General features: G+C 34.9%; 1 long non-coding RNA gene across 1 annotated transcript; it reads left to right on the top strand.

Moving 5' to 3' along the window:
* Positions 1-358: 358 nt before the first annotated feature.
* On the top strand, positions 359-37,661 carry LOC116780545. The gene is made up of 5 exons (XR_004354516.1): positions 359-458; positions 1,268-1,324; positions 1,632-1,769; positions 31,190-31,304; positions 37,135-37,661. It is a non-coding gene; the product is annotated as an uncharacterized LOC116780545 (long non-coding RNA).
* The last annotated feature ends 23,287 nt before the right edge of the window (positions 37,662-60,948 follow it).

The raw sequence follows: 60,948 nt of genomic DNA, 5'->3' as shown, positions 1-60,948 counted from the left end.
AGTGACACTTTACAGCCCCAGGACATGTAGCTATGACATACTGATGTTTCACAGATACCACAGAGGGCTCTTACTGTACATGGTGCTCCTCAAAAAGATACCAACAGTGTAAGACTGTTTCAAGCCTAAGTAACTTCTCCCTCTGAGCTTTAGGGCAGAAGCAGTTCACTGAACACTGATTGCTTAGGGTTCCACAGGAAATTGTAAGTTTGAAGAACAACTCTTTTCTGCCACAGGGAATCCAATCATATCAATACAGGGAAAAAAGAAAAAAAAAGGGAAAAACAAAGAAAGGAAAAAAAAAAGAAAAAATAAGTAATTCTGCTTATTTTAAGGTATTTCAATTTTTTTTTCTTCTATAGTAAACAATTCCCAGCAAATCAAGAGGCACCTGATACAAATTATCCAAAATCCTTGAAAGAACCATTCCAGTATAGGAAATGCATAGTGTTTTAAAGGTACGTACATGTATCTGTATGTGTGTTTGTGTAAGTGTAAGTCAGTGGTGCATGTTGAAATTACTTGTTTCCTTATTGCTCTCCTGTTGTAATATTAGCAGAGCCTTTGTGAAAGTCATGTTTTTCCTCGAGTTCAATAGCTTCCTGTTGTTGATTGAAACAGTGAAATTGTACAGCCATCCATGACATTACAATTTTGTACTAAGTTGTATTGACTATTATAACTGAAAACACGGAGCATGAAAACCCTCAGCTGTTAGTGAGCAGTGGAAGTAGGAAACTTGCTCCAGAGAATAAACTTAGGCACATCAAAATCTTTTTTAATAGCGGTCGAATAAGAAAATATTTGATGCAAATCCAAACAACAGTGGCTATCTCAGCTCGATTTCCTTTTGCATGTTAGATCAACAGCAGATAGCAGCAAGCAGCAGACAAGGTGAATTATTCATATATTCCTTTCTAAGCTGAAACACACTTCTGCAGATAAACCAAGTTGATTAACAATCACCACAGCATTTTTGGATGCTTCAAAGTCTGCTGAACTACTTATTACAGTTTCCTTTTCTGTGAGAGTGGAATATAGATAAATTCTATTGCCTTTCAGGACATCTTAGTTAGTGATTTTTTTTATAAAGAAATATATATAGAGGGTAATTTGAAGTATTTTTTTGCTGACAACAGTTACTTGAAGAGACAGATGCATAAAATAAGCAGGTATTTTGAAATTAGAGTATGTGCACATAGAAGGAGTTATATTTTCATTATTCCTTTTCCTTCCCTGTGTATTCACAATTGACTTACCATTTCAGAAGTAAGGAAGTGAAATTATGGACTCAAAAGCCAGGAGATGCATGTAGAAAATGCAGGTGAGACCCTGGTGAGCAGCAAGTGAATGCACCTCACTTGCTGTAGGCCAGTGACTGGTTGAGCATCTGTGCACTTTGGGCAAGCACTGTTCTGCTATAAAAAAAATCTATGCTGAGGAAGCATAGTGTTAAGGAAGAACTGAAAATGAGAATATTTTTGCAGAAGACAGTGGTAGTTATTTCGTAAGAATAAATGGTGAAAAAAATAGAGCATTGGACTCATGACCTGGAGTCCTTACATCATTACCAGAAAGAAAAATTTTTCTTTTTTTCTTTTCTTTTTTGAAAATGGTTTTGTCTTTTTTAGCAGTGGGAGAGAATATACACCAAATGATGGACATTAAAAACATAACTTCTACTAAAAAGCCAACATGTCTTTGCCTTGGTGATGCTACCAGAGCTAGCTCTAACTGAATATACTTCTTTTATTTCCAGGATATGAAATGTAAATTGCTTTTAATGCTTTTGGTTTATCAGGCTCACATTTGAATCATGCTTGGCAATATTGTCTGATTTTTCATTATTTTTTCCATAAATACTGTATGATGCACTCCATGTATATCATATACCATATATACTAATTTGTTTTTATGTGCTCCACTTGCTAGAGGACAATAAGAATTTTATATTTCCATTTAAAAAAAATGTGCCTCGGGTCTGCAGCTTGTGTGACAGCTTTATCTACTTATTAGTAGTATACCTACCTGAGAAATTACTCTCAAAATGGAACATTTCATTGTGTATTTTCACCTTCAGGAAACTAATTTAGAGCTGCAGAGAGGTTACTAAAGCCTGAGGGAAAAATACTTTGCTGCAAAAGATATGTATTTGAATTTTAACTGAGACCTTAGAAAGATCATATTGCCACCTGTTCACCCGCTGCCCTTTCACTCCCTCTCCCCTACCCCCACTGACATAAAACTTTTACATTCAGATCGTTGCAGCATTGTGCTGCTAACTACTATGGTTTTTCAATTTAAGGAAGTGAATTCCCCAGCTTTAAACCTCCAGATTATCAGTCTTTTCTTTCTCAAGCTATGCAGTATCAGACCTGGGCTTGACTTAGCTACTGGCTCTCACTAAACCCAGGAACTGTAGTGCCGTTTCTAATTCAGAAAACCCAATAAGTCAAAACTCCAAGAGTGATTAAGTACCCACTACAGACCAAACCCACAAAGATTTGCTCAAGGTACCATTTTTTAAGAAAGGAATAAAAATGTGGTTTCAGGGGGACACTTCTATGTTTCTCTCTCTTTTTTTTTTTTTTAAACTATTTGTTTTCCATTTCTAGTTGGGAGTGATTCAATCAGTTTATATTATTAATCCAAAAATATCAAAAATTACTGCAGCCATTAAACCTTAAACAATACAGGGCACAGAATGGGGCTTTCAATAGCAGATTGTGACCAAAGTAATATTCTGAAACACTGACATCTTGTGGCATGCTGTAGAAATAACAAAATTCTCCAGAGAGGTGATGTCCTTTTTCAAATGAAGGTCAAGCAGAGCAGATGATGCAAAAGACTCAAAATACACGAATATTTTTAATCTCATTTAAAAAATAAAAGTGATAGATCTACTTTCTAGCTATATCATTATCAAAAACAACATTGAAGTAGCTTCACAAAATACTAGGGTAAATGCTACATTAAACATCACTAAGATAAAATAATTAAGAGCATTTTGCAATTACTTAGGAATCTTTTTTCCATTAACACTGTTAATAAATTGGACAGCCTTTTAGGTAAGCACAATGGAATGTGTAATGCCAATAAAGCACTTTAGTAACAGGTCACATAATTAAGGAGCAAATAATCACCCTGGAAACAAAGATGATGATTTTGAAGTGGTTTCATTATTGGGGTACATCACAAGGTGATTGTCATTAAACTAAAACGATAGTGTATTCTTGAACTAGAGGAAAATAAGAGCCATACTGCCTACAGCAAGAGAGCTGGTGTTCCATTCCCACCTCTTCTGAATCAGCCCTAGAGAAAAGTCCACCATGTCTGGCTACTCCAGAGAGTCAAGCAAATGACCTCTTCTAATAATAGTAGCAAAGTCTCCTTTTTTTGTAATTGGTACTGCTGAAATACCTCTTAAAAATATCTGTTCTCAATTCTCAAAATATAGTAGAACTGACATTGACCAAAAAAAAATCCCAAACAAATTACTTCCAGTCACAATGAGCTTTTTTTGATTTTACAACTGACTACTTGCACTCGCATTAGCTATACTTAATTATATCTCTAGTGGTGGCCTTCAGAAAGTGCTGTTAAAAGATCACAAAGCCTTCATTCTAGACAATTCAGACATCTTATCACCATTTAATTTTAATGTTGTTCATATGAATTTCCTCTTTGTTCTCTGTTTCACTGACCTTGTCTTTGCCAACAGCTGCCTAGGGTAGCATTTCCTGCTTGGCTAAGTTCATTCTAATTGTGATGCAACCTTGTCAACTGCAAGAAATTAGTCTAATTTAATACCCTAACCTCAATGTTAGCAGAAGAACATAAAAGCAGGCTGTAGGGTAGAACCAGAAGAACAGGCAGGTTTTATTAGCTTTATCAGTTCTAGTCTAAATTCTAAACTTGGTACTGTAATATTAGTTTTGACAATAGCAAACAACCTTTTTTTCTCAATTCTGGAATTTTCTCTGGTATTTGATAGAGAAATGAAAGATCACCAGTATTAATGACATGACCAACGGGAGTGAGCAGCTAAGGCAAAAAGTTTGAAGTAAAACTGACTAGGATCCTTTAAATCCTCATGAGAGGAAGGGAATGCTTGAGGTGGAACCAGTGCTACCAACAGTGAAGAAACCTAATTTTCTCCAGCACTTCACATTATAAACTAGAAGACCCCTAAATTGTCACTGTTACCAGAAAATAGAGAAACTACGGTTATTGATGTCACTTTGTTTTATCTATCTATGGTGGTCAGGGAGTTTGGGAATTCTACTATCATAGAAGAACTTCCTCTCTATGATTCTTGACCTTGGAAGCTGTCTCCTGACTGTCAGGGTTTCCAAAGACTGCACTACTGAACTACCACAGTAGAAAAGATGTGTACAGGAACAATGTTTGCAAACTCTCTTAATAAAATAGAACATGAAATATAGTTTTGCTTAGCATAGACACAACTGAGAAAATTATAGCAGCTGAAAGTCAAGCAGAAGTATATTTTAATATGGTAGAATTCTGGAAAGAAATAAAAATACTTTTAAAAAGTAATTATAAATACAATGAATGAGAACAGAAATGGGAGATAATCACAAACTGGATCACATGAAGAATGAAAGAGATTAGGGAAAATAAATGGCTTTTTTTAAGTACTTACACAGTACAAGTGTTGAAAGAGGGAATATATTTGTTGCTTTGTTGGAAATTCTTGATACCTGCAAATTTTATCTTTGTGTCCTGCAAATCTTCCAGATGTCTTGACTGGCAAAGTGCGTGTTATTTAGGGTACTTTTTCATTTAGTTTTCTATTATGCCGAATATGTTTCTACTTCTGTCATTCACAGTAGATTGTCAACTGTTCAAGCTGGGAAAAAGAGCAGTGGTGTAATGAAAAACTGAAAATAAATTCACTTGTCTCAGATTTTTGCATCTACTTCTTTTCTGTGCATCTATACATAGAGAAAGAATATGTACATACTGTTGAGAAAGAGGCATACTGATTTGTGCCAGTGAATGGTATGCTGATATCACTGCTGGAATAAACATACCAAGGGAAGAAAAATGCATTTGCATTTCACACTAGCAAGCTTGGCATTACAATTTTCCTCTTTTCACAAAGTGGTTTTCAATTTTAACCCTATATTTTTCTGTGCTAAAAGCTGAAAATATGAGTTAAATGTTGCTGTTTGGAAGACAAAATAATAACTAAAGAAGGCAATAAAAATTGACGCCAAACAAAATCCAGGTGCCAGATGACTTTTTTACTCTCAGAAAACAATGAGAAAAATCCCCATAAATCTAAGTGAAGGTTCTATAGTTGCTCCTTCTGAACAATCCTAATCACTAAAGCAAGTTAAGCAACAACCTACAAGGAAGCTCTCTTGCTTACTTCCAGGTGAACTCAGAATGTGATACACAGCAGTTTTTTATGTGAATTTTCATATGAGGTGCACTGGAAGGGCCCATCTTCTCATCACAGGAGCCCAGTGTGATTGGCTTAGTTAGACATATACATACACAATGTAGCCTATTTAAAGTTGTTCCCAACTGCACTGATATCAATAGAAACTTACATGCATAAATGCTACAGCCCTCATAAGATTCAAAGATTCAGAAGCAAGGTCTGATTGTACAAATTGCTGACACTCAGGTCTTCAGGGCATATATGCACTTATCTCCTGCTGAAGGGAATTAAACAGAAGGCATCAAAGGGTGATGCTGAAACTCCTGCAGGCTTCATTAACATAAATGCTGAGGTTCATTTCAAGTCAGTGTTAGCTTTTGTCTTCAGCAAGTCCTTTTCTCAGAACTTTAACTTCTAAATGAGTTTTATAACTCTTTCTTTCTCCATAGTTAAACATGAAATCTCTTCATAAATAATTTTCATCCTTGTTTGTCTTCAGGCAGGAGACAATCACTTCGTACACAATTTTTATGACATGAAATTTAGATTCTACTTTTTTGTTAAAGCAATTTACTATTAATTATGTCCTAAAAAAAGTAAAGCACACTTCCAATATAACACATTAAAAAATTACTACGAACTGGAGAAAGTATAATTAAATACCACTATTAAAATTGAAAACAGGCAGACATGTATACACAACAGCATGGTTTTTAGTAAGATCTGAGCTACTTGTGTCTACATTTACTTTCCTAAGACAGTAACAGGAATGTGTATGTGTATGTTATATCCTCTCCTCAGCTTCATTTTGGCAGTACTTGGAAGTTAATTACTAATCTTGTTCTTTCCCTTCTTTCTTCTTCTCACCACAAATTCCAATCATAAGACACTTATGGTGCTGGTACTTACAGGCTGGTAGAAAGCTCACACCCTTCCAGCCGTGTACAGCTGTCTTCCACCTTGGCTTGTCTTTTCTAATAGGGCACCCCTGGAAAGAAAGAATAACCTCCTTAACGAATTTGGACTTTAAGTAGGAGTTGTGTGAAGAAGATTTCTCTTCTTTTAGAGTCTTTGTGAGACCTTTCATTCAAATTATTTATATGGATACGTATTTATAAGTCTCTCATTATGGATTTGATGAAAATATTCCTTACTGGGGGAGTTGTTGAATACCAGGAAGATGCTTAATTTTGAAGGTTTTTTTTAAAATGCAGAGGATTGGGTAAGTGCATAATTAAGGAGCTATCATTCCCAACACAGTAGGGAAAAAATGGCTCTGAATTCCATTAAGTAATCAAGGATTTGTTAAGTATGTGTCATATAGTACTTGGCCTATGAAGAATATTGTTACAGAATTGGCTGGGAAACACAAACATTTTATAGTTTGAATCCTTTAGTATTATTCCCAACAGCTGTAATGAATGCTAGCTAGTGGCTGCTCCAGGTCCCAAAGATATCTGTAACACTTGATTCTGCAAAACAAATTTACAAGAAAATAATTAATATCCTTGGGTTTGAACAGGTAATTTCAAAGTAAAATTGGAAATGAGATAGGATATTTAACACTGGATAAACTCGTTTGAATAATGCAACAGTTCAGAGATTTCCTTTAAGAAAGAACTCATAAACCAGAGCAGATTCTTGTAAAATACATTCAAAGAATGGAGAAAATAGGCAATTAAGATTTTTCTTAAATCTTAAAATACTAAAGGACAATATTTTTCTACAGTACAAATCCAATTCTTTGTACAAGTGGTTATATTTCCTAGCATAATAATAATGAATTTTTCAAACAAAATTTTATTGCTGATGCTTTAAAAACTTGTACCATCTGACCTATTCTGAGGACATACTGAAAAATTTGGTGTCAGTGACTTTTATCTTGCACAAGATATCTGATCCTTATTAAATATTATTTAGTAATACTTAAATAGCATAAATTAGCTAGTTAAAATTAGCACAAGCCTACTATCTCCAGGACTACATAAAGAAAAGAAAAATTACGTGGGGATAATTCTAACAAGTTTGGATGCCACTGTACTTTTTTTCTCTGAAAGAGAATAGAAAAAAGGCGCTTTTTTTGTTTGTTTGTTTTCTGAAGAAAAATACAGTCAGTCTTAAGTGCTAATAGATTATCCACCTTGGACCCAAGTCCAGAAATCAGTTGACCCAGACCCTGGGAACAAAACACACCAGCAAGGAATCGAAGGGTGTCTGCTGAGCAGGGGCTCTTTGCCTGTGCTAGCTGTCAAGGTTACTCTCCCTATTGTCCCCTCTACCCTCCACACATGGATGCCTGAACTGTTTGCTAATCACCTTCTGAACTGCCACAGTTGCAAGCAAAAAATTTTGCAGTTTACCAAAACTATGGATGGTTATCTTAAAATTTTATATTGTAATTAATGTTCCTGTACCTGTTCATGGAGAATAGGGTAGAAAGCCCTTCCTGACCATTAGAGTATGACTACCTGAAGTTCTGAAACCTGAGATTTTACTCGTTATCTTAACAGATTAGCAAGCACTATAAGAGCAATACCAAAGCTCTTATTTTAAAGGAAGGGCATGCCTAAAATTTCCTGATTTTAGGAAAAATGTTTTTTGAATTATATAGAGTGTTCACAGAGGACATATCAAATTGAAGTAGTTCAGTAATGTAGGGCTAAGGTTCAACAGCAATAAAAAGAAGTGCCCAAGAATGTCTAGCCTCTGTAATGATAAGAGAAGATACAGAATTCCTCATAGAAGCTGTTTATCTCCAGTTCTCAGATAATTCAGACTGTTCTTAGAGGTTGTAAAGGGAAAAACTCTCCCACCAACTTTCCCAAACTGCTCTAGTATTAATTACTTTCATTAATAGGGTACTTTGACCTTGTTCCAAGTTTTAGTTGCCTAATTTCAGTTTATATGTCTCGGATTAAACACCCACTTTCTCCTATTCTGTAACATAATTCCCTTGTGTAAGCAACTACAAGAAGTTAACTCTCCATCTCTTTGTTAATTAGAAAAACCAACTGAGCTGCATAAACCTTGACTATAAGACTTATTTGCGAGTGCTTGCATTATTTTTGGATTTGAAACTTTCATGAAATGGGGTTAATAACATTGTACTCCTTGCTCTGGCAGCAGTTTTACCAGTGCTGTGCTCAGTGGGAAGATCATTTCTCAACTTCTACTTGTATTAGGACACATGATGTTTTATTACAGCCATTTAATCAGGCAATTAAATTCTTCCAAGTGTTGCATTATTCAGAGTGTCTGCTTCACCAATATGTGTATCATCCACAGCCTCCAGAAACACAGAAACTTGTTGTGTAATCTATTGAACTGGGATAGAAAAGGCACTCCTTAAGAGTTGGGACTAGCCCATTTTACAGCTCCATTAAGAACTTTAATAAAACTGTCAGCAAACTATTTAGTAATTCATTCAGTCTCCTGTCTTAGTATTATTAATTGTGATTTAATAGGACATCTTGTTCAATATCTCAGACATATCCCCTAATTTCACTCCCTGTTGGCTTTATGAAGCAAACTTACAACTTTGGGTTTATTTGACAACACTTACCTTAATTGTTTCTTTCATCTGCCTTTTCAAAAGCCACAGCTGAGTTATGACACAGAACAAACTTGTAAAATAGGTATATGTATTTGCAAGTATTGGTGTTCTTAAAGGTCTATTTTTCTTAATTTTGGCTTGACAATTTTGTTGGATATATGTATGGAAGAAAGATGATATACTGAGAGTGAAAAGAGAGGAAGGAAATTTGTTGAAGGTAAAAATAAGTGAAAGACAATTAGATCAAATATCCTTTCGAGATCACCAAACGACTTGTCAATAGGAAAGAGGTGGTTTCACAGAGCAAACAGAAAACCTGTACAGATGGGTCACAGTGTGAAAAGTGACAGAATAACTGCTAGAACATAATGGTTTTTCTGCTGAAGTACTTCAGGAGTTGATTGTAGGCTCTACAGGAAAGAAGTCTTCTTTACCGAGTAGTATTTAAATAGATCACTGTTCATAAAAACCAAAGCTCCTTTATCATTCTTATTCTGGTAGTCCCCAGGTGCATCCCAGGAGATGTGTGTCACCTCTATAAAACTGAAGACTTTCCAACATAATCCCCTAGAACAAAAAAAACAACAACTAAATTTCACAGCTTCCATCTGTGACCATCCAAAGTCAACCAATCACGACTTTGTCAGGTAATGGTAAAATGGTTTTCCCATCAACTCCATTGTTCTGGTGCCCCTTTCCAGAGGAGCATCCTTGTACTTCATGTGAATTTCTAGGTTATCAGTTTATAGCCTCTCTTACTTCCTTTATAGGTTAATACTGGTCAGATTCTGTTTCTAATATCCACTCTGGAGACACCTCTTGTCTCTTCTGTCAATAGCTGAAGGCTCAACAAGCCACCTTTGTAAGAGCTTAGGTTTATCCACTTTTCCCCTTCCCAGGGGAAGCTGGGGAAGCTGGGGAAAGCCAGCTGGGTCAGGAAATGTGAGTCTCTTGAATGTCTAAAGAGCAAGTAGGTTTTGGCTGAACTCATGCATTTGCTCTTATTCTTCTGTACCACAGCTTTGAACCTTGAGCAATATACATGACCAAGTTGTTCTTTCTACTGCTTGTCCCTATTTTCCAAAGCTGCCTTGATGTCTGAGTATTGGCTCTGTTTCTGTAGTTCACCTTTTCTTCTGCAATCTGTGTCTGTTCATCTTATCTTCTGTCTCCAGTCCTGAGAAGACCAGGTTTTTTCTATTAAAATGCATCAAAATAGTCTTCTGAAAATCCTACCCCCTCCTCCTCCCCAAATATGAAGATTAGGTCTCTAATTTCAAAAACTACAGCCTCCTCTCCTCTGGCAGCTTTATTGCTCAGATCCATTAGCTACTAAGAAAAAAAGTCCTGAACTTTTATTGTCAGTCACACCACACTTTTCCAATCTAAATACATACCTACCATTTCTGTTTTCCTTGTATAACAAATTCAAGCTTATTTCCTTCCCTTTCAGATCACTGTAGGAGTTCTATTCTCTGCATTAAAACTCTTGATTTATAAAGTAGCACAAGACTAGGAGTTTGGTTTCCCACTCCACAAATACTTATTCTATTATCGGTCATAGTATCAACTGAGTATTGAAATAATACCTTTCACAATCAATTTCCTGAGGCTCTCCTACCATTTTCTTTTAAACATTATTTCAAGAATCATTTTGCAAAAGATTTCCAAACACACTATATGTGTGTTTTATCTGAACTTTACTGAATATGACTATAGGTATAACATCTGTGGATATGTGCATATATACATATGTATGTATTAAGTGTATGTGTATGACATATACATATGGAAGATTACATAGTTATCTTGTTTGTCTCTTCCCATACTTTTCATAGTGTTGCTTTCCATGGAGCCAGGAGAAAAAGGAAGTTAATAATATCACTATCCATGTTTAAAATCAGTCTTCAATTTCCCTCATCTGCTCCTTGTCTTTTCAGCCCTCAGTACTTCAGAACACAGATCATATTGTACTGCATACCTTGACACTGCCCAACACTTTGACAGTGACCTCTGAGTGTTTCAACAATACAAATAGTAATTGCAACGCCAATAGCAACTTAGGGAAAATAATTTCAAAATTTCTGATCCAAGCAACATGAAATGCTGCTCGCAGAGAAAAGGTTATGGGCTTTGAAGGTTTCAAAACAAATGCATTAGTTTAGGCCTGCTGTGAAGATGATTGTGATTTGATTTGCATTAAAGGAATTCACTGGAAAGAACTTAAGTCTAATTTCAACCAAAATGAGATTTCAGAATCAAACTATAATTTTACTTTCACAAATATAACCATGGAATTATTTGCATTGAATACTCTTACTTAGAGACATATCTGATACATTTCATACTTATTTAATGACAAAATACACCCAGACACTAATACTTAGTATAATAATGAATTATCTTGATTGTCTTTTTTAAGCTCCAAAACATAGCAGATACAGTGTTGACAAAAAGGGTGATAAAAAGGGTGAAAGAGAGTTAAAGCCTTGATATCAAATGTCTTAGAAATACTCTTTGTCCAAAATCTTTTTAACATATGAATAGGAGTTAAGCTATTCATATACAAGATCCTATCAAACAAAAATTATGTTTGGACACACGAGAGGGAATCAGCTGCCTGACTCTCAGCTGTCCTTTTAAGCAAATCCACCATGAGAGAATATCCAACAGCTAAGCATGCCAAGAAAATAGTCAGAAAAAAAAGCTAAAATTATAAGGATCCAGATGGTACTATAGGAAAAAATACATGGATATTTTGTATCGAGGTCACATTTTTGCCAAGGAATTCCACTGGCATTAACTTCTTGCCAAAGTAGAAGAGCAGGGTAATGATATTGTATTAAAACCAAAATATATAATATGGTTCTTTCTCACATTGTAGATCCCTTGAAAACAGATTGATATCTATGAAATTCACATGCCAAATTAGGGAATGAGCATATTTCCTACTCTCATTGGGATCGTAACACAAAAGTTTGAGTATTAAAGGAACAACTATTTGCAAGCAAAACAAGTAGAGCCTTTTTTATAGATCTTATAGAAACCAGTGAGAGCAAAATATTGGCCATAATGCCAATAATTAATTGCAAAAAATATTTTTGTGCGAACAATGCTTCTATATAAACTGTGCTCAACATTCAAATTGGAAGAAAGATTATCTGCAATAAATGGATGAGCCCCTAGTGAATTTGCTAAGAATTCAAAATTCAATTTTCAAGTTTATGGTAATTCAAATAAACACTACAAATCTTTTCTACTGCTAAAAGGAGAAATAATTACAAAAAAAAAGTTTATTTTCTTACTGAAAATTCTTTTTTCTAGACACTCTATTGCATGTAATTGATGGTTCCTGCTCTCAAAAAAAAAATATTTTTCTCACAACAGTACCACATCTTATTTCCATCCTAGTCATTTCTGAATATGTGAAATGGGAAAAGTTCATTTCTGACTTCTAAAACCTCCTTCATAATTCCAGAGTGGCAGGCACCATCTGACACTAAATACATACTGCCCCAAACCATTGCTTTTAACACAGTTTGAAAATTAAATTGAAAACATTGGTTTCAGATTTTTCAATTGAAAAAGAGATGGACAGTGATGTTATTGCCAATGTATTTATTGAAAAGAAATCAGCTATTAACAGCGGCATACCCCACTGGCTGAAAGAAAATAGTAAAGATTTATTATTTTATATTATTGTATTCAGTTGAAAAAAACCAAAATTTTGAAGTTTCAAAAAATACTTTTGTCATGCATATTTCATTACTTTCAAGAGGAAGCTGTCATGGTAGGGTTTTGTTATTATGCCTGATTGCTTTCCTAGGAAGAAAGGTGTTGATTGTCCTACTTTTCAGATGAAATAAAAAACATTTTGAGATGAATAGTTTACAAATTAATCAAAAGCCAGGTTCTCTAGGAGTGAGATCCCATATTTTCATCATGCCAATATTATTTTAAAAGAAAATTTATTCATTACTGTGCATCTTAATAATTTGCTTTCTGGAGATATGCATGAGTAGAATTTCAAGAAGTTTATACTTGTGTTCTTCAAAACTTGTGTAGAACTAGGGAAAAAACCTTAAAATTATGAAGTGTTTGAACCTTATGTAATATATTGCAAACTACCGTGGTATTACTCTGCTCTCCATTGCTGGCAAAATCCTGGCAAGAATACTCTTGAACAGACTAATACCCACTATAGCAGAAGGGATCCTACCTGAAAGTCAGTGTGGTTTCAGAGCCAACAGAAGCACCACAGACATGGTATTTGTTCTCAGACAACTGCAAGAGAAATGTAGGGAACAGAACAAAGGTCTTTATGTAACCTTTGTAGACCTCACCAAGGCTTTTGATACTGTGAGCAGAAAAGGTCTGTGGCAGATTTTGGAACGTTTAGGTTGTTCCCCCAAGTTCCTTAAAATGATCATCTCACTTCATGAGGATCAGCACGGCCAAGTCAGGTATGGCAACACACTTTCTGAGCCCTTTTTAATTAAGAATGGTGTAAAACAAGGCTGCGTTCTCGCTCCTACCTTATTCACAATCTTTTTTAGCATGATGCTCCAAAGGGCCACAGCAGACCTCGATGATCAGGACGGTATCTACATTCGATATCGTACTGATGGAAGCCTGTTCAATCTAAGGCGTCTGAAGGCCCACACCAAGACCCTAAACCATCTTGTCCGGGAGCTGCTCTATGCTGATGACGCCGCCCTTGTTGCCCACACAGAAGCAGCTCTGCAACGTTTAACATCCTGCTTTGCAGATGCTACTGAGCTCTTTGGGCTGGAAGTCAGCCTAAAGAAGACAGAAGTTCTCCATCAACCTGCACCTCAGGAAGTCTTCCATCATCCCCATATCACCATTGGCCAATCAGAGCTCAAATCAGTCCAGCAGTTTAATTACCTAGGGAGCCTCATCTCCTCGGATGGTAAGATTGACGGGGAGATAGACAACAGGTTGGCAAAGGCATACAGTGCTTTCGGAAAACTCCACAAAAGAGTATGGCGTAATAAACACTTGAAGAAAAGCACTAAGATCAGTGTTTACAAAGCCATAGTGTTGTCTACTCTCTTGTATGGTTCCGAATCATGGGTCATCTACCGCCACCACCTGCGTCTCCTAGAACACTTCCATCAGCGCTGCCTCCGTACAATCTTAAACATCCACTGGTCAGATTATGTGACCAATACATCTGTTCTTGAGCAAGCAGCAATCACAAGTGTAGAGGCCATGCTGATGAGAACACAGCTGCGATGGGCAGGGCACGTCTCAAGGATGAAGGACCACCGCCTCCCTAAGATCTTGCTCTATGGTGAACTTGCCACTGGCTGCCGCAAGAGAGGAGCCCCGAAGAAAAGATTCAAGGACTCCCTGAAACAACATCTCAGCCTTGGCCATATTGATCACCATAATTGGTCCACTCTGGCCTCAAATCGGGAGGCCTGGAGACACAGCATCTATAACACTGCGGAAGCCTTTGAGAACACACGCAGGATCTCTCTCGAGGAGAAAAGGCAACGCAGGAAGAACCGTGTCTTGCGGAATACACCATCTAAGGAGTCGTTCTGTTGTGCCTTTTGCAACCGGATATGTCTGTCACGTATTGGCCTCATAAGTCACCAACGTGCCTGTAACAAATGTGGATAAAGCCTTCCCAAATCTTCGTTCGCGAAGCCCAGCCATGAATATATTGCAAATAAAACTAATAAATGCCTCTCCTCTACTATGAATCCTTTAGTTTTTAAAAATATTGCAGAAATACATGGAATCATGTCAGGTTTTACTTTATTTTCCGTAGGATTTTTTCATGATGCATCTACTGATTTTGTCCCAGTTAAATAATATGAGGTATAAGATGCTGTAATAATCTATTACAAAGTGTATTAATACTCTTATTTGTTACCAAAGTTATTTGAAAACATTTGTTTAACCTTCAAAAATAGCAAAAAATCATTTTTACCAACCGTGCTTCAAACTTACATGCAATAAATCAAAACAACAGAAAATGCTTTTTCCTAATCCTAAATATTAAATGGAAATCCTGATTTTCAATTGACATGCAAGATGAGCACCACTTCACTAGCAAATACAGCTTTTAGCTGTATGGGCACCTGGTTAAAGAAAAGGTAGTCTTTTAAATTGTTTTTATTAAGAAATTGAAGAATTTCTTAATCAGTCATCTGATGAAGTTGAATTTTCAGCATACTACTATGTATAAACATTAATGTTCTCTATTTCTTTAGCAGTGATAGGGTTTTTTTTCTGTTAGTATATTTATATTATGGACTGTTAAATGTAGAAAAGTATAGAAATGTACATATTGTGCAGTATTTCAATTAGTGTACGCAATAGAGAAATTTTGCAAAAATATTCATAGGTTCTGACTATAAAATCCTGCAAAATTCATTCAAGCTTTGTCACAGATTTAAAAAAAGAACCAAAATATCACCAAACTTGGACAGATTTTGTACAAGGATGCAGAAATTCGTCAGAAATCAACAGTGATGCAGAGAGACTAAATACAGCATTACTCAAATCTTTAGTGCAAAGATGGTTTACAAGTTTAACTTAATCAGTTTCAAAACTGAGCAGAGCCGTTTCACAGGATACAAGTAGCATAAGTGTATGTATTTATCATGCATGTAGGAATCTGTCTTGTCATTCGCACGTAGGCAGAGAAATAGAAGCAAGGCAGAGGGATATCTCCATGTATAAGTACCTAGATGTAGATACATGGAAGAAAAACAGTCTAAGAAGGGTTATCTTGCTGGTAGATCTCAAATCATACAAGACATTTCCCTGTCTAAGTAGAGGAACTAATCTGTTGTGTTTGTTTGCTGTCTCACTACCTTAGTAACAAACAAAATGTACCTTCAAAGTACTCGTGGTGTACACCTACATTTGAGGTGTAGTCTGGAAGGTCAGTTAATACCTATGCTTGAGAAATGGCTGAAAATCTTATTCTCATGTAAAAGTGTAATGGGGAAGATGTGTAGATACATTTTTTCTACATAAATAAGTCAGCGTTTTATAGATATATCATGTACAAGATCACATCCTAAAATAAATAAATAACTAAAATAAGAGGCAAGCGCTGTGAGACATTTGGAATAAAAAGTGTTCTTGGAAATGGCTTAACTACACTGTGAAAAAAAAAAATTAGTCCTGCTCTTACAAAATTATGCTTTTGGATCTTACGCTGGATCCATGAGTGACCAGGAGTGAAAAACTTCAAGACATTTTCCCAAAAGTAATGTTTTATCAGACATTTCTCAGAATTGTTTTTGAGAACTTTATCCTATAAAATACCTAACTTCGCAGTATTTTTTCCATATTGAGTACCCTCAACCAACAAACACACCCTCACAGCACTAATCTGTCGTGGCTCTTTCAGTAGCATCAGTTTTTCAATTTTATGGCAGTAACAAGAAACATTTGATTTAAGATATTGCTAGTTAAAAGAAGATCAAAAAAATACTTCTATCTGATGGAAGAAGAGGTGAACTGACAAGAGTATAATCACTTTGAAATATATTTCAAAGCTGCTAGCAAAATGTTTGTAGTGTTCTGCATCTGTATTGTTTTTTGATTCCCCAAAGGACTGCTTTAGGAGATATTCTTTGACTATCAGACTATTCAGTAATAATTTGGCTTCACAGATTTGGCTTATCAGCGTTCTTTGTAGATTTTTCTGGTCTGATGGGAAAACAAAGAACAGCTACTAACATCCACCAGTTATTATAGCTGCCTCTTTAGATTTCTCATAAGTAGGTACGGGAATATGACAGTAAAGATGAACATGAATCTCTCATGATTCAATAAGCAGAGGAATGAGAACAGTGGGTTTTATCAGTAATGGGAGTAAACTGCAGTGAAACATTTTGCAAAGATTACAGAGACTATGTCAAGATTTTAAAACGTATTTAAAGAGGGTTGAGAGCTCTTCCCCTTTTTCCTCTGTATCAAACACTCCAGAGATTTGACTGATCTATACATTAAATGAATAGTACAGCATTTAAAATTACTAATGTTTTTAATACAAGGTGGTTTTAACAAAACTTTTTACTCTAAAAAAGTTTTTTATTCTAACCAAATAAAATACAGTTGCCCAGCTAAGACAAAAAATTAGGTCTCTGATTAATATTTCAATAGTAGATAACAGGTAAGGATTAATTAGCACTTGAGGCAAACATTATTGCCATGACTGAAACAAAAATGAGCTGCAAAAATACTGAGTGAATTTCCCTACAGTCATATCCTCTTTCAGTGTAATTGCCTTTTCATGGAAGATAAAATATGTATAAAAATACTGAAAAGTTATCTCGTCATTTGTGAAAACAAACAAAACAAAATCAGATAAATAAGGTACCACTAAGTTGGACAAAGGCTTAATTATGGCCTTAAGATTCTAATGATCACAGAAGTCAAAACACAGTAAAGCTTCAAATCAACAGTCAGTTACAGGATGTATTTGATAAAAACAGAAAGACTACATGGGAAAAGTCTAAAAATACATAAACTAAACCGAAAAATATTTTAAAAGAAAAGAAAGCATCAAATTAATTGAATATATCAATAGTTGCTTTACAGTGGGTTTTTCTACACTTAGAATATAAAAACCAATCACTAAAACAGAACATTGAGGCATACCTACTTCTTTATTATTTACTAGGAATACACTAGTATTCCTACAACTACTACAGTTAGTGCTAGAATTTATCCTTAAAATAATATTAAAAATCATCTTTCTTTCCAGTTTTATAATGCCTTTTTCATTATCTGAGAAAACAGGCTTCCCAGAAAAAAATACAGGAAATTTTTCATTTGCATTAATAAATACAAATCAACCAAATCTCTTTTTATTTATAGGTATTGTGGTTTCACTGATATTACTGATAGGATTCCATTGTCCTAGTGTCAAGAAGCTTAATTCAAAAGGCATATAAAAGGCTATATGAAACCATAGCATCTATCAAAATGTGAACAATGTCTCCTGACTATAAGAACAATATTCTCAATTTTAGAGAGTATAAATATGATCAATTCTTGCTGGATTCTTTGTTAATTATTATTTAAAATGAAATTACTGGTATTTTTCTGGGTTAGGTGACAAAAATCAAACTTATTTTTTCAGAGTAAAACATCTACAAAGAACTATAAATGCATTCAAAAATAATATAACTTGGATGATGCAGATGTGTAGATGCGGCACTTGGGGACAAGGTTTAGTGGTGAACATGGCAGTAGTAGGTTAACAGTTCTACTCGAGCTCAGTGGTCTTTTCCAGCTCTAACAATTCTATGATTCTATGATATTTTTCAGCTATGGATTTTTTGAAATTGTTTTCAGCCTCTTAAAACCTCTTAAAAATGACATCTGGGCCAGACACAGGTCTGGTACCAAATTTCAACTAACGACCCTGTTACAGATTCATAGATATGCTGATATTCATTTAAATACTTATGAATTTGCAACATACTGTTCATTATTTATAAGAATGTTTTAAGGAATGACATTGTAGATTTTCCTTGTTCTTTGTCAAGTGATCAATAATGTGACAATGTGTGACGTTTCAAGTGTCCAAGCCACTACTTGTAGAACAGAAGACAAGAATTACAAAGCTAATAGTTTCCAGTAACCCAATATCACTGGTAGCATCTGCTTGATCTATAATGAACTGTCTAGTGAAAGACATTTTATGTTCACATAGTTCCAGGAAGTATTCCAGGATGTAATATTAGGAGAGAATGTTAATGAGTAATTACCATGTCATTAAACTTTCATTTTGCATAGCCACTGAATTATTTTATGTCCTGTTCCTTCCCCTAGCCTTCCACAACTGCACGGATCCTGCTACGAGAGGAAGGTAAACAACATTGTCCAAGTAGGAAACTGAGACTGGGCACCTCCTCATCTATGTTACTGGCTTTATTATTCAGTTTCTGTGTCGTATTGATTATGAATTTAATTTACTGCATTCTGTTTCTCTATGACTAAAATTAAGATAATAATTTGATACCTATTTTACTGAGATAACCTAAAGATTAATAAATGCTTGCAAAATTCTTTTAGAATATAAAGTCCTATATAAATGTTAATGATTCTTATTAAATTAACTTGGTCCGGGGCTGGATGTGCTAAGCACACACTGGGAAAAAAAACTTACAGTAGTCATAGGAAGAGTAAAGGAAACACTACTAATAAAGGAAGATCATCAGTACAAACAGTCATAGCTGTCACTTTATTCTCAGTGGTCAGTTTCTGTGAAGATTTATTCTGTTGATTAATGGGATTAAACTTTTTTTTTTAATACTGATTGCAAGCACTTTACTAAAAGAAAATTAGCTTCTCATGAGAAAGGCAGCACTGATAGTGCATTCTTGCTGTGTTCTCTAAAGTTGCACTGTCACAGTTGTCTCTGTGCTCTCACCCCGACTTCTACCTTCTGTGCACTTTTGCTTTTGAAATCCATCCGGAGTCCTTGGTTCATCCTCACTGGCCCTCTACCATGCTGTTTGATTTTCTGTGCATTGGAGTGGGGTGCTCTTGTGCTTTGGGGAGGACATCCTTGAAAACCATGCAACTCTCCCAGATCCTTTGCCCTTTAGGGCAGTCTCTGATGGGACCTTGCCAAGAAGAGCACTGAACAAGCTGAAGTATGTTCTCTTAAAAGTCCAGGGTTGTACATTTGTCTTTGTCTAGCTCATTTCCCATAGCAACTGATGACTGAACAGAGAGTTCAACACATGCAAAACAAATCAATTAGTCTAGAGCAGGGAAGCACGTTAGTGCTGTTGTGTAAATTAGTAACACATAACTGAAGAAAGAAAGGAAAAAAAACCCACAACTGTAGAAGAGTAAAAGAAAATAAGATTGTACAGGTTTAGATGAATTGATGAATTTTCTCCATATGTTCACATTTACTGAGTTCTAACTGCACTGATGAAGAAGAATGATTAAATTATACAACTTTATAGTTTAAGACATAACTTTACAAAAGCCAGCATTGTAATGAATTACTTTAGTTTCTCTAGACATCCACCTATGATTATTTTGTCTCTCTGCATTCATGTAGAAATAGAAGAATAATGTATACATCAATGAATTAAGCTATTATTTTAATCTCTCAAGTTATCAGAAATAAAAACCTACCAAAACATGCTATGACATTTTTACCCTGGGATCTTGTTCTACAAGTTGTGCTTTGTACTACCTGTTTAATCGGAGTCATTGAAGAAATTTTTTTAAGACTAATACATAGATAATACACATAGAGAATAACTAGCTAAACTTTGATCTTTTGTACATCACCTAACTGCTGATTTTTTAAACTTTCTTCTCTAATTCAAACCACTATAAGAGCCTGTAAATCAGCTTCAGAGTATCTGTATCTCTGTTGCTTTCTTTGTAACACAAAGGGGTATTTTCAAGTCCTACCATCTACTTTGTGCCAATAAGCTTCTATAGACACATTTTTACAAGCAAAACCCATCTCTTTTGTCTAAATCAAATTCTGTATATCACAACTATCTCTGAAACTTTTTCTGTCTGTTTTTAGCAATAGTATAGTTTCATAGAAGTTTCATATTTTACTGATAAAAATATAAGCAGCACTATATAGACATCTCTGCCCTTTATTTGCTTATTGGAAGCTTCTTAATGTGATCCCTATATGTAATATTATGAATTGGTATGATCATATTTTAAGAATGATAGTGAGGTATCATGTATGCTATCAGGACACTGAAATTTTTTGGATGTTCTTTTACCTGTGGTTACGTTTGGCCTGATAGTATCTTCCATTGGCACATATACATATATTCACCAGAAGCATGTGAATCATTTGTAGCTACAAATGAAAGATTTACAGTGTAAACACTGACACATTTTTATGACCTTGAAATTAAATTTTGTTAAATTCTTTACAAGGATTCTGTTTTTTTCCACAAATTTCAATAAAATACCTTACTTCTTGGAAATATAAAATGATGTTAAATGAAATTATGGAGATATTTTATCATAAAAGTGATTCGGACAAGCCTTTCTCCCTAAGTCAGAGATAGAACATCTGACAAATATCATGAACAAACACTACCATTGACTTCAGCAGTTTCCCAAATGAAGAAAAGTTATTTGCATTTTCAGATTTTCACTTCATTAACAATTTAAACACAAATTAAACCCTAACAAAGATTATGGTACCTTAACAACCTTCTCTGACTTTGAAAAAAAGTCATAAATTACCTTCATGTTACTGAAAGTCATGAGTAAAATCTTCCATTAATCATAAAATGTCAAGCCCTTGCTGAAGCTTTCAAGAAAGTTTTACTTGGTGGGCTTTAAAATAAAAATAGATATGCCTTTCCTCAGAAATACGTGTACTTTTTTATCTGGCTGATAGCGAGAACTGTGAGACATGGATCTCACAAAGATACTTATTTTGCGGAGAGATGTTAAAAAATCGGCTACTTACCTGTTAAGAAACATGAGCTGAACAGTTTTGGATTTACAACCAAAACATCATTGCATTCTACTAATAATCATAGTGTGATTTTAATTCTGGCCTAGGGATAGATGCACCCTAGATAATTTGCAATTATGTGACTTCCAACCTTGTTCAAAACCCGTAAAAGTTAATGAGAATTTTGGCATTCACGCCATGGTCACTAGATTGAGTTTTGAATGTTCTGGGAAAGTTCCAGCTAACATGGCAGTGGAATTTCAAATTGCCCCTGATCATCCTACCGTTTTCTTAACCCAGTGAAATACTCTGCCTGACTGAAAAAGTCATTGAAGTCTCTCATTCCTCATTCAGACCTTATGACCTTGACAGAGAGTAAAATGTATTATATGCTATCATATTTGCTGATTTTTTTTAATGTGAAACATTAGCAATAATTCTGGTATGGGAATTTCCCTCTTTTACTTAAAACATAAGACTTTAATTTTAAGCTTTGATGATAGAGTACAGAATTTCTTTTACCTTATAAAGTTTTTGAGACCCTGTTTTTTTAACTAGCAATTCATCTCTGAAATCAGAGCTGTAAATTCATTATTTATGAATTTACATAATGCTGATGTAATTTATGCATATGCTTCAATAGCTGACACAAAAATAAGCATAAAGAATTCAAAAGCTGTTTTGGGAATGTCAAAAATTTGATATTCCGTCAACTATCCTCCAGTGTTAGTCCTAATACCTCCCTGGTTTGGATTACTTCCTTCAAGTTGTAATGGCTTTAGTTCATTTCTAGTTATTAGAAGATACATTTTGTATTTCATAGGAAAGCTGAAGAGACACAAAGCATTAGTACAGGGATTAAAGAAATGACAGAATAAGTACAGGTAACCTTTGTCTAAAGCACAGAAACGGAAGCTACATTTAAGGAAAGAAATAGTTAAAAATGAATGCAAACAGTTCACATCTTTTGCTTTCTGTAATGTGTAGAGAAGCACCAACCTGAAGGCTTTTGCCCTCCATGCACTACCCCAGGCAAGACTGGGATCTGCATTCAGCTGTTTCACAGAGGTGTTTACAATCTCTGTGGCTCTAATGTTTGCTTAAAGCTGGGTCAGGTAAGACAAACCAGTTTGGTGGCGCATTTTTGTTTGAAAACATGTCTCAGTCAGAAAGATTTGAGAGAAAGATACTTTTGAAAAGTCTCTGTCAGTGTCTTGAAGTGAAGATAGACACAATTCTGGAAGGTTGGTGGTCATTTTAGTTATCATTTCTTTTTTGTCATCTTTGTGGTTTTGTGGCTGAGTGTTAGTGTAGGTGTGAATCTCCCAAGACAAAGCTTAAAAAAAAATTTTACAGGGATTAATTAATTCTGTACTATAAATTTTATAGTAGCTTTGAAAGAAGTGAAATGCAGGACACAAAGTGTTGCACAGCATAGCCCCTGCAGGCCCTGGCTGTGACTGAGCAGTGCTGGCAGCACACCAGAACTTGTACTTTCCTGAGCAGGGTTTGCCCAGTATGATATCTTTCTCTTATTCTCACTATTCTCACTCCAACCCCACCCTCCCACAGCAAGTAAGCTGGAGTTGAACATGAAACTGGGGTGGGATACAGATGGGACAGCTGATGTGAATTGGCTTAAGGGGTATTCCATGCCAGATGGTGTTGTGCTCAGTGAGAAGAGATGGGGGAAAGGAGGAGAAAAGCTAGGATGTTTGTGGTGATGGTGTTTGTCTTTCCAAGTCACCACTAAGTGATGGGGTCATGCTTTCTAGGAAGTGGCTGGATGGTAAATACCTGCCAATTGTAAGTAGTAAATGAATGTTTTTCTTTGTTTGTGTGCACACCTTTTCCTTTCCCTACTAAACCAGCCTTCTTTCACTCCACAAGTGGTTTTACCTTCCTTTTGTTTTCTCCCTGTCCTGCAGGAGTGGGAATCGAGGGAACAGCTCTGTGGGTGCTTTGCTGTTGACCACAGTCAATCCACCACAGCAAAAACCTGGTCAGGTCAAGGTTGAAGACTCACTATAGATCTTCCTAGCGTTGCTCTGCTGAACTAAAGCCAATCTAGAATGTTGCTGAAGGCAGAGGGGAAAAAAAACCAGTCCTACTCAGGAAGTCTCTATTGAAAGAAAGCTTTCTCAATTAAGTAATAGGAAGAGTTGAGATTTCAGAAGGATTTGTAATAGAAAGGTAGAACTTGTTTTGCTGAGGAAGACTGCAAAATGCCTTCTTGAAAGGGTTAGGTGTTTGGTTTTTTTTTCCTTTCTGCAGTCAGAGACAGTTGTAGAGGCAGAGCTGTGTTATCCCTCTCTGCTATACTGGAGAGAGATAACCCTCACAAATATGTACAGGGCCCCAGCAGCCGAGAGAAGGTGAGAAGAACAGAGAAGAGAAGACAAAAAGCCCTGGAGAGGGTAGAGCCATGCCTTTTCTCTCTTAGGCCCAATACTGCCTGGCAGAGCCGAGAAGTTTTTTAATGTTTTTGCCTCTGAGATAAAACCTTTTTGAACCCTTTCCACTGCCTTGGCATTCTTGGGGAAGATACCTGCGTATGTTTACCTTACAGTAGCCAACAATGAATCCATGAGTGTGAATACAAGACAGAAAAATGAAATATATCCTTGTACATACTTTAAACACTTGTTGCAGGTGTTTTACAGGTTATTTTCAGAGTTGGTTTTCTTGGTCTTTTTTTTTTTTTTTTGGTCAAAGTACACAGCAGATTTACAAAACTTTCCTGCAGACAATTGATTGCCTAGATGCACCCTGGGAGCATGTAAACAGAAAGAGGGGGGTTACTAAGACTGTGACCTGCACAGAGAAGAAATTGGACTTACTGCTGCTAGCAGATAGAAAGCTAAATCCCAGATACTAAGCAGAATCAGAGCCTTTTTAACTCAGAAAAGAGTCACCAAAGATGGCTATGAGTATTTACTTTAAAAAGCAGTGCTAAATAGAAGTTCAGAGACTTCAAAACTAAGTTTAGAAAGTAAGGACACCATAGAGAAGATATGACACAGCAGTTCCTGGTTCTGATTGTCACAAAAAGTCACCAAGTAATCAAGAGTTCTTGTGTTGTGTCTGTTGGAATGAAGAATGGCATCATGTGAACTGCCAAATAATCACAAAAGGATGGAGTGAAATTCAGGTTGACTGAATGGAGTTGGTATCAAATTTAAGTGCAGTCCAAAAGCCCAGTCATCTGTCATAATGCTTTGACCTGGGAAAAAAAAAAGAAATTAATTGTAAATTGCTTATAAAATATATATTTAAAAGGAAAAAAAAATCCAAATTTAGATCAAGAACTTTGGACCTTACAATTCGGTGTTTTCAGCATAGGTTTGGATGACAATTCAAATCTGTATTTTTCAGATTTAGCCCATCTCAAAACTTTTTATACTTTTTCCCTTTTATTTACAGAGTAAAAGATAGACACATTGTTCATATGAAAAGCCTAAAAAACTTTGTTTATGAAGCCTTTCCCTCAAACCAGGATCCATATTGCTCAAACCAGTAAGAATGCAAAGTTTCTTTAGTTATCTTATCCAACTTCTGACGTACACTGATTTCCCTCTGACTTGTATTTTATAGATGTTTTCTTCTGAAGCTGCTAAGGACATAGGGTGAGATTTCCAAAATTGTATTTTCATATAAATTTGCAAATAAAATCTAAGATGTACTTGACAGCCATGATATTTGAAAAGTAAATTACCTGGTAAGCGCAAAATACTTTCTACTATTCTGTAATCTTGTATTAATTTCTGCTTTCTGAAAGTACTGAAACTATGTACAGTACTTTCTGTTAAGTGTGGCAGTTTGCAGCAGAGTAACTATGCTCTTCTCATAAAAGTACAATAGTAAGAATGGAGAGCGTCTAAGGGGAATACCTCTAGAATGAAGCTTTTCTCTCAGTGTTAATTAGGGGAAGAAATTACAGGGATATGCATTTCTATTACAAGAACTGCCAGTAAAATCCTTTTCTGAAAAGCTCTTATAGCCAAGAAGATATAAAGAATTCACTATTATGTTTCTTAACCTGTAGGTCACTACATTTATTCTAGTATATTGCATTGAATTCAGTGGATTATAATCAAGTTTTATAGTACCAAATTGCATAATCTTAAAAATATAAGCAGAACATTCACCTGCTGCAGCAATATTCATTGAATTTCACTGAATTTATGAGAGCCATAGAGGAGATAAAAACTCCTTTCCAAGTATTTTCACTTACATATTTTCTTTTTGTTATAAAACTCAGAAAATCAGAAAAGCATTTCTTTCACCAGATGAAATCTTTAAGGCTTTACTTGGAGACCACAAGCCACCAAAATTCAAGCTCATAATTTCTTAAGTGTCACTATGGGAATACCTGAATAGGAAACACAGAACTAAACTAAACAAGTAGTGGAGAATTCTCTTGTTATATCACAGAACATTCAGATCATACACTATAGGTATCAAATATGGAGACAAGAAAGAATACTGCAAGGTAATGTTCTCCTCAATATTAGAAACAGCATGCTCACAACTACATAGTTTTTACTTACTGAAGGAATTGAAAGACAAAAGTAATCCCTAGGGCAAGTCAGGGCCACTTTTATCTTGCCTAAGCAGGATGAAAAGCAGATCACATTTAAATGCTTAGGTCAGGTAAAAACCACAATAAGAAAAAAGCTTTCACTTTTCAGACTCTTCCCTGTACTCCAGCACAGTTAGAAGATATCTCAAGATCCCTTAAGTTTTTGGAAACACAAACACTGTAGCAAAGTACACATAGTACATATCAAATCTCTTTGATGCACAGCAATTGTCAGTGGGTTTTAGTATCCACACAAGTGCACAATATAGCAAAGTGGTTTGATCCTTGGGTTATTAACTCTTTTAACACCTGGACTTCAAGAGAACAAACTCAGCACACAGTGGATTTCAGCAGAACAGCTCCCATTGCTTTGTTTCTCTCTCTCCTGCTCTCAATATCCAGAAGCAAAGTGTGGAGAGGAAGGGTTCCATCCAATCAGCTCAAATCTACTGCTTTTTCTGTACCAGCAGTCTTTTGTGCAAGCATATGCAATGAAGGAGGTCTGTCTGTTACAAAGAATTAGTGTTATAAATTTAGCTATTTTTTTGTCTATGAATTTGAGTATAATGGCCAACAATGCACTGAATTAAAAAGAATCCTTTTTTTTTTTTAATTTCTAAGATTTGGATATCTGTCCATTATTTAAACTTCATATAAAACCTTTATTTTAAATGGAAAACAACAGGAAGAATATGGGGGGAACATTAAAACAAGAAAAATCTACAAAACCCAGAACATTATTAGAAAGTGCAAGTTTTGCATAAACATCCAGAAACACAAACATCTAAATCTAACATCTGTTTCACTCAAAGCAGAATGTGAAAAGAATGGTGAGGGACTGAGGGGACAATTGAAATCATTAGGGAACTCTAATGTTAGCTGTTCTGCAGACCTAAAGTGTATTTCCCCTAAATAATTCCAAATAGACTTGCTTAGAAAACAGACACAGATGTTGCATTATTTTTATTTCTTAAAATATAGTACATTTTATAGCATATAATGAATTTTTAAATATTTACTGATTTAGAATTCTGAGTAGCATTGAAATAGTCTTTAAAAGAGGATTAAAAAAAGAAAGAGTATCTGTGGGCAGGCCTAGATTCTTCCTGCAGTGGGAATCCTGGGGAGAATCCCCTGCCCAAGAAAAAAATGACAAGGAAAAGCTTCTGTCCCTATACTGTATGGTAGGAACACAGCACCATTAGCAATGAGAAAATAGTCTCCTTCCCACTGACTTCAGGGGCAAGTATCTTTGGTGGGACCAGGACCAGATCCTGGACATCGTTTATTCTTAGACTGACCACCCAAACAAATAAATGAAAAGGACTTTATAGCTTTGCATCTATTTGAACAGCTACTGGAACTGAGAAACCTCAGAGTGAGGCAGAAAGGAAACAAGAGGGGATTCCCAACTGCAGACCATGGTGTCTCTGAAGAGGAGGTCTTGCTCTTCCTCCAGTATTGTTGTCAGCCCAACAACATTCATATGGGTATTTAGGTAATAGTAAATGAATATCAGTTGCCTCAACCTATATGTGTGTACATACTTTTTCTTTTTCTTTTTTTCTTTTTTTTTTTTTGGTTTTGTTTTTTTGTTGGTTTCCCCATCCCCACTCCTACCCTACTCCCTCGCCCAGTCTTCTTTCCCGATTCTCTGCCTTTCCTGCCAGACACCAGTCTTCTTCCTGTGTCTGAGCCACAACCTATGGCCATCCTGGTCAAAACTTTTACACACCAAGCATATTCAATCAATCCTAGTCTAAACTAAATTTTCTCCCTGTTCTAAGGTTTCAAACAGTCAGATGAAAGAGAACAGGTAACTCAACTTTCTACTGAGCGGCTTCAGAGGAACATAACCCATGAAAAAACAATACAAATGAAGCACAGATTATGATGCCCAATTAATTTTCTCTGGAAACTGTTTATCAGGAAGTCGTGACCCTTCATCTTTAGTCTTGGTTAACTTTCATGTGACATTTCCCCACATCTCTATCTTAAGTGGAAGCGCCTCCTTCATGTAGTATAATACAACTGTAGAGAACACTGCAAAGTTATGCTGTCTTTCATACTACATCTCCATCTTATTGAAAGAGATGTTTGGGTAAGTTGCAAAAATTTCTTGTCATCCTTTGGAAATGAAAAATGATGGTATTACTTACTGCTCAAGGTTTTATAGACTTTTAAATTTTTTTTAATTAATTTGCAGAAAGTTTAACTAAAATAAAAGCAGAATGCTGTTCTAGGGGTTCTAGCAGCTTCAATTATTTCGATTCCAGTTTAAATTATAAAATCATTTAGGTTGGAAAAGACCTTTAAGATCATTGATGTAAGTACCACACTTACATCTTCTAAATACCTCCAGGGTAGGTTTTTCAAAGACTGCCCTGGGCAACCTGTCCCAATGCTTGATAACCCTTTTAGGAACTTCAGTCTCTCTCCCAGAACTAGCCCAGAGGGTTTGCTCCAGTTTATTCTTTGCTGTCTAGTGTACTAAAGGAGTGTGAACGAACAAGACAAAAGAAAGATGTTGGGTTGCTTTGTCCTTCTGAGGTGCTCCATGTCAGCTGGAGGCCTCCTGAAGGAGGGGAGCTTTGTGTGCCTCCCCAACACTGATGAAGACTAGCTCCTCCAATTAGAAACTCTGGAACACAAAATGAAACAAGTTTGAAGAACTTTAGAAAGAAGGGAGCTACCACCAGAAAGGAGGCTGACGGAGTTCTGACGGGCTTCAGTAAAACCTCTGAGATAACAGAAAGAGTGAGATTTTTTCTAAGAAGGACCTAAGAGGGACTGCGTGGGAGAACTGTAAAGTGATCAAACTGACATATTAAAATAAAAATCTCAAATCATTAAACTAAATAGATCTCTTAAAATTTTTAGTTGCAAGAATAATTATAGTAAAAATATCATTTATTATAAACAAATACATAATATGTCTTCCTTGCTGCTGTTAAGAATCTGATTTCAAATGAGACCACTACTTTCACCAAATAGATGGACAATTGCACACACGCAGATATATAGGGACATCTAGTTGTTAATATTACCTTTATCTTCAGCTAATCATCAGAGAAAGACCCAATTTGTTGCCAGAGATAAAATAGGAGGCAGCCAACCTGTGCAAAGAAACATCATCATTATCATTGAAGAAGATCAAACATCATTACTGATGGTAACCATGGTTTTAAGTTACTGTAGTCTTATGATGGTCACCATGCTAGCAAACACTAAATTAATTCCTCTTTACTGTGTCTCTGGACAAGTCAGAGTGAATTATTAAAAACCAAGACTCAGAACTGTTACCTAAACTTCCAATTTTGTGCACAGTTGAACAGCATGTTTCTTATACACTTTGAAATAGGTAACCACTTCTGACCTCTGAAATTATTTGCATAATAAGCAAAATGTAATGCAGTGTTACAGTTATTAATGATACATGTTTTAAGCTATAATTGCATTTGTCTGAAATTCTTAATTAATGGACATATAATTAAAGATTAAAATAATGAACATGATAATTGGTAATGAACCTTTACCTACTTTATCTGAGTTGAAGTGAGACTTCCACAATTTGCAATGAATGTAACAGCCTAACTACAATTGAATTAATTTATTATACTCCTTAAAGGATGTCCAGGCCTACTACATGAATCAAGATTCAGAAAAGTCATGTAACTTCAGAATGTCACTTTGGGAGCTGTATTGTAATTAGCAAAGAAAACGGAGAAATCCGGCTCTAAAAATCTACCTATGAGTTAGCAAAACAGCAACAGAAAAAATCATGTTATTCTGAAAGCTCAAAAATAGTTGATGCAGAGTGATAAATTAACCATTTTAGATAGTGTTCATGAGTGTTACGCAAAATAAACTTGGTCTAAGACCTTCAACCACTATTTTGTTAATCCTGTTTAAATCAGTATTACAAAAAATTGCTAGTGAAAATAACAAGAAGACGAGGTCTCTTCTGACTTGAATTATCCTATGATCCCATCTGAGATTATAATACATATATGCATACAATTTCTGCAACAAAATATCAGTAAACAATAAAGGTTTACTAAAAGACTCAGAAAGAAGGATAGCAGTGAGTTATCTGTTCTAATTTTTAATAAATCCCTGCCTTGCAAATGAGAATAAAAAAACAAAATCAGTCCCACAAAGCCTGATAAAACAACATGGAAAAAAATATTAGTTTTCTAACACATGCACACTTCTACAACCCTAGATCATATAGCACAAAATAAAATTCAGTCAAGAAATTTTCCTCTTTGATAGATGTGTACATTCAACAGTTTAACAAATCAAAACCAACAAATATGCAGTGAGTCAAGACTTTATGTTAAAGAAACTGCAGTCCTGTGACTGTTTTTGTTTTTTCTAATCTTTACTCTCTTGGTCCACTGTGCTTTTTGCTCTTTAACATTTTACTGCAAGATTTTTTGTTGCACTGTCCCACCCCTACTTTCATTTTAAAGCTATCTATGCTTTAATATTTCCCATTTTGCACTCCTCTTTGTATACTTTTGCACTCTTCCTTGTACACTGAAGACAAATAAAACTATAAGAATACTTTTTTTTTGCATACATCTATTACAGGATTTTCTGGGTTCATTAAACATACTGTGTTTCCACTGCTGAAAATAACAAGGATTAAGTAATGCACTTCAAGTTTTATTCCCATTTGGTTATGATGTTCCCAGTCTCTGGGAAAGAAGATCACACAATGTAGATTTAAAGAACAATTAAGTGTCTATTGTCTGAACTTTAAGTTTTCCTTTCTACAGAGTTGAGTATTTGCTTTGGTTTTAAAAGCTCTTCACAGAATTTTCAGAATGGTGCATAAGTACATTGCTGTGAATTATTAGAAAAAGCTTTAGAAAACTCTTCTGTTATGGCCAGTCATCTCATGATCACTTCTGCTGCTCATTCCAAGCATGATTCCTCTCTGTACAAGTGAGACTGGCTGAAAATGCAGAAATATCCCTGAAATTTGAAGATTTGTCTGTAAATTGACACCTATGCAACACTTGATCATTGTACTCTTCTTTCTTTCACACCTTTTATATTTTTCTCTAAGTTCATCAGTCTGATTCTCTCTCACACTCATGAACAGATCTGCAAACATCTTCTGTGTCATTTCTATCAAGGCACTATCCAATTCACGAAATTTTTCTTTAGTTTTACAGGCATTATGAGCTCCTGACACCTCTCTGCCAAGTCTGAACTTTCTTGAATGCATCATGGGCAGGTACTGGAAGCAGAGAATGTGGCTTTGTCCCTATATTAAAGCAAGGTACAATGCTTTCATATACATCGTTGCCTTAATGTAGCAATACTTAAAAATTCTAACAATTTTGTTCTTTGTCACATATTCAAAGTTTTAACATCAAAATTTATGGGTGACTTGTACTATGTGACACATTACCTATAAGGCTGCAAATCATGTCTGTTCCTGGCCTGTCCTCCCATGACAATTTCCGCCACCACTTCCAAGCACGGTGCTCCTTGCTTCTTGTTAGCTATATCTTCTAGGGCAATTCATGAAAAATGTGTTTTTCAACATATTTTTTAGAAACATATAATCGATTTGTATTTTATTCATATAACAAAACCAGACATATTTGCTTCTGAAGGGAGAGATGTCACCAGTGATGGGACTTACCCTCTCTTCTGAAATAGGTAGTAAGATATCAAACATGTCTCAGGGACCTGCTCTCTTTAGCAAGAGGTTTTTGGTAAGATGTTAAAAAAGTTCCCAAACACTACATGAATAAAAACTTCCATGTGCCCTTCTAGTGGAGTAATGATGTGTTCTATTGACACATCTATGGATTATTCAGAGCCCAAAAGACAGTGCAATAATTTTGTGACTGATACATTGGTCTCCTATGCTTATATAGGTTCTGTGATATTGTCCCTCTTCAGTGAATACACAGAAGACTTGATTCTTCTGAACTTCATTCAAGCACCACTTGCAAGATTGTCTTCCATTAAAATTATATGTTAGGGAGAAGATGAGCTCTGTAATCAGCATCTCTATGTGATACTGACATTATACCAGGTCTCTTTCTTCATCACAACATACACAAATCACAGCAGTTTCTTAAAAAATTGAAAACAAGGAAAAAAAAAAAGGCAATTTAACATGGTCCAACCCCCTTCCTTCAGGAACCTGTGCCTTTGCCAGAGGCCAGCTCTGGGGTGGCCCAGAAGTGGAACCTGAGACCCACTGACAGTTTTGCTGTGTGAAAGAAAACAAGGAGCAGCCCAGTGGGCTGGGGATGATCCTAATGATTGTCATTGGACTTGCTCTGAAATTCTTGTTCAGATTTTGTAGGATTGTCCCTCTTTCCTAAAAGGACACTGCCTCTGCCTGCCTTGCTGGCAAGCTGTCTTCCCTTGCAAAGCAGCCTACTCTTGTGTCTCCATATACAAGCTTTTTCCAGTGGTGCTGACTCAGAAACATTTATCATTTCAGACCAGAAAACCTTTTAAGTAAGCAGAAGAGGAGGCATGCATCATCAATTAAGCTCTAAATTTGTTTTTCTGGGGAAGAATATTGTTTTTTAAAAAAGACCTCTTCAAAGCTTTTCCATTATACTTGATGATTCAGGTCAGGAGCACTGACTAATGCACACTATATTGTGCATCTCAGAAGCTGTTTAGAAACAGATTGCATATATGAAATATGTGGGTTTTATTCCATCTGTATTGATATAATTGCTTCTGGCCCATTGATTTAATTTTAAAAAACCATTAGAATTGACTTTATAGTTATATAAGCCACGAATACAGAAGAATATCTACCTTAATTTGTTTGCTTATGAAAGTGATGCTATTGGTATTGGTATTGCTATTGATGATCATCAACCTATCAGTATTACGAAATATCAGAATCAGCACATTCACTTAAACAACTAGAGAGCTGTCTGTAGGATTCCTTTTACAACAAAATGACATGTAGAGATGAGTTAAAAATGTGGTTTTTACTTCACTTGCCTAGAGCAACACCTTTGCTTGTTTATCTTGCATGACCTATTTCCACATGTAATTGCACGATTTCCATAAAGTCAATGATAATTATTAGCATTGGAATATGTCACTGTATGCTGACCCAAAGGAATATGGAGCAATACCTGAAGTACTGAGTTATATTCTCTGATGTTACATATAACTATGTAATAGGCAGTTTAATAGGACCCACAGAACACCTATTCATTTAACTTCTATTTGTGACAAGATACTTTTGACAGACTATAACAAATTTCTGCAAAGAAAGACCATATAGCATTATGATCTGAGAGGAAGAGATCAGGGATATCCTCAGTATCATTAGGTGACTTGCACAATTAATACATGAAATGTGTTCTATTTTATTAATAATTTTTTGTGCCCTCACACCATCACTAGTGTCATAATACAAGCATAAATTGCCTCGTTTTGCATGCGTATTTCAGAATTAGCTTAAATCAGTTTGTGGAACTGAACTAAGGAGTGATTTGAAGGTCTCTTGACAAGGGCTAATGATAAACGGTAATGCACTCAGTTTTGAGAAGCTGAAAGAGGGTATATTTCCAGTATTCATGTTAAATTTAGTTTTGACATCTTCATTTACATTCTGCAAAGGGGAATAGAAAACACGTTAATGAAACTGTCACATAAACTGGGAAATGTTGCAATAAAGACAGAGAAACAGCACAAAGAGAAAAAACGATTTGAAACAGAAAATAAAATGTGTTCAGAAATTTGCAGACCAGAACAAATAGGAATTTAATATTCCCTTCAATGCATCCAAGGAAAACTTCAGCAGAAGAAAACAAAAAACACCAATTACCAAGAGAGCTTTAGATACTGAGTTATATAATACTAATGATGATTGACTTTTTTTTTTGCTTATGGAAATATGGAAATGGCCATTCATCACTGTGTGTTTGGATCACCTTATCTGTCCTCACATAGCAGGAAAACAATATTTTTGTCTTAGAGTCATAATTAAATGTGACCAATTTCTCAAACATATTGTTGTATCCAAGAAAGACATTGACATAGTAAATTGTGATGATTGACTGATGAGGAATACTAAAATAATCAAAGGTCTTTGGTTTAGGTAATTAGTTTTATGGGAGGTCATCAGAGAAGTCTGAAAATGTCCACTGAGGAATTTTAAGGAAGAAGGATGTTCCAGTTTCTGCAAGTAGGCAAACACAACAGGGAGTAAAAACGACAAAATTGTGAAAAAGAAAATTCAGAACCAACACTTCTTTCCAAAAGTGAGGACTATTGAACTTTGGGAATTGTCTCTCAATGAAAAGTAATGAAGTTTCCATTACTCTGGCCAACTTGCATTAGTTGAGCCAGTCCGATTTTACAATAGGGAATAATTCCAATGGCAGGGAGATGGACTAGATGACTCTAAACACTTTTTCTATCCCTAGTTTTTACAGCACAAAAGATATAATCTTGAAATACAAATTGCAATGGGAAATGTGTTCTTCCTAATGGTTACAGACAAAGGCAATTTTCAGACAACATCCTCTCTCTTTTATGTCTCTGCTCTAAATGCACATTATCACATAGGTTTTTAAGATAAACTAATAACGTACACTTTAAAGGAAAAAATAATACAGAGAAAAGAGCACTAAAAAGAATCACGCTGTGCCTAAAACTGCAAAATAATTTTGCATTGGCAAAAACAACATATTTCTTTTCATTTAAAACAATTATAGATGGTGTAAGTGAAAATTACATATATCCCATGCAAATTCAAAGGAGTATAAAGAAAATGAAAGAAGCAGGAAAAAAAAAAAGGAGAAAAAAGAAAAAAATAATGCACTCAATCATAAATTTAATTTGGTTAGTGATACAATACACCTAAAATCTCTATATTTTGAAGTTTTTTATTCAACTTTTTTTTTTCGCTAGCAAATATTACACCATACTGGGAGAGCATTGAATACATTTTGGGTTGTGAGGAGATAAAGACATTTATTTCACTTTTGCAAAGCTGTGTTTCTTTCTTTCTTTCAGATGCATAACAAACTTGCTACAACACAGGGCAATGAGAAAGGTACATTGCCTTTAAGTCTGGGACTGAAAATAATGACTATAATTTGTTACTAGGAGCCACGTTGAGGGCACATTAGATCACAAATAATCTGCAGTGAAATCCAGTAGGCTTTTCTACTTTGATGCACCTTTTGTATCCTTATGCTTGCCTGCATATATATACGTATAAAGTGCACATATGTGTATGAATAATAATTCAATCATAATATGTAGAAAATGTATTTAATTACACATAATAAATGTGTTTGTCATATATATGGCTGAAATCTACTAATAGTTCGACACAAATCTAACTAATTTGGTATCACTGTATATTAATGCAGAATCTCTGCCACTATTATCACTGATTTCCATAATAAATTCCTTTATTTTCATTAGCTCAGTTATTGAAGAATAGGCTTGGAAATATGATTGCACATACAAAACCATGACAGCAAAGGCATCCAGATAGAAAGCATTCCATATGATGGGTCTTAGCATGTCAAACACGTTCCTAAGCCATGTTTTATGACTTTGTTCTGATCTGTTACAAAAAAATTTCTTGTTTTTTGAGCTTGTGGAAAAGGGGGATTCACATGCAAGTCTAGGTGCAAATGCTGGTTTTATATTTAAGTAGTGCAATAAAGAAGTAAGGTTTGGCATAACTCCTTTAAGCTCCAACAGTCAAGAGGCACATCAACATGTGGCAAGTACAGCCATATTCCCATTAAAATATGGATTTATGACCGTTCACTTTGGCTATGATGATAAATACGGAAAAAATGCGCATGTAAAGAAACTACTCAGCTTGCAGAAGGTGACAATGCATTTTGTACTCTCATTGGCTGTTTAACAAGTTATTCTTTCATCTGAAGAAGACAAAAGGATATCAGGTCAATGGAAGAATGATAAATAAGGAACAATTAATCCACCTTAATGCAAAAGGTTTAACTTACAGCCTTTTCAAGTTCCTTTATCTTTTAAGCTTTTCTGAAGCTTTACCAGATCTTCCATCCATATAAGGATATGATCAGCTTTCTGCTCTTACCATCAGTTTCTTGATCCCTCTTGGACTAATCTTTGGAAAATACCTGCTGACATTATCGAATAGAATGTGTGACATTGAAGAGATAAAGAGAAAAAAGTAGTAGTGGCTAAACTAATTTAAAAAATTGGAGGCACACCCCCTGTTAAAACCATGTCAAGAAAAAAAATTGATGAGGCAATGAGAAAACCGCTGATCACCATGCACAGTGTCATTGTTACTTCTAGACAGCTTGAGTCATAAGTTATTAAAATGTCTGTAGCTATCCTTTACGACTGTAATGAAACAGAAACATGCTGCAGTAGGTAGCTTCTGGCACAAATTCTCTGTTCAGAACACCTATAAATCTACATGGTTCTTACCATGCTTCACTCATACATAAGGATGCAGAGGCCTAACAAATAAGTTAAAAGAGCCTTACAGAAAGCATTTCCATCTTCAGGACTATGCAATATTTATTTATTATTATTTATGAAGACTACAGTGTAAGCCATTATGAAAAAGACAAGTAGATTATTTTTGCTACAGGCACAATGTGCAAAAGCATCTCAGGTTCTTCAGCTTGCCAAGGTGTAATCCATTTGCCAAGTAGATGATCCATTTATACATAAGAAAGCAAGTACTTGATCATTACCCAAATCTCACTAGGCTATCTACAAAATTATGGTTTTGTAACAGATTTGTCTAAAAACACACAAATACTATCAGAATTAATAACTCCAAACTGACCAAAGCCAGGAATATTAAGTTGGATTTACTGTGGTGAAGATGATTGATCACAATTTTTGCTGTATTAATCTTGAGTGATCAGAGACAAAATTTAGCAACAATACAGAATATATACAACTGTCTGAGTTCCATTTTAATTTGTAGTCTCCTGTTTTAGAGAAGAAATTTCTGTTAGCTAATACAAGTCTAGAAAAAGTAGCCCCTTATTTTGCAGACAATGAACTATAGCAGTTAAAAACTAAGTCCTTTGTACACAAGACTGTATTAATCATGTTAAAATGTTTCCTTTTTATTTTTCTTGTAGACATACTCTGTGCAAACAGCTTTCTTTAACGATTTGAAATTGACTGGTCTGTAGAGATCATGCACTGGTGGAGTTCACAGACCTGAGGGATATGGGTCAGGCAAAGAGTAAAGTCAGGACCCTGAATTTTGGGAAAACAAACTTCCAGCTCTTCAAGGAGTTAGTCAATAAACTAATAGGTAAACTGCCCTTAGAGACAAGGGAGAAGAACAAAATTTTAAGGATGTTTTCTATGGGGCACTAGCAATCCCAAGACGTAATGAATCGGGACAGGAAGGCAAGAGACCAGCATGACTGAGTGGAGACCTGCTGTTAAAACTAAAAGGCAAGAAGGAAATGCACAGGCAGTGGAGGCAGGCACAGATATCCTGAGAAGACTGTAGGGATTCTATCCAGTTTTGTAGGGATGAGGTCAGTAAGGCCAAGGCATGAACGGAGCTGAATTTGACAAGGAATGCAAAGAATACTAAAGGCTTCTACAGGTATGTTAGGAAAAAAAAGGAAGACTAAAGAAAGCCTACCCTCCTTGACAAACAAGTTTGGCAAACTAGTAACAAGGGACAAGAAGGCTGAGGTACTCTGCAATGGTTTTACCTAATTCTTCACTGACAACCTCTCTTCCCACAACCCTCGGGTGGAGGAACAAATTCTCTCCTGCTGTGAGAGATCAGGTTTGTGAGCACCTGAGGAACCTGAATATATATAAAGATATTGGACCAAATGAGGTGCATCACAGAGTCCTGAAGGAATTGGATGATGTTGTTGCCAAGCAACTCCCCATGATATTTGAAAAGTCATGGCAGTCAGATGAATGTGACCTCCCAGCCTCACCTCTGTGCCTGGGAAGATCATAGGACAGATCCTCCTGGAAGCTATGCTAAGGCACATGGAGGATGAGGAGGTAATTCAAGACAACCTGCATGGTTTCACCAAGAGAGAGTCCTACCTGACCTATCTATTGGCCTTCTATGGCAGAGTGACTATGTTGGTGGACAAGGGAAAAGCTACAGATGTCATCAACCATTCTGATTGTATTCTGATTTTTGTGGGATTTCCATCAGCTTCATCAAATGAGAAAGGAGATGTGACATGTTCTTCCAGGTCCAGACCATGGAGCTGCAGAACTTAATGAATATACATATGAAACTTAAAGCCCTTTAACCTAGCTTAGATATACCGGTCTACTTTTATCGTAAGAGAACAATACTGAGGATCAAAGCTGCAATGCACAGTGTGGATCTGCTTCTCTTCTTCATTAACACTAATTCAGTCTTGAGTTCCTGCCAATTCCTCTTTGAACTCTTACCTTTACTATGATGTCTGCAGACAGGAGTCAGAACAGAGGCAAGAGCAGATCTGCTGGAGTTTCTTTCAGCATGAAAAGCCACCCTTAATTTTATTTACTGTAATTTCAAAGGCACAATTTAACATTCTAGAGGTTAGCACAATGCATCTATACAGAACTTTCATTCAAAGTTGTCATATTATAATGATAATATTCCTAACCTATAATTAATAAAATGACAATCACTCAGCAGTATACTAGCTGATATTTTCTCTTGCATATATATTTCTTGCTTACTCACTACTTTATAGAGCTTACTTGGAACTACCCTTTCATTAGCAATTTTTCTCTGATTTTGCATATCATTGTAGTCAAGCAAGTAGAAAAATGTAATTTAGAAAAAAATACTGGTAAATATTCAGTGGAGGAAGATATGATCACTGTCAGTAGAATCAATTCATATCTATAAAATATCTAATATAATTTTCATTTAATTTGAATTTTCTATTATTTTTAAGTTGCAAATAAAAATCTCACTGCAATTAAAAAATAATTTTGAAATTACAGTGTTACATTTTCATTAAAAAGGCTGAGTTTTCTTTTCTGCCTGAAATGGATTAGGCTGAGTTTTCTTTTCTGCCTGAAATGGATTTTGTAAAAAGTGCTACAATCCTGTAGAGGATATAATTTCAAAGACTCAGTATCTTTAAAATTTTTAACACTCAATTCTTTAATGTATTAATCACTTCTTCTCTTGACTGCTTTTCTCAGTAACTGATCCAGACAAAATTTTCCTCTTGCTAAGTTGCTTGACCATTCAGATATAACCCATACTAAAAGGAATCTACGCAGTTGTTCTGCTTAACTAACACATACACTGTTGTGATAAGAGCAGACCCGACACTGTTTTGCCTGGTCAGATCTTGCCATTTCACTGAGTTTCGTTTCCTATTAAGCCTTCATTAAACTTCTTTCTTATAGTTGAGTGGTTCATCTTTCCAGTAGTCCTAACCAGAAAACCTCTAAGAATATCATATGCCTCATCATCCATGCAACAAATGAGGATATTTACTTGCTTTTCATCAGAGAGTGCCTCTGATTACTTCTGCAATGAAAATCTCCAGTTCTGTAGTGACTTAGTTAAATGAAAGTATGATGTTTAAAAACACTTAATATTACATTTCCACCACAAGAAGATCCTTAATTTGTCAGTATAAAAACAGTCATAAAAGTATATAGCTGAACATATTACTTAAGAGAATAAATTTCTCATTTTGATTTCATATAATGATTCTACAGAATTTGACAGCAAGTCAGCCTTCTACCAAAAACAGACAAGATAAGCCAGCCAGCTGACAATCTCCAAGCTGACTCCTTCTCAGTCTGCAGTCTGAAGCCTATCCTTGGACTTGATAGACAAAACACTATTACATTTTCTGTGTATTGCTTTTTTGCCTGTAAGGTACTTAAGATGAATGTTGCACTGAATTGTTCAGATGGCTGCAGTAATCGTCCAAAGACAGTAGCATTTGAAAGTACAGCTAAGAGGGAAAACATTAATCTCAAATCAGGCGAAAGACTTGAGATCGCCTGTTTTAACATTTGAACTGGTTATTCTCTCCAGAACATTTCAGGTTTACATCAAATGATGTTTGCAGTTAGTTAGTAGTCCTGCTGAAGTAGAAAAATATACCCAGAATGGTAAGAAGTTAGATGTAATGACAGTTTAGAAAAAAGTAAATATTAAGCCTTGAAGAAATCTAGCCTATTGAAAAATAAATACAAATTAATCTATAGAGTGTTACTGTGGTTGTGGATATACAAGCACGTTAGTGTTTAATTTAAACTTTTTTGCATCTTAGGTGCACTGACAGGGTGTTTATGCAGATCTGTGTACACCACTTCTGTGGCAAGGGAAGTAATTTGCCCAAGGAAAGTGATCATCAGTTCTGCACAGAGATACTGAAAGGGACATTTCTCAATAATGGTCTAAAGTGTCAGAAACTATCATAATTTTGTGTATTAACCCTCATATCTACCATATTGCTTTGCTGTGATGTTCTTAACAAGTATTTATATACTAATAATACTCCTTTCTGTATTTCCTCCTTATATAAGAAGTTGAGAAAGCCAAATAATATTTTGAAAGTTTCTCAGGTCTTCCAATAAGGTTCCCAGAAACTATTGTCATAAGCCTGATAGCTTGAGAAAACAAGACAGTGAAATATATGTGTACAAAATCATAATTGAATTTTCCCAGTGTACGTTAAGCTTTCAGAAAACAGATATATAATTTCATTTGTAGATTAAGCCTTTGTTATGCCAAACTGTCAAAATAGTTGTAACTCTATTATAAATAATGTGTTTGTGTTTGGTAGTTATTTTCAATAGATCTCACCAAACCATTATTTTAGAATCAGGGAGCATAAATAACTTCCAATATAAATCATATATAAAAAAACCCCAGCTTAATTAGAGTAATGCACTTCAATACAAGCCAGTGAATTGTATTTGGCACACAGTCTAAACTTTAACACTGATTAAGATGCTTGTTTGATGACATGCAACTGATCTTCTGTATTAAACTACAATACATTTATTGTGAGTATCGGACAATTAATTGGTAACTTTTTTTAATTTCAAATACTAGACGGTTATCCAATTTTAAAAGATTTTAAAAGAAAACCTTGTTTTGCTTATTGTGATTGCTGTGTTGTGCAGTGGCAATGAATTCCTACTATACTTAAAGAAAATCTGTGTCCCAAAGCAAAATTGTTACTTAAATCTATTAATTACTATGCTTTAGAGTGAACTGATGGCTATAATATATTCAACTAGAATTCAGCAGAGCCCTAGAATTGATGATTTTTAATCTTGTTCATGTTCTTTGCAATACGTTGTCAATGTACAAGTTCCACAGTTAAACGGCCACGATTAAATCTTTTTTTGGTTAGTAGTACCTATTTAACATGTATTTTCCTTAACATTCCTCATCTTTTTCATGAGAAAGAGGATACAATACCCAGGTTCCTCTCATCTGTGAAATCACAAATTTCACTGGTAGGTTTCAGATGACACAATTTATTGCAAAGAGCAGTTAACCAGATAAATAACTTCTTTTTCACTTGTGCAACGGTTCATAGAAACCTTCATTTCAAGGGCACTTTTCAGTGCACTGGCAATTCCAGTGTCCAAGATTCAAGAAATCAGTTGAAAACTACTTAAGTGGTTGCAGTGTTTAGACTAGAAACTGTAGAAACTGTGTTCAAACTTATAGATCTATTTAGTGAACTCCAACTGGTTGTGTTACAGATACATGGATTTTTGCACCAGTATTGTCACCTTGGCTCTGTTTGACACTGCTTTAGTGTTTACACTAAATCTGCTTTGGCTTTCCTATGGTGTTTGTATTGTCAAGAATTAAATTGGATTTTTTTTTACATAAATCATCTCTTGCATAAAGACCACCAAGCACTGAAAATATATTCTTGCAAATTTTATCCTTCTTAAATAGTTATTAAAATCTGTTTAGGATCTCAGACTGTAGAGGAGTACCTTTATCCTGAAAATTTTAGGAATGTAAAAATAGGAACTCATATATAAAACTAGGAACTCATTAATCTCTCTGATTCTTCATTTTCCTGTAATTCTTTGAATACTTCTTTCAGTATTATAATGATTGCAAGTGAAAATACTTGCATTCTTATACAAAAAATCTAAACATGTCCTTTTACAGATTTGCTCTGTTAACAAAAATCCTTCATAAATGAGAAAAAAAAGTCATCTAATATACCTAGGGTTCTTCTTTTCCACACATATGGCTTAAAATAGCTTGAACTTTGACTGTTCATAGGTAGACACTGTTGCTATTTTCTTTCCAGGACACAGTGAATCAGTCATATGAATAAAAGTACTTTTATGAGAAATATTATCTCTATCCAACCCATGAACATTATTTACATAATTCAGAATAGGTGATACATGTACTGATGCAGGAACTCAACATGTTATTATTTTCTCACTATAAATTAGGAAATATAGTGGTAGGTGGCCTACAGTAATGTAGATTAACTTCCTCAAAATATTCCTTATATTATTTATATGTATATGTATTGAAAAAATAAACCGAACAGTAAAAACTCACTTGGATTTGTTATTGCTTTTAGGAGTAATAATTAAAAAGGGCATTGTGATGCTTGGGATTCAAATTTTCTTTCTCCATTGAAAGAGTATTACATAGATATTAGAAAAATTTACTCAACTAACTAATCTTTGGGAAAATCCTGTTTTTACGAATAAGAATAGCTCTCAATGCGTATCACCGTTTCTTATCAATGCCTTGGATACTGAATCCCTGCCAGCTAGCTGCATCTGTGAAGGAAGTTTTGAATTTTACACTTAACCTTTGATTTCTGGAGAAAAACAGAATTCATTTCCCAAATTTTGAACCTTCATGTCAAAGTGATTTCTTAAGTTCACAAGTCACCTGAATTTCACTGGAAAAGCAGCAAAGAAATGGAAGCTCCCAGCTACCTATGCTGAAGGTAGATTTCTCCTGTTATCTCATCTTGGACTGTACTATCTCTAAGGTCTTTTCTTCTTCTTCCCTGGAGATGTAAATGCAGTCCTTCGGGAAATGATTCTATTCTTAAGGAAATAAACTCAGGCTTCTGAACCAGTGTGAAAGGACAAGTTACTATAGGAGAAGGATAGATCCAATCATCCCATTATAAATACAACAAAAATAATGCTTACTAGGTGTTACATTCTGTTCTTGATATGTGTTGCCAGTTAGAAAAACATATACAAGCTGGGCCTCTAATCCTTATATTTCAATGTGAGTAGTTCTGAGGACCTTTCAAAAGTATTTTTTGCAAAGAAAAAACAGAATCAAGTAGGTTTTTTGTCTTATGTGCATGATCTTTCATTCCAAAATAATTCTGACAACAACTACACTTAGTGAAGTACTTTTCTATGTGGTTAAATGTGTGTACTTATTTAAATCCAGTGAGGTTCAGGAAAGTATGATTTTTCCTGCTACACAATTTAACAATAATGCGTTTTAGTTTGTGAAGGCATATACATTCATACTTAATACTGAATTTTCATCCTGTCCCCCACTGTCCTTAGTTTCCTTGTGACTAGTCAAACTATAAAAAAACTAAATTATACCTCTGATTTCCCATAGCCATACACAAACACCTGTTTTTTTTATGTTTTCTGAGCTTCAATTTTATAGCTTTAGTTAATTCCCCTTAACTATCCCAAACATCTATATGTAGACACACCCCAAGAGATTACCTGTTCGTAAAAAACATGCTGCAGCCAGCTGCAGGATGCATGTGTTTTTTCTGCAGTGGACTGTTAATGATTGTCACTGCAACAATTTTCTGTCTTTCGTCTGGTCTTTCCACCTAATAAAAACAGAAATGTAGCCCCAGGGAGAATTTTCTTTGTAAGCAATTAATCATTTTCCTAGTATAAATCCAATAGTATTTTGTTGGGCACTTCTTTGTAATCCCCCTCTTCAATATTCCCTTGAGACATTGGACTAAAAGTCCATTCCAGTCCAAACCATTCTGATTCTGTGATTTCAAAAGCCACATTTGTCAATAAAAATGTTGTATTTGAAGATGCTTCTTTTAATTCAAATTATCCCTGAATACTGAAGGGATTCCTCATACTTGATGAGGAAACCGATGCAAAATATAAAGAAAGTAATTTTTTTTAAGAAAACAGCAATACTGTAAGACATAACTCTGAAGAGCTCTGGTTTTTTCTTTTATAATTTCATTATACAAGGGAAATACAGGATTGATACTTTGGACCAAAAAAAATTTGTAAATAAATTTGTTGTTAGAAGTACACTTGTAATAAGCATTTTGATGGACACAGCACTGAAGGAAGGTTTTGTCAAATTTTGTCAAATATCATTTAAGTATAAAGCTATAACAATTATGCTACTCTACTTTGCAGTGATAGTCATGCTTGGATTACTTTTATATTTCCAAATTTACATAAATGGTCTTTCTGTTTGTCATCCTCTTTGACAACAATTCTTCCAATGTTTTTTAAGAGATTGGCAGTTTCAAACACAAGTGTTATTCTGCTATCAGGACAACAAAGTAGTTGTCTCAAGGTAACATCTAGATTTGATCTTGATGAACATGCACAAATACGTACTGCTGTCCACAGTGGTACTGCTAATGAGAAAATTATACTTAGGTACTGACTCCTCACATTTTTGTTCTTGATTTGTTTTGGTTTTTTTTAAGTTTCTTTATTACTTTCATTCAACTACTTTTCAAATTGTGGTAATAATTTTCCACTGATTTAATTTAAGTTAGTTCTGATTTAGCCATGTGTGAAATCTAAATCAATAGACACCTTGACGAAACACTATATTATGAAACAAAAGTTAAATGCAGAAACACACAAATGAAACCTTTTAATGTTCTTCAGTCTCAGTATTAAATTTTTTTAAAGTTACAACAAAATAATCATAAGCTTTTTAATGCTTCTAATTTAAAATTAAATGCTTAAAGTAAAAGTAGAAAATGTTTTGGGAAAAACAATTTTATAGATATATAATGCAGACTATGGCATAACATTTCAGGTATAACCTTTGAACCACTTATCTATACATAATCATCCCAGTTTTGTTTATTCATAAACAGGGCCTCCTACCTGATTTTTGCTATGGTTCTTTGGAGATCTTGCATTTAAGAGCTGAATTTGCACACTTAGATCAATAAAGAACTATACATGAGTTGCAGTGACAGAAACTGTCATGAACCGAAGTTTATTTGAAACTACATGACAAAATGTTTTATTTCATAATCGTGGTAGGAGCATCGGTAGGGTAAAATGCTTTTTTGTGACTATTTTATTCTTGCTTGTCCCTAAAAATACATCATGTTGAAGTGTTTGGAATATTATTTGAACACTCCAGCCTGCTGAAATCATATTGAATATTGAATTCTGAAGTTTGTTGCAGGTGTTAATATATCAGTTGAATTCATTATATAAATTACATGTTATCGTTAGTGAATATTTGATGCACATTAATGAGTCATGTTGCATATTCATTTGAAATACTTTCATGATAACTATCAATTTGTTCAGGTTATTGTTACTTTACTACATAGCAACTGAGTGCTTTTATAAGACTAACTTAATTTTCTATCAATTGTGCATCTGCAAACAATTGTTTACTTCAATTTCACTAGTAATGGTTCTTTTGACCTCTCACCATGGCATAGAAAAATGACAGAATTTGATCCAACTTCCTTTACAGAAATGATTTATTTTCCTTTTTTAAAAAAATAAGATATGCACAAAACCAGCCAAAGGTATGCATATAATTTATGTTCCACTCACAGTAGGCTTTATTTGGAAGAATTCTACCTTCAGGTAAAAATTCTTATAATTACAAAAGGGGATGTCCACAAACAAAGTCGATACTTCTTTTGGCTCGACTAAAAAATACAACTAACAGACATTCCAAAACCCTCAAAAAATGCTCAAAACATCTACGTGATTCATTATACTTCTTACAAAAATAATTGATAGAGGTATACTGCATTTCTCCTATTCCATAGTAGGTAGGATTTGAAATTACTAAATATATACTGTAATACATTTAAGGTGTCATTCCTATGAAACCCCCCCCAACTATTATGAGTATACCTTTTGTGAATATTTTGTGAATGTGGTTTAATGATCTGGTATTTGTGCATGTGCATGAATATTTATGTTTATTAGGTTATATATGTTAATTGTACCATTACAAAGTAGTCTACTCTAGAAATCGAACGGTGGCAAAAGTGTAGAAGGTAAATTAAGGAGGAAAGCACTGTAGGTTTTATCACTTCAAGTGTATCAAGTCTAGCTCGATAGTTTTTCACATCCTTTTAAGAGGTTTTGGACCAGTGAAGCTCTGTAAAAGGTGTAATTGGGCATACAGATATGAATGTGTAAATTCTGCTGACACATTCTGACTTGCAAAATAAAGCTAATTTACAATAAATTTCACATATTATAGGAATTGTGTACTATGGTTATAATAAAACCACTGCTGTCACAGAAGTAATATATCTCCTGTTAGACCAACTGATATTGTGGGAAAACAGGAAAGAACTTGGGTGCAGAGACCCTTCCTTTAAGTCAAATAAACAGTCTTCAATACTAGACCTTCAAGGCTGAGAATAACTGCTTCAGTTTTAGCTACAGTCAGTGGGTTAATAGGGGTTAGTACTTTAGGGAATGTGATATATTGAGTTTCAAAGTTGTAGCTTTTCCAGATTTTTAAAAGCACATCACAACCTTTAAAATTACATACCTTTCACAACATACCATCATGTCCTTTATAGAAATAAAGGACACAGTGCTGTTAGATTGTCTTAGCTAACCTTGACCACCGTATATAAACTTCATAAAGGTAAAAAATCCCATCTTGTAGAAAGTTCATCAGTACCTCTGCTGGAAGGTTGTTTCAGAATCTGGTATCTAGACAGTCACAATAGCATAGAAGACGTTTGTTAAGGGCTCTGCTTCAATGCTCTGAATATGGAATGGACAGACAAATTTTTGCTGTGTGTGAACATGTGCACATATATATGTAAGGAAAAAACCTGCTTATGTCAATGCATAATTTTCATGCAAGATATACCCTACCTATGCACTCTCTATCCTCTTTTGAATACACATGCAGAAAGGAGATCTCTGAGATGAACTTCCTATGTCTCACTATTACTTCTCAAGGAACTTTGCTTCTCTGCTATTTTGATTCTGAAAGAAATAAAAAATCAGGGTTTTGCAGTAGTAAATCAAACTACTTTTCGTAATAACAAGTACAAACAAAAAAGAAAATAAAAAAGTGCAGTCACATGCATATTTCTTTTCTAAAACTCTTGTTTAGAACAGTGCAACTGAAAGAAAACCCTACTAAAACATGTTTGAATTTCAAAAATTACTTTAAATTGCTGCTTGGACACTGAAGTTCAAAGCTATACTACATCTCTGTCTTTTCTTCTTGGTTTCTTGATCAGCACGAGATAGTTGAAAGAAAATTCACAACTTAACTTAGTAAACCAATATATAAGGTGTTCTAATATCAGATAGGTAGATATATTGAATTGTAAAGGGATTTTAGGCACTTACTTTCATTATGTTTCTTACCTATCCATAATTCTTAGCTGAATCAAAAGATAATTATGTAGCAGGTCCTCATCATCGTGAAAACATTTAGACAGTATATGTATTTAAATCAAATATTTTAGTGCTTATTTCACAATCAGCAGTACTTTTATGTGCTTAGCAGATACATAAATTGGAAACTATATCCTCCACTAGATAGCTGCAGATATTGCTAATTTCAAGAAGTGTAATATTCAACTTAGCTGGTGTTTCTGCACTTTCATCTTTGCAGATTGGACAGAATTCACATTCCAGATTTGTGGAAACTGTGTGATTTTCTACTTTTCTACCTACTGATGATTTGGCCATTCTGGAAGGAAACATTAGAACATTAGCATTTTTTCACTTAAAAAAGAAAAGAGAAGGGAAACACCCAAATGAAGGTGACTGGTATTTTTTAACTGCAGCTTTTCAGACCTTCAAATCACAGAAATACAAGTCAAAACCACAAAGCAGACATGTGACTTAAAGCCTTCTTAAAGCAGAAAAAAAATTATTTTAAACAAATAAGCAATCATTTTAAGAGATACCAAATAAATTTAAAGTTTTCTAAGGTTAACTCAAAGTCCAGCAGACATATTTTTTCAGATGTTCAAATTCATACCAGTGTTTTCTAATCTGCCTTTTTTGGTGATTAAACAGGCAGAGGTTCAGTTTACTCTGTGCACTGTGCTACATCAATGGAACTTCCAGGCAGAACAGAGCAGACGTTTCCGAAGTGAGACATAACTTGATAAAAAAGTTCTTGCCACAAGTAGATTCTGTTGCCTGCATGCCTGCGGATTTTTCTTTTCACATTAACTGCCAATCAAACAGATATAATATTAGGGAGTTTGCTGGAGTTGTTTTAGTTTTGTATTCTTGGGTTGCTTACTTGTTTGGGTTTTTTTTAATATTTGATTTTGACAGCCAATAGTTTAAAAAAGACACTTTTCTAATACAGCAAGAAGGTCACATGATAGAGAAGGGCAAACCTCTGAGTAACAAGATGAAAAATGATGTGTCTATGTCTCGTAGTAAAATTTAAGTAAACAGAAATTGTAGCCAATTATCCAGCAAGAAACATAGTTATTATTTAGATAATTTTTAAATGCAGTCAAACAAGACAGACAATTAACTCTCTTAAGTAGAAATAACTCTGAATTCTAAATGAAGAGTCCCTTCTCAGCAAATTGAATGCAGGCAATTCTGAGGAGATATATATATGAAGAAAACAGGAACAATTGAAACCTGTGATCTTTAAGACATTTCATACAAGTAATCCATGGGAGCTGATGGTTTTGGGTGTGTAAAGATGCATGGAGAATTCAAAACCCGTTTAATTCCTAAAGCTTGCATATAGGACACATAGAAGTGTTTTATAGTGCCTTGTGCATAATTTAAGGAAAACAAATAAAACTTAAGAGGTATACAGATGTTGATTTTTGGGGTTTTTTATACTGTGTGAGTTTCATGTCAAATACAACATGTTAAGGCTTTGTACCTTAGAATAGAATTTTTCTTTTTATTCTTGTGACTAGCTAAATACTCAGGGAGAAGGATGCAGTCAGTAACTCTCTGAGATCTCTGATGCCAAAACTGACTCAAAAGAAGACACAACAGAGAGCATATATGTGTAGGGAATAAAACACGTGCAGCTACTGGACCATATCAAAAAGAGCATCAATTAGAAGCAGTCTTTTATTTTTCAAGATTATAACCCCATGGAGAAGACTGAAAATGGCAGGAGCCTGACGATATTAGAATAAGATAACTTTTGCAGTAAAAAACAAGGAGAATCATCAAAAGTAGGCACAACAGCATCGAAATGGGAATTATAGTAAAAGTGAAGGGCAGAATAAATTCAAGCTTCACTTCTTTTCTATTTGTTTATTCATGAGTATGGTAAATATTCACAGACTTTTTCCAACAGATTCATGTTCCCTACTGCCCTTCTACCATAGAATGTTGCAAGAAAACTTCCTCAATCCCTCATTGCAAGTAATTTGCATTATAGCAGAGCAAAGAGAAAAAGAAACTAGAGAGAAACTTTCAGCATAACGTACCTTATGTGCTTACCTTAGTTACATGCTAATGTACTGTTCTTTCCTCCAGCGCTCATTTTCTTCCCATAGAATCCCATTACCACGCCTAAGGTGAACCTCCAGCTTATTTATATTAGAAAGTGGATGGAAGCAGGGCAGGAAAAAGATAAAAACTGAGGAATATCACAGTTTTGTAAATCACTGTTCTTAGTAAGACAGGAAAACAAAGTTAAAACCATAAAATAGTTTTAAACCACAAAGCCCAGACTGTGAGCCCATATTGGGTTTGCATGGCCAGGTTTTGGTAGGGGGTGGGGCCACAGGGTTGGCTTCCGCAAGAAGTTGCCAGAAGCTTCCCCTGTGTCCAACAGAGCCAATGTCAGAAGCTCCAAGTTAGACCTGCCACTGAGCTAAGTCCAATCCCATCATTTATGGTGGTAGCACACCTGGGATAAGTTAGGAAGGGGAGAGAAAAACCCTGTAATCATAAAAGACTTGTAACTTCACTCATTTCTGTTGTAAGCAGGCATGTTTAGGGTCCAAAGTTGCAAGTCAGCAAAATGATTTTGTCTTGACACAGATGACCTTCAGGAAATCTTTTTAATACAAAGAGCAGTTCAATACAAGTCAGTGCAGGTGGGGACTCTGCTCACATACTATGCTGTTAATACTTCAAAGGTAGATTTGCACTAATGACAGTTTTCAGATGGAAGTTTTAATTTGACAGAGCACTGTGGCTCAGAGTCATAAGCCTTTTTTTTCCTTAAATGAAAGCCTGAAATGAGAATTCCCACTCTCTTTCACAGATTATAAAATACATATTACTGAAAGAATGCATGTTAGTGAAGACTGTTCATAGCTCTAAGGCTCACAGAAGTTTTTATAATGATTTTCCCTTGGTGGGTGTATGACAATATACCTGAATAAAAATAGTGACAAGTGAGTCCACCCAACAGTAATACCCATTTACTATGCTACATGGTATACAAGATTATCTTGCAGGTTTTACTGTTCTTAACAGCAAAATCAAGCTGTTTTATGCTTCAAAATCTTCCACCACAGTACTAAGAATTAGAAGTAGTATGCGGTTTATATGCTAACTGCAGATCTAACTTTATATATAATAAAGTCTTTTCATGGCTTAAATGAGAAGAAACTCGTTGAACATTGTTTTGGTTCATTTAAAATGTATTGCTGCACCATTGCAATCATTCAAATATTCAACTGTTAGAACACTGCCTGCCAGTTGCATACTGAATGAAGAGAAAGCTGAAAAAGTGTGAGTACATTAAGGGACAAAAAATAAAAATCATAGTGAATCAGTACACTGTTTGCGATTGGTGGAGATTTTTGTTATGCTTGCAAGTGTATATTTTATTTATAATGAATTTAAATTTTTTCTATTACTGAATGCATTTAGAAATTACTTCTTCATGTGCCAATCTTCTATTTTTACTCACCACAAAGTATCAAGATTCATATATCCAACAAATAAAACAAAAGAGGAACATATTTCTCTTCTCCCTTTCAGTAAATCAAGTAAAGCATTTCACAATATATCAGTATTGAGAGTAACACACAATACTTACTTTTTGAAATGCTTATTACTGCACCACATGGGTTCTATAATTTAATGTTTTCTAAGTATGTGTAGTTTAGCCCTTTACATGCATAATATTTCAAAAGACATACATTCTAAAACAAACTTCAAATGTGAAAATTTAAATTTTTTGTTCTAGATTCCCTGAAACATTTCTGCTTTTCTTATATTTTTATCTCTAGTTTTGTTACCACAAAGATTGGTGTGTAACCTAAATTCTCCTAATGTTTTATTCTTGTTGAAATTTTGCTGAAAAGTTGTAGAGAGGAAAGGATTCCATTAGCTTTATTCCATTCAACTTTACGGCAAACAGGTACACAAGGGGCTTGTGTCTCTGAGCGGTATCTCAACAAAATCTCTTCTTTTTTTTCCAACAAGATCTATACTTCTGCTGTTGATAATTATCAAAAGGCTACACTATATGTTTCCACACATGGTTCTACAAGTCTACCAGTACACCTCTAATGACAAATGTATTTTAACAGTGATAAATATTTGAATGGATGCATGAGACCGTATACAAAGAGCAACTATTGTATGAATATATCAGCAATCTGAGCAATGAAACACCTTTCTCCTTTTTATGGTTAAATAATTTCTTCCTCTTCATATGGTATTCATCTGAGGACTTTCCCCTGGTGTGCTGTTTCCTAAACTTCAACCTACACTCTCATTTAAGAGCTGTAAATTGCATGTCACCTGTCTTAGTGCTTTGTTCTTTTCATAATCCTGTATTATATAACTTACCCAAACTTGCAATTTCAAATTCTCTGTGTTGATATACTTCTGAGAAGAGTTTGTTGTAGAGCAAGAGTATTAGGAAAAAAATAAGACAGAAAACAAGAGGGGAAAAAAAATTCTCTTTCGGTGCCTTCAGTCAAATGAAGTTAATATTCCCTCATCTGTTTCAGACTCTGGAAAAATCTCATTAAATTGCACATCAATGTGTTTTCAGTGTTGACGTACTATTTAATCCTCCCTTTCCTTCAATAGAAATTTGACTAATAAATATTTTTTTTTTAAATTTGGAAACAAATGGCAGAAGGAAATGTGCAAATTCATTCGGTTCTTACTTCAAATAATTGTAAGCCCTAGAGAGGAACTGGTCATATTTGTAGTTAACTCAGTTCCTTAGCTTTAAGCTGTTTTAAAGTCTGTGAAAACCATGAACTGCAGCAGTTCATATAGTTCTTCAATAGATTTTTGTCAGGGAAAGAAGTTCCACATCCTCAGTGGAATAAGAGAGATGCCTCCCATGGGCCTTGATTTATTAAAAAATGAAAGGAATTCCAGACTTTTTCCTAGATATGAGAGGACACAGTCTCCAGCTCAGTGGAGACAGTTTGAGTTTTGAGAAAACTTAAATTTAAGCATGTAGTTCCCTATTAAGACTTCTTGTGCATAGGCACACGTAGAATTGGGACAAGTGCTTCCACTTTTTCCTCAGAAACTTTCTCTTCTGATTGTTTATTCACCCCTTTAATTTAAACTAGACAATGTCTGAAGAATTTCAGAAGTAAGCAAATGGCAGTGGGCTGGAGAGATTCCCTCAGACAAGTTTCCGTTTGAGCAACTTTGAATGTGGAAATCTGCTCCATAAGGACATCCCACTTTGTACTGACAATTCCATACATTCGTCTTAGAGTACTCCCCCAGAAGCAATAGTGAAGGAGAAATATTTTCTCCATAATTATAGAGTAGAGATTAAACTCTACTCTTCTTGAAATTACTCAGGAACTACCCTCAACTTCCTGGTAAAAGGCAACAGGTAACTCATGGACATGAGTGACCAATTGGTCTAAAGAGGAAGAGGTATTTTCCAGGTTACCTGCTGAGAGGATTGGCCTTTTTGGTCCCTAAGAAGACCTCTCATGATAGCCTTCTGCAAACTTCTTTTATACAAGTGATTGTAGTCTTTCAGGATTATTTACAGAGAGTCCTGGGAGGCAAAGCGGATGGGTTGTAAAAGACAGTGGAACATGAGCTGTGGAGACACTTATATAGAAAGAACCGAGGATGAGAAGAAGCCCAGCCCTGAAAAAAAATAATAATAAAAAAAAAGCCCATTTTGATGCTTCTGCTGTTTAGGAGGTTAACTGAGAAGCACTGTATAGGTTTTTTGAAAGCAAAGCACAGACTTTCATTAGCAGGTGTGAGATACGAGCTCATACATACTCAACCACAGCTATTCTGAAAATGCATTCTAAAAGTTTGTGCCTATCTATTCTGCAATAACTGTCTTGTAGTAACTTAATCTAAATTCACTAGTAATGAACAAACTTCATAATTCTTGTCTCCGTTGTTCTCCTGTTGTCTTTCATCCAGCCAGAAAAACACTAGTTATTTAATAGAATTGTAGAGTGGTTTGGATTGGAAGAGGCTTTAAAGATCAGGTACTTCCAATCTCTTGCCATCAGCAGGCACACCTGCCACTAGATCAGGTTTCTCAAAGCCTCATCCAGCCTGGCCTTGAATAATTCCAGGGATGGAATTATTATCTCATGCAAAAATGAGAAGGGGAAAATATTATCTGAAAAAAGACATTGTTCTTAGTCATTCAAAGATAATGGTAAAATGATGATGGTGATGATGATAGGGAACATAACCTAAATGAATGAATAATTTAAAAACTCTCTCTAAATTATGCTGTCCGTGTCCAAAGTAAAGTGACTGGTACATTGTCTATACACCTGTCTTCCCGCTATTGAAGGCTAATTCTTTTGGCATATCCCTTCCTCCAAAAAAATATTTATTAAGAAGATACCAGAAGAAAATTATGATGATGTAATTAGAAATCATAATTTTTCGAAGGGTGATGGATCCATTTGAAAGTCTGTTTTATGGGGAAAAGACAAACCTATTCCTTCACAACTGTGAAGATCTTCAGCAGCAAACTGAAAAGTCTTAGACACCACTAAGTTTACCACCAGTTAGACACACACTTTTTCCCTCTGCTACATTTTTATGCTGATTTTTTTTTGTCTGAAATAGAAATAAATACTGGAAAAAGGAAAATTGCATCTAAATGACAAGTTTCACAAGAAAATGAAATATTTTATGGATAAAACTAAGCTAAAAATGGAGAAAATTCAAAACAGCATTCATCTGTTTATGGGTTTTTTGCATGAGATGAAAACCATTTTGAACTTCAAAGGAATGTCATGCAATTCTATTACAGTAGAGTTATCGCTAATATATTGTTGAGATTCTAGAAGCAGGATCCTTGCCTAGCAAGTTTTTTTGCTTTTTTGCATGCCAAGACACTTTGCCATGACAAAAAAAAGTCACATTTTATGCAATATAAAGCTAAGAGAGTTTCTATTTTTCAAGAAAATAATAGTACTGTCCTTAGATGAAAAGAAAACAAAAAATGCCTCATGACTAAAGCAAAGCAAGCACAAGAAACTAAACGTACTGAATAAAGCAAAGTAAAGCAAAGAAATTAAAACAAAACCAAACCAGCAAAGCTAAAGCAGGCTGATAGCCCAATTAACTTTTCCAGAGAAATCAAGAGGTAATATTAATTTTCATTCTTGCTAAACTCAGGGAGCTATTTACCACACCTCACTTGACACTGATCGAAAGAATACCAGGGCCTGAATGTAGCTGCCATATACAACTTTAAAAGTAAGTGTTCCTTATATTAACCTTTCTTCCCTCTCCCCTCACCTTAATCTTTAAGAATTTTCTAAGCTTTTCTTCAGTATATATCATATGTAAATTCTAATGACTTTTTTTTTTCATTAAACACCTTTGTCAAATTGAAACTTTCAAAATATCATCCCTTTTAATCAACACTTGCATGGTTATAGAATTGTTACAACATAATCTCAATGACTGGCAAAAATAATCAAAAATGTGCTAACATTCGCAACATGTTATAGTCAATGTATAAATTTCCTAATACAAAGACTTATTCCATTTAAAATAAACTTTTTTTTTTTGCATCAGTTGTTTGGGTGTCTTATGTTAAGGAAGAACTTATCAGATAAATCTTGTCTACTTGGAGTTCCAACTTATTTTTCCAAGGTGTTTCAAATCCTTCGGAGCCTCCTAGTGAAATTACTGAGAAGGAAGGATCCTAGGATAAATATGTAATTAGGAGGTAAGTCAAAGACAGTAGGAAAATTGTCTTTTTTTGAGGTAGATGAGGGCCTTTGTTATTTACTGTGTTAAGGTTTCTATCGTTCAATATCTTCCTAAAGAAATTGAGAAATGAATGAAAAGTGAGTTAACAGTTATAAAAGTAAATGCTTATTATGAAAATAGGAAAAAAAATATGCGATTTACTGACTTGAGAGATGAAATGATAAGTAAATAAAGCTACACACATGGGGAAAAACAGTTCTAATTTCACATAGCATTTAAACAATGGATTCCACTATAATCTTTGTAATTCAGGAATGAAATCATAATAACTTTGATGAACAAATATTATCAGACTTGAAATAAATCCAAAGTAAATATCCTTAAATTTTGCAGATACAAATTTTTCTTTTAATTATCTGAGTGATAGCAATTGCATTTAAATTCCAACTAATTCACTTTCTTCTGTCTTTTGAAAACAGTCTAACAACTGTGTCAAAAAAAATGTGCTTTCCAAAACTACTTCACACTAAAAACAGCCCAAAGGATTGCTCATAAAGAGATGATCAGTCTTTAAGTTTCTATGGGCCACCACTGTTGAACTATCAGCTGACACTGCTGCTACAGAGTACTTGAACAGATACTTGAATCCTAGGTTCTACACAGAATTAAAGCTATTACAAAATTATAATGTAAGTTACAGATAATTTGCCTAAATTGGAAATGTATCTGCAACCCAAGAGCATCTTAAAAATGAGCACAGCATGTTAAGGATGAATTCATTACTGCAGGCCACGTGCATTGCATATTTTGGAATCCAGCAAAACAGTTATCTGAGTTCTGTTTCTTGATTTTACACATGTTTCTGTATGGCTAGCAGAAACAATCTTCCCACAGTACAAAAAAAATTCTGAGCATTTTAAATAGTGGAGCTGCAGATACCCCATCACGTAGGTGTCAGGAGTATTTTTCTTATTGCCTTGCCACCTACTTCTGACTATCATTTAGTGACGAATAACTCAGTGTAGACCACATAAATTAGAGACCTGATATGACAGAAGCAAATGTGAAACACAGAATACCTTTTTACTGCAACATATTCTCTGAATGCTGGCTGCCACCAGATAACCCTGCCGCTGGATCTGAAGATCAAGATTATGAAGGCCAAATTAAAGTCACAGTGAGTAATTTATCTGAAAAGAAACCTCACTGGTTACCTATGTAGAAAAGGAGATGGTAATTAGGGGCTGAGATTCAGTTCTGACTTCAGGTCAGCTCAGAGAACAGTTGCATTAGCATCTTCTTTCGTTTGTTGGAAAGAGACAGCCTTGCAGGTTTTTGCCTTGACTTACATTTGACTGTTACTGAAAAAGAGTGTGCTTGAACATGCTTCACTGATACAAGCTGCTGGAATTGCTTTCTGGTTGTAGTTGTATTAAACATCTGTACCTAATGCTTCCGTGACATTTAAATTACTTAATTCTAAGCTAGTAATCATCACAAGTGGATGATGTAAAAATCTTCATGTACCTTTTCTTCCCTTACATTGACATGCCCAAAACTCTCAAGTTTTGGGAAATTTGCTTTCCTAAAGCAAGGCAAAAGCTTTATTACATGCAACCAATGTTCTTAAGAAAGGGACAAAAATAAATTTTTAACTTTTCATCTATTCAATATTTTCATCTTCTATCATGAAGCATCCACACTTATTCCCAGAAACTGTCTTACAAAATAAGAGATATAAATGTCTTCAGGAGCAATTTTCCCACATACTTGAAAGCATACTCCAGAAGGTATAACAATTTGTCTGAAGCAACATCAGTTTGCTTTGACTAGTGAATCATCTGGATACATATATTTGTCTACATGTTCAATTTTAAGATAACTAGATAAAATGCAATACTTAAAATAAACAAATAACATTCCATTAAGGTCCATTAGGCTGTCTAGAACATCTAGTCACATAATTTTTCCCCCTGTTAGAAGGCAGCCTTTTTGAAATAAAATAAGCCTTTAAAATGTTAGGCTCTGTGAGATAAAAAGATGACTTCTGTGGAAATTTTAACACTAACTGGGATATCCTGTTTGACTGTCCTTAGCATGTTCTGCCTGATAAACCACATCTGAGCCACATGTCATAAGAATTGAAGTACAAATGACTTGACTTTCTTTCTGTGGGTGAGAAGCAGAGAACTTATAAGTACTTAAATGTGTGTGTACAGCTCTGGAGAAATGGAACCATCCAGAATCCTTCCAGAATCTATCAATCTCTTCAGCTAACTACATTTAATAGTGTTCTTTTAAGTTAAATATTTTAAAGGGATTATTATTATGAATGATAAAGTAATCAGTCCAGTCATATTAATTTTTTTCAAAATATTATCTGTTTCTCTTTAAACTGAAGATGAAAACCAAGATACGGTAACTATAAAAACAGAGTGAAAGTGGAAGAAGAAGAAAATTAATATTTTCAAGGAAATCAGATGATGCTGACTCAGAAAGACCAAAAATGAACTAGTTGTCCCCATCAATGTGCTCCCCTTGGCAAGGCTGCAGGCCAAGGTAGGTTGGTTCATCATTCTGGCTGAACAAATTGTGAAGTCTTTGGCTAGCAAGGACATCTCAAATTTTTAATTAAAAAACAACAATGAACATCAATCAAGATAGAAAAGGGTATTCTTTCAGTACCCATTGAATCAAACTTGTTCATTTAAACTCTTTAATTTATTAATAACTTGTTTAGATGAATTCTTTTTTTACTTTCATGTTCTATTTCAAATAATTTCCTGAAAATAATAGATTTTAGCTTAATTTTCTAACTACTTGCTCATTCTGTTTACTCAGATTAGTACAATGTATTTGGAACTGATTTTTTTCACTTTCATCACATTAGAACAAATGAAATAAGTACAGAGATAATTTGAAAGCTTTGACTCTGTTTGCAGGTTAAGACTTCTATCATTAAAAGGGTTACTCTCTACGGCATTCAGTGGAAGAGCTGTAATTGTACTACATAATTTAAAGTTGACTATTTCAGTCTCCTGAAAGAAGAGTACAGGAGAGTCTCATTAAAATATTTGCAATAATAATCACTTTTACAATTTAAATTTATTTGTGAAAATAAACTTGACATTTCACACACATATTACATAATTTGTTTCCTTTATATATAGTGCATTGTGTACTTTTAGTTCCTAGTGAGCAGCCTCTTCTAAAAATCAAGCCACTAGGCAGCTCTGCCAGTATTCCTTGGGAAATTTTAGCCACCTAATGCAATTAAACATATGGCAGATACTGATTCTGAGAGACAGTTATTTTTTTTTCTTTTCTTACTGCACTCAAAAATTATCTGGGCGAAGGGGGTAAAATTAAAACTCAAATTTCATTATTCTTGAGTAACATTGATGACTTAAGGGTTATGGGTCAAAAGACAGCACAGTCACCATTGATTAAAAATGTTTAGTATTCAGTCCAGGCACAGGTTTTAGTTTTCTAATAATATTAAATTAATCTTTGTATATCTTCAAATAATTCTATGTTGATCATTATTGCCTACTAATAAAGGCTGAAAAAATATGTTAAACTTAAAACCAAGAACAATTTGTGTGTTGAGACCTGGCTTTGTTACATAGTGACACCTTTCTTCACAGAAAGAACTTATATATGTAATAATCATCAACATAGAATCATCTGAAGATATACAAGGAAGTTCTGAAGTATTGGCTTGCAAGATTTTTAGGAAGACAGTCCAATCAAATATTTGCATGAGTTCAAATTTTGATAGACTTTGGATTCAGAAGTAATTTTTGTGTCTTTGGATTAATGAAGTAGCATAGAACTCTCAGCATACCCCCACTGAGTAAATTTGCTTATTTCCATTACCCTGCTAAAGTTTTTTCTAGATAGTGTCTTTACATGGTGGAGAGAAGAAGTAGGACACTTAGATTTATAAACCAGGTAGACTTGATAGCAAGAATCTTTACTAAATAATTTTACTCGATTAAATTCATCTGCCCTTCTTCATCATGATTCTGCATAAAACAATTTGAATGAACAGTCATCCTGCATCTGGTTAGAGAAATTATTAACTCCACTGCATTCTACAAACAAAAGAGGACTTGGTACAAAGAGAGCTGAGGACGACAGGCTGATATGATTGACATACTAAATGATGTGCCAAGCCTATTAAATAAATCCTTCTTCAAATAGAACCAGTTATACCAGAAAAAAGGTGACAGATGTATATTTTCTACTGGGATTTATACAACCATCTGGCCTTGTAATTTCCAGATGGAAGTTTCACATAAAGTTCTCACACTGAGATTTTAAGGTATTTGAAAGATCTGTGTTTTCCTTTAAAGTATCTGTGGCATAGATGGAGTGTTCTCAGCACTTACGGTTCTTGCTGACTAAGGAAAACTGAATTTTTACATAATATGAAATCTATTACTTTGCCAAATATTCCCTTAATAAATTCATTCTATTAAAAGCTGCTGCATGATTAATGAAAATAGTATCTTCAAAGACATTTGCAGAAAGTCAGAATTTCACAGCTCATAGCAAACTTTAATGAGACAATTAAGCCATAAGAGTGCTTTGATTCTTACATTTGAGTTTGTTTGCTATATTTAACTTTATGCCATAAGGAAGTCTTTCAAACTTGTCTTTTAGTGTTTCAGAACAACTCTCTAGAAAGCAATATTGTAGTGTCATGGCTCGGCTTCGCAAATGAAGATTTGGGGAGGGCTCTACCCACGTTTGTTACAGGTACGCTGGTGGCTAAAAAGGCCAATACAAGATAGACATATCCGATTGCAAAAGGCACAGCAGAAAGACTCCTTAGGTGGTATATTCTGCAAGACATGGTTCTTTCTGCGTTGTCTTTTCTCTTTGAGAGTGATCCTGCGTGCTTTCTCAAAAGTATCAGCAGCGTTATAGATGGTGTGTCTCCAGACCTCCCGATTTGAGGCAAGAGTAGACCAGTTATGTTGATCAATATGGCCAAGGCTGAGATGTTGTTTCAGGGAGTCCTTGTATCTTCTCTTTGGGGCTCCTCTCATGCGGCAGCTGGTGGCAAGTTCACCATAAAGCAAGATCTTAGGGAGGCAGTGGTCTTTCATCTTGAGACGTGCCCTGCCCAACGCAACTGTGTTCTCAGCAACACGGCCTCAATGCTTGTGATTGCTGCTTGTTCTAGAACAGATGTATTGGTTACATAATCTGACCAGTGGATGTTTAGGATTGCACAGAGACAGCATTGATGGAAGCGTTCTAGGAGTCGCAGGTGGTCGCGGTAGATGACCCATGATTCAGATCCATATAAGAGAGTAGACAGCACTATGGCTTTGTAAACACTGATCTTTGTACTTTTCTTCAAGTGTTTATTTTGCCAAACTCTTTTATGGAGTTTTCCGAAAGCTCTCTATGCCTTTGCTAACCTGTTGTCTATCTCTCCATCAATCTCACCGTCTGAGGAGATGCCACTACCTAGGTAATTGAACTGCTGGACTGATTTGAGCTCTGATTCACCAATGGCGATATGGGGATGATGGAAGACTTCCTGAAGTGCAGGTTGATAGAGAACTTCTGTCTTCTTTAAGCTGACTTCCAGCCCAAAGAAC

This window comes from Chiroxiphia lanceolata, chromosome 1, assembly GCF_009829145.1.
Source record: "Chiroxiphia lanceolata isolate bChiLan1 chromosome 1, bChiLan1.pri, whole genome shotgun sequence".
In the NCBI taxonomy this organism is placed as follows: domain Eukaryota; kingdom Metazoa; phylum Chordata; class Aves; order Passeriformes; family Pipridae; genus Chiroxiphia; species Chiroxiphia lanceolata.
Note: the sequence above shows the minus strand (reverse complement) of the source record. Positions and strands in the feature narration are given on the sequence as shown.